This window comes from Nesoenas mayeri (assembly GCF_963082525.1).
Source record: "Nesoenas mayeri genome assembly, chromosome: 21".
In the NCBI taxonomy this organism is placed as follows: domain Eukaryota; kingdom Metazoa; phylum Chordata; class Aves; order Columbiformes; family Columbidae; genus Nesoenas; species Nesoenas mayeri.
The window spans coordinates 157,140-229,228 of record NC_137571.1 but is presented as its reverse complement, the minus strand read 5'-3'; positions in this window follow the sequence as shown (position 1 = coordinate 229,228).

Here is a 72,089-nt window from a genome sequence, read left to right as displayed (position 1 = left end):
TCCTTGGCACAGTGATTCAGCCTGGAGGCCCAAAAAGCTGCTCGCCCTCCTGCAGCTGCCTCCTGTGCCCAGGACAGTTCAGAGCTCCTGCAACACCAGCAGCACAAGTGGGGCCAAAGCAGAGCTGTCCTGGCAGAGCTCCTGGGAGAGCAAGCAGCCACCTACCTCAGCCAAGCTGCTGCTGGAGCCCATCCCCAGCCAGGAGCCCAGGGGCAGTGGGGAGAATGCTGAGACCCTGGAGAGGGACTCCTGCAGCAGCGGTGCTGCCAGCCCAGTGCACGGCACAGCGGGGATCTGCTCAAAGCGTCCGAGAAGGCCCAGGGTGGAACCAGCAGCTTCTGCACCTCTCAGGAAATGGTCTGTAGCATAGACCGCCCTACTGGCTCCAGCACCAAGCTACCTGCCCCCAGAGACTCCAAACCGGCAACATTGAAATCCTCCCTCTTGGCCAGTGCTGCTCTGGAGCTGAACATCACCATGTCTCCACCACCAGCCATGAAGCTGGTGCTTTCTGCCAAAAAGTGAGTCTGAGCTTCTGCCTGGAGTCTTCAATAGGTGCCTTGTGTCTTCAGAGCTGGAGATTGTGTTGGGGAGAGTGTAGACTGGATGCTGGGTGTCTTGCTAAGCTGGAGGCAGACAGAGAGAGCCCCTCAGCCCCAGGGCTGCAGCAGTTGCTCTGGTTTGGGGTACAGGGCCAGGTCCCCGCTGTTGTTCCCATCCCTGATTAAGGCTGGAGAAACGCCTCCTGTCTTCTTGCTCAGGACAGAGGGGCGGCTGTGCCAGTCCCTGGAGCGGGGTGGCCTCACCAATCTTCTCTGAGTGTCTTGTCCCCTGGGGCGATGGGAGCAGGTGAGTCCCCAGCTGGAGGCTGCAGAGTCTCCTCCTCCCCACACAGGGGCTGGGACCGGCCCTCTGGGCGCCGCTGTGCAACCCGGGCTCAGGACAGTGCGCTGGGGTTTCTGGTGTTTAAATTTCCTTCCTTCCTTTTTTCGTTTCTGCTCCTAACAGAAAACACTTCTGAGTTGTTGACCACCCCCACTTTCCTCTCCCCTCCTGTGTCTTTACCCTTCCTTTTTCCCTGGGCTCACCTTCTTATTTTCTTCTCTTGGCTCATGGAAACCTCTTTTCTTTAGATCACCAAGTTTGTTGTGTTGTTTTTCATGTCAATAACTGCAGCGCAGCATCCTGTGGAAGGCGAGCAGAAGTGACCATTGCACACCACCTCATTCACAATTTGCCAACCACACCTACCCCATGGACACCACCCACCCCAACTCCTTGGCCTTTTGGCAAGTTGAGGTAAGTGGTGCCAGTCGCTCCCAGGCTCCTGCAGGGCAGCAAGGCCGGTAGTCCAGGAGGCAACTGTCTAACATGGCAGGTGGCCCGCGGGAGTGATTTCAGCAGCCACCTGTCCTGTTCTCTTGGATTGGCTAAGATGGGAGCAGTTGGGTGCTGTGCTTGTGCACTGTGGAGTGTGGAGGAAGAGGGGGGCTCCTGCTCCTGACCTGGCCTTCAGATCATGTCGCCCTCTTTTCCTGTCCTGCAGGCTGTCCTCGTCTGCTCTCCATTGGCCAAATCCTGAAAAGCCGACCTTCAGCTTCATCCTCAGCTCAGCCCTTTGGCTCCCAGCCTCCCCGTGACCACCTGTTCCAGTGCCCACCCTTCGCACCACCTTCCTCCCTGCAGCAGCGAGAAGGAGCCCAGCCAGGTCTCCGCTGGTTCCTCCAAAAAGAGGCAGTGTAAGCAGCCCCGTGGAGCAGACAGCAGCCCCTGTGCTCTGGTTCTGAAGGACAAGGATCAAGTCTCCAGCCCTCAGGGAAGAAGAAGAAGAAGAATCTCGCAGGAGGGTTCAGTGTCCCCTGGGGGGAAGGAGGTGGCAGGCAAGGGTCCCAGCGGTGGCAGGGAGGCACCCAGCTGTCAGCACCGAAAGATCAGGCCCGTGGTGCAAGTGTGAGGCCCCAGGACCTGTCTGGGCACAGAGCCCATCTGCCCCCTCAAGAGGAAGAAAAGGAGGAGATGGAGGAGACAGAAGAGTGCTGCTCAGGGTTAGAATGAGGTTTAGCATTAGGGTTACAGACTGTGGGCAAGGGTTAGAATGAGGGCTTGGGTTTAGGTTTAGTGTTTAGGGTTTGAGGTAGTGATAGGGTTAAAGTTAGGTTGATGGGTTAGGGTTAGGATTAGAGTTACAGTTTGCTGTTAGGTGCTAGGGTTCGAGTTCGGGTAAGACGAGTGTTAGGGCTTAGTGAAGAGTATTATGGTAAGTAGTTAGGGTTAAGGGTAGGGACAGAGTTAAGGTTGAGTTTTGGTTAGAGGTAGATTTATGGTTTAGGTTTAGAGTTAGTGTTAGTGGTTAGGATTAGGGTAGGGTTAGGGATGAGGAATTGGCATTGTAGTTAGTGATAGGGCTTGGGGATAAGGGTCAGGATTAGAGTTACCAGTTAGGTATTAGGATTAGTGTTAGGTTGAGATAAAGTGTATGGTGAGGCTTAGATACGGGTTAGGGGTTTGGGTGTAGAGTTAGAGTTAGCATTAGGTAAGGTTTCAGGTTTGGTTTAGATTACAGGTAGGTTTAGAGGTTAGGGTTATAGTTAGGATTAGGGCTTGCGATTAGGGTTAGTGGTTAGTTTTTGAGTTTTAATTAGAGGTAGGGTTAGACTTAGCCTTAGGGAAAAGAATTAATTTTAGTTGTAGGGATAGGATTTGGGTTAGTGTTAAGGTGTAGGGGTTATTGTTAAATTAGGTATGAGGTTTAGAATGAGGCTTGCAAGCTAGGGTTGGGGTTAAGGTTTAGGAGTTAGGTTTAGAATAAGTGTTAGGGGTTTGTTTTTGTGGTTAGAGTTAGAAGTAGAGTTAAGGACAGGGTTATAGTAAGCAGTTAGGACTTAGGGTTCTGGTTATAGTTAGGCTTAGGGTTAGATTAGGGTTATTGTTAGGGTCTGGTGTTAGGGCTTTGGTCAGGGCTAGAGTTAGCATTAGGTTTCAGGTTTAGTCTTAGGGTTAGGATTTACAGTAAAGGTTAGAGTTAGGGTAAAAATTAGGGCTTAATTTAAGGGTTAAGTTAGGGTTAGATTGAGAGTTAGGGTTAGGATTAGGTTTAGGTTTAGCATTTAGATAAGGGTTAGATTTTAGATAAGGTTGAGAGTTAGTGTTAGATAAGGTTTTGGGTTAGGGGACAGAGTTAGGGTTAGAGTTTGGGATAGGCTTAGGGAGCATGGTTAGGGTTAGTGTTTGGGGTTAAGGTTTTGAGTGAGGGTTATGGGTCAGGTTTTGGGTTAGAGTTAGTCTTAGAGTTGGGATTAAACTTTGGGCAAGAGGTTAGAGTATAGCGTTAAGGGTTAGGAGTTTGTGTTTGGGTTATATGAGGTTTAGGTTAGGGTTACGTGGTAGGGTTAAGGTCTAGGGTTACATTTAGGGTAAAGGTAAGTGTTAGGAGTTACAGTTAGGGTTAGGCTTAGGAATTAGGGAGTGGGGTTAGATTTTGGGGTTAGGGATTTGAGCTAGGGTTAGGGGGAAGGGTTACATTTAGGGTTAGAAATAGGGTTAAACATAGGGCAAGGGGTCAGAGTTAGGGTTAGAATTACTGTGTTTGAGTTAGATGAGGTTTAGGATTAGGTGTATGTGTTAGAGTTAGGCTTTAGGGTTAAGTGTTATGGTTGGTGCTAGAGTTAGGAGCTAGGGATTGGTCAGAGAGGTAGGGTTTGAGGTTCGGGTATGTGTTTGCATTGGGGTTTGGGTTAGTTGTTCAAGTATTAGGGGTAGGATTTGATGAGTGTTGGAGTTGGAGAGTAGTGTCAGTGGAAGTGGTTAGGGTTAGGGGTTAGTTTTAGGAGGTAGGGCTAGGGTTAGGGTTCTGTTTAGAGTCAGGTTTAGGGTTAGAGTTAGGGGTAGGGTCAGGGTTTGATTAGGATTAGGGTTAGAATTAAGGTTAGGGCTTTTGGGTTTGGGTTAGGGGTGGAGTTTGGTTTTAGGCTGAGGCTTAGATTTGTGATTACAGTAAGAAGGCTAAGCATTAGGGTTAGAGTTGGAGTTAGAGGTAGGGGTTTGCATTAGCGTTTCCTTAGGGTGAAGAGAATTGGGTAGAATTTAGGCTTAGGGTTGAGGGAGTAGCATTAGTGACATAGTTAGGAGTAGCTTAGGTGTAGGAGTTGGGGCTTGGGGTAAGATTTAGGGGTTGGGGTTAGAGTAAGGGATAGGAAATATAATTAGGATTAGGGTAAGGGTTAGATTAAAGTTTAGGAGTTAGGCAGTAGTGTTAGAAAAGGTGGTTAGGGTTAGGTTTTAGAATTCTGTTGGAGATATGGGTTCGGGTTTCTGGTTAGGGAGTAATGTTATTGTAAATGGTTAAGACTAGCATAGGAGATTAGGTTTAGGGGTGAGGCTAGATTTAGGGTTAGAGTTAGGCTTAGGATTCTGTTTAGAGGTCAGGTTAGGGTTAGATTTCATGTTAGGGTTAGTGTTGGGTTAGGTTGGTTTAAGGGTTGTGTTTAAAGTTAGGTTAGTGATAGGGTTATGGTTAGGTTATGGTTAGGGTTTAGTTTTAGTGTTAGGACTAGGTTTCAAGTTAGGGTTAGAGTTAGTATTAGGGTTTAGGTTTACCATGAAGGTTATAGTTAGTGTTAGGCGTCAGCATTAGAGTTATCATAAGTGTTGGGTTTGTTAGGGAGCAGTGTTACGGTTAGTGGAACTGGTTAGGGTTAGGTAGGGTTAGTTTCAGGGTTTAGGGGTTATTGCTCGAGTAAGGGTGAGGTTTAGAATGATGGTTACTGGCTAGGGTTAGGGTTAAGGTTTAGAGCTGAGCTTTAGAGTCAGCTTTAGGGGGTTGGTGTTAGGCTTAGGTATTAGGGAGAAGAGTTAGGATAAGGAAGGATAAGATTATGGCTAGGATAAGTGGTTAGGACTTAGGTTTAGGGTTATAGTTCCTTTTAGGGTTAGATTAGAGTCAGTTATTGGGTAGCATTACCAGTCAGGGAGAAAGGTGAGAGTTAGGGTTTGATGTTAGCGTTAGATTTTGGGTTGGGGATATTGTTAGGTTAGGGTTTGGATTTCTGTTTATGTGATGTTAGTCTTAGGGTTAGAGTCAGGGGTTTGTCTTAAATTTTAGGATTAGATTTAGGATTAGTATTTAGGTTTACATTTAGGCTTAAGTTTTAGGATTTGGTTTTAGGTAATGGTTGGATTAGGGTTAGCGTTAGGATTCCGGAGTTGTTTTAGGGGTAGAGTTAAGTTTTGGGGTTAGATTTAGGGGTAGGGTTAGATTAAGGTTTAGATTTAGAATCAGGGTTAGGGCATTGAATTAGTTTTAGAGTTAGGGTTAGAGGTTGGTCTTAGATTTAGCCTTTGCTTTAGGATTACAGTAAGTGATTGGACTAACATTAGAGGTTTAGATTTAGGGATAGGTGTTAGAGGTAGTGTTAGGGTTATTATTAGGGTTTTATTAGGATTAGGTTTAGGGTTTAAGGGTAGGGCTGTGGTTAGTGGTAAAGGTTAGTATTAGGGTTAGTGTTAGAGGTAAGGATTAAGGTTAGGGGTTAGGGAATAATGTTGGGTTAGTGTTGCGGGTTGGGGATACGGAGTAGTGAAAGTGGTTGGGAGTAGGTTTAGGTACTAGGGTTAGATGTAGGGTTAGGGTTTGGATTGACATTTTGGGTTTGGTTAGTGTTCAGGTTAGAGTTAGGGTTGGTGGTTAGTGGTTAGTTTTAGATTTACAGTTAGGGTTAGGTTTAGGGTTAGGAGTTAGGGTTAGGGTTAGAATTGGGGTAAGGGCTTGGGGTTACAGTTAGATTAATTTTAGGTTAGTGTTAGGGTTGGTGGTAGGGGCTTATTTAGGGTAAGGGGTTAGGGAGTAGCGTTATTATAAGTGGTTAGGATTACTGTAAGGGGGTAGGGTTAGGGGTGGGGATAGGGTTAAGGTTAGAATGATGGGTTAGGGTTGCAGTTAGGGTTTGGGATTGGGGGTACAGTTAGGTTTCGGGACAGGGGTTTGGGGCTCAGATTAGATTCAGGGTTAGGGTTTAGGATAAGGATTAGGCTTTTGGTAAGTGTTGCGTTAGTGTTAGAGGTTGGGGATACGGAGTAGTGGGAGTGGTTAGGAGTAGGTTTAGGTACTAAGGTTAGATTTATGTTTAGGGTTTGGATTGACATTTTGGGTTTGGTTAGTGTTCAGATTAGAGTTAGGGTTAGTGGTTAGTTTTAGATTTACGGTTAGGGTTAGGTTTAGGGGCCAGGGAGTTGTGTCAGTGGAAGTGGTATAGGGCAGGGGTTAGTTTTAGGATTTAGGGTTTGAATTAGGGTTAAGTTTCAGATTAGATTTATGGTTAGGGTTAGATTAGAGTTAGGGGATGGTGTTTCCAGTTAGTATTATGGTTAGGGGTTTGGATGAGGTTTACAGTTAGGGTTAGATTAGTGTTAGGATATAGTTAGTGTTAGAGCTAATTATTAGGTTTCAGAGTTAGGGAATAGTGTTAGTGTAAGCAGTTAGGGTTAGGTTTTAATATTAGGGTTGAAGGGTAGGACTAGGGTTAGGGTTGGAGTTAAGCTTATGGGTAAGTATTAGAGTTAGATTAGGTTTAGAAGAGGGTTAGAATGTAGGGTTGAAGTTAGCGTTAGAGGTTAGCTTTATGTTTTGGGTTAGAGTTAGGATCACGTTTTAGCTTCAGATTTAGGTTAGAGTTAGGGATGGGGATAGCATTAGGGTTAGGGTTAGTGTTAGGCAGTAGTGATAGTGGAATGGTTAGAGTGAGATTTTAGATTTATACTGGAGATGGAGGTTGGGGTTGGCATTAAGGGTTGCAATTCTGGTTAGTGGTTAGGGGGTAGTGTTAGTGTAAGTCGTTAGGATTAGTGTAAGGGGTTAGGTTTAGTGGTTAGGGGTTGGGATAGCTTTAGGGTTAGGATAATGGGTTAGGGTTTGAATTTGGGTGAGTTTAGGGTTCGAGTCAGTCATGAGTTGCAGGATAGGATTTAGGGTTAGGGCTTGGTTTAGTTTAGTGTTTGGTTTAAGGCTGGTGTTAGTATGATGGGTTAGGGTTAGTTTTAGGGTTAGGCTAGGGTTATGGGTTAGGGTTAAAGGTTGCATTGGGGTAAGATTTCAGTGGTTCGAGTTAGGGTAAGGTAGAGTTAGGGTTAGTTTTAGTGTAAGTGGTTAAGGTTAGGGGTAGGGATAGGCTTAGGTTTAGGGTTAGGTTTAGGTTTAGGGTTATACTAGGGTTATTGTTTGGGTTGAGGGGGTTTGGTTTAGGTTAGATTTTGTGCAAGAGGTAGGGTTAGGGTGGTGTTTGGGTGAATGTTATGGTTAGGTGAATGATAGGTGTAGGGTAAGTTTTAGGTTTAGGGGTTAGGGTTATGGTTAGGGTAAGGGATGGATAAGTGTTAGGGTTATGGCTTAGGGAGTTTTGTTATTTGAATGGTCAGTTTTAGGTTTTAGATTTATATTGATGGGTTAGGGATAGGACACTGGGTTAGGGTTAGAGGTAGTGTTAGTGTTATTTTTGGGATAGGGGCTTAGGGTTATAGTTGGTCTTAGAATGATGGGTTAGGCTTTAGCATCAGATTAGAGCTAGGTTTAGGTTAGGCTTTAGGGTTAGACTTAGAGGTTGAGTTAATGGTTAGGGTTAGATATTGTGGTTGGGTTAGTGTTAATTTTAGTCTAAGTGCTTACGGTTGGTGGCTGGGTTCATGGGCTAGGGATATGAATGGGGCTAGGATTAGATTAGGGTTATGTTTAGGTTTAAGGTTTGGGTTAGAGGTGAATTTAGGAGTTAGGTGAGGGGTTCAGGTTAGAATTAGGGTTAGTGTTGGGTCTGTGTTAGTGTTAGGTTAGGTTAGTTACAGCTTACCATTAAGGTTAGGTTAGTGATAGAGTTAGTGTTAGGTTAGGGTTAGAGTTTAGTATTGGGGTTAGAATTTAGGGTTACTGTTAGAGTCAGCATTAGGGCTCAGTTTTAGATTTATGGTTAGAATTAGTGGTAGTGGTTAGGATTAAGGTTAGGGTAAGGGTTGGAATAGTGTTAGGTTTGGGGGTTAGGGTGTAGTGTTAGGGTCAGTTGAAGTGGTTAGGTTTAGAGGTTAGGTGTATGGGTTAGGGACAGGGATAGGGTTAGGGTTAAGTTTAGATTTAGATTTAGGTTTTTGATTAAAGTTAGAGGTAGGGTTAGGGTTTGAGTTTAGGCTTAGACTCAGGCTTTGATTTAGGATTAGAGTGAGGGTATGGGTTAAGCATTATGGTTAGATTTTTTTTAGGGATAGGTGTTAGGGGGTAGGCTTACAGTTAGGATTAGGTTTTGAATAGGCTAGAGTCTGGGGATGGGGATAGAGATTAGGTTAGGGTTAGAGTTATGGTTTAGAGGTTAGGATCAGGGTTGAGGTTTAGCAATGAATGTTCATATATGTGGTTATGGTTAGGGGTTAGTTTTATGGGTTAGGGGAAGGGTTAGTCATTAGGGAATGAGTTAGTATTATAGTTAAGGATAGGGTTAGGGTTAGCAGTTATGACTTAGGGTTAGGGTTTCCACTAGGGTTAGATGATGGTTAGGGTTAGAGTTGGCATTACTAGTTGGCGGAAGGGTTAGGGTCTGGTGTTACGGTTTTGGTTAGGGGTAGAGTTAGCGTTAGATGTTTAGGGTTAGACTTGGAGTTAGGTTTAGGAATTAGTTAAGGTTAGTGTTAGGGTACAAGTTAGGGCTTAGTTTAAGGGCTAAGTTAGATTTAAGAGTTAGGATTGCATTTAGAGTTAGGGTTAGCACTAGGGTTATCATTTAGATAAGGGTTAGTGTTGGATAAGATTTAGGGTTAGGTTTAGATTAGGGTTAGGGAATAGAGTTTGAGTCAGGGTCAGGATTAGAGTAGAGGTTAGGTTTAGGGGTAAAGGCCTATGGTTAGTGCTTGGGGTTAGGCATTTGAGATAGGGTTAGGGGTTAATTTTCAGGTTAGGGTTAGGCATACTGTTAGGATTAGGCTTTAGAGTTAGTGAATAGTGTTAGCGTAAGCAGTCAGGGTTAGGTTTTAATACTAGGTGTAAAGGGTAGGATTATGGTTAGGATTATGGGTAAGTATTAGAGTTAGATTAGGTTTAGAAGAGGGTTAGAATGTAGGGTTGGAGTTAGCGTTAGGGGTTAGTTTTATGTTTTGGGTTAGAGCTAGGATTACATTTTAGCTTTAGATTTAGTTAGAGTTAGGGGTGGGGTTAGCATTAGGGTTAGGGTTAGTGTTAGGCAGTAGCGATAGTGGAATTGTCAGAGTTAGGTTTTAGATTTCTATTAGAGATTGAGGGTGGTTTTGGCATTTAGGGTCAGAATTCTGGTTAGTGGTTAGGGGGTAGTGTTAGTGTAAGTCGTTAGGATTAGTGTAAGGGTTTAGCTTTAGGGGTTAGGGGTAGGGATAGCATTAGCGCTACGTTAATGGGTTAAGGTTTGAATTAGGGATATTTCAGGGTTAGAGTCAGTCATAAGAGTTACAGGTTAGGATTTCAGGTTAGGGCTTGGTTTAGTTTAGTGTTTGGTTTAGGGCTGGTGTTAGTATGATGGGTTAGGGTTAGTTTTAGGGTTAGGCTAGGGTTATGGTTTAGGTTTAGAGGTCACATTAGGGTGATATTTCAGGTAAGAGTTTGGGTAAGGCTAGGGTTAGGGTTGGTTTTAGGATTATGGGAGGTTTGGTTTAGGTTAGATTTTGGGCAAAAGGTAGGGTTAGGGTGGTGGTTGGGTTAATGTTAAGGTTAGTTTTAGGTGAATGATAGGTGTAGGGTAAGTTTGAAGTGCAGGGGTTAGGATTAGGGTTATGGTAAGGGATGGATAAGTGTTAGGTTAGGGCTTAGGCAGTGGTGTCAGTGGAAGTGGTTGGGGTTTAGCTCAGGGTCCCAGGGGGATTTGTGAGGTACCAAGGCCTGGATGAAGAGCTCCCTTCTGGGTCGCACACATCCCAAAAGATAGGGACACGTCTGTGACTGATCTGCCTGGCGCTGTCCCACCAGCAGTGGCAGATGCATCCTGGAGAGGAGTGGAGCTGCCAGGCGCTGTCAGAGGATCTCCCTGAGGTGCCACTGGCTGCCCACCCAGACTCACGCACTGTCCCTGGCTGGGACAGATGCACCAGCTACGATCTCTGGACACAGGACACAACAGTCCAACAGCAAAGACCATCTCTCCTGTCCTGACAGACTCTTATGACCCCTGGAGCCCAAAGCCATGGACCACATGAACTCCTTGGACATTTTAGAGGCGTGGCCTATAGACTGAGGAATGAGATCTGTGTGTATATCCAGAGATAGGAAAGTGCTGTTGATTAACTGGAATGTATTGGAGAGTGTGGGACCCGGGCACAACACAGATGGTACAGAAGAAGGGGGGGGGCACTGTCCTGGTTTCAGCTGGGAGAGAGTTAATTTTCTTCCTAGTAGCTGGTAGAGTGCAGTGTGTTGGATTTAATCTGAGAAGAATGTTGCTAGCACAGGGATGTTTTGGTTGTTGCTAAGCCATGTTTATCCCAAACCAAGGACTTTTCAGCAAGGAGGCTGGAGATGCACAAGAAGCTGGGAGGGGCACAGGCAGGACAGCTGGCCCAAGTGGCCAAAGGGATATTCCACACCATATGATGTCATGCTTGGTATGTCAACTAGAGAAAAGTTCTCTGGGGGAGCGCTGTTTGGGATCTGGCTGGGTGTCACTCAATGGGTTGTGAGCAATTGCATTGTGCGTGACTTGATTTATATCTCCTGTTATTATTATTACCATTTTTGCAATTACTGCTATTACTACTGCCATCATTATTATTAATACTATTGCTATAATTATTTTATTTATTATCATTATTATATTTATTGTAGCTATTGTTGCTATTGTAGCTATTGTTTCTATTGTTGCTGTTGTTGCTATTGTAGCTATTGTTGCTGTTGTTATTGTTTTGTCTTTCTGTCTCATTAAACTGTCTTCATTTTAACCCAAGATGTTTCTTTCTTTCCTGATTCCCTCTCCCATCCCACTGGGCTGGAGGGAGGAAGAGTGTGTGATGTTCAGCTGCCCGCTGGGTTACACAAAACAGTCCTGGTCAAAGGAGTGATCATGCAAGTGTCCCAGAGGAAGAGGTGAACCTGAGGAGGGCACAGGGTAACAAGGGCCCTTCAGCGCCAGGACAGGCTGTGAGGAGCCAGGATGCCAAAAGATGTCAGACTGGAGAATGTTTCAGGACACCATCTTGGTTCAGCCCTCCCCTGTCCTTTGTGCCGTGAGAGACACCCCATGGTCCTGCCCAGCCTTGTCCTGGGCTCCTGAGCCAGCTGGGAAGATGGAAAGGGCTCAGCAGCAGTGATCCTCCTCCAGCTGGGTCTGTTTCCCAGCCCAACCAGCGTGGCCAGAGCAGAGTCACCCATGGCCCCAGGGCACCACAGCCCCTCGCTCTGCAGAGCAGCATGGCCAGCTCAGGGCCCTGTGGGGAGCACAGGGAGGGAACCAGGACCAGCCGGCCAGGCCAGGCTGGACATCCTCACCTGGGGAAAGGGATGTCCCTGGAGAAGAGGAAGGCAGCATTTCTGTGCCTGCAGGGAGGAATCCAGGAGTAAGAGAAACCCCTTTCTGCAGACACTCATTGGGGTCAGGCTGCTCTGTTGCTGGAGCAGGACTCTTGTTCTGGTCTGAGGAGAGGGGCTGGCACTGATGGACACAGGTCATCTGTGGTGGGGATCTGCTGGAGCTGAATCTGCTTTTCCTGTCTGTCCACACCTCCTCAGGAGACACTCTGCGTCGGTATCCATGGGGGAATTCTTCTATCACATGTTCAAAGTGCTCACTGCCCAAACAGTGTCATCCTGACCAGCTTCTCAGATGCTGTATGTGGGATGCTGTATATAGGGTGCTGTATCTGGGTTGCTGTATCTGGGATGCTGTATCTAGGATGCTGTACCTGGGATGCTGTATCTGGCGTGAGGTATCTAGGATGCTGTATCTAGGATGCTGTACCTGCGATGCTGTATCTGGGATGTTGTATCTTGGATACTGTATCTGGGATGCTGTATCTGGGATGCTGTATCTGGGACAGTGCTCTAGGATGGTGAATCTAGGATGCTGTATCTAGGATACTGTTTCTGGCATGCTGTATCTAGGATACTGAATCTAGGATGCGGTGTCTGGGATACTGTATCTGGGATGCTGTATCTAGGATGCTGTTTCTGGGATGCTGTACCTGTGATGCTGTATCTAGGGTGCAGTATCTGGGATGCTGTATCTGGGATGCTGTATTAGGGATGCTGTACCTGGGATGCTGTATCTAGGATGCTGTATCTAGGATGCTGTATCTGGGATGCTGTATCTGGGATGCTGCATTTGAGATGCTGTATCTAGGATGTTGTATCTGGGATGCTGCATCTGGGATGCTGTATCTAGGGTGCTGTATCTAGGATGCTGTATCTGAGATGCTGTATCTAGAATGCTGTATCTGGGATACTGTATCTGGGATGCTGTATTTGGGATGCTGTATCGAGGATGCTATACCTGGGATGCTGTATCTGGGATGTTGTATGTAGGATGCTGTATCTAGGAAGCTGTATCTGGGATGATATATCTAGGATGCTGCATTTGGGATGCTGTATCTGGTATGCTGTATCTGGAATGCTGTATCTGGGATGCTGTATCTGGGATGCTATATCTAGGATGCTGTATCTGGGATGCTGCATTTGGGATGGTGAATCTAGGATGCTGTATCTGGGATGCTGTATCTGGGATGCTGCATTTGGTATGCTCTATCTTGGATTCTGCATCTGGGATGCTGTATCTAGGATGCTGTATCTGGGGTGCTGTATCTAGGATATTGTATCTGGGATGCTATATCTAGGATGCTGTATCTAGGATGCTACTTCTGGGATGCTGTATCTGGCATGCTGTATCTAGGATGTTGTATCTGGGATGCTGTATCTAGGATGCTGTATCTGGGATACTGTATCAGGGATGCTGTATCTAGGATACTGTATCTAGGATGCTGTATCTAGGATGCTGTACCTGGGATACTGTATCTGGGATGCTGTATCTGGGTTGCTATATCTGGGATGCTGTATCTGGGATGCTGCATTTGGGATGCTGTATCAAGGATGCTGTATCTAAGATGCTGTATCTGGGATCCTGTACCTAGGATGCAGTATCTGGGATACTGTATCTGGGATGCTGCATTTGGGATGCTGTATCTGGGCTGCTGTATCTGGGATGCTGCATTTGGTATGCTATATCTAGGATGCTATATCTGGGATGCTGTATCTGGGATGCTGTATCTGGGATGCTGTATGTAGGATGTTGTATCTGGGACACTATATCTAGGACGCTATATCTAGGATGTTGTTTCTGGTATGCTGTATCTAGGATGCTGTATCTCGGATACCGTATCTGGGATTATCTATCTATGATGCTGTATATAGGATGGTGTGTCTGGGATGCTGTATCTAGGGTGTTGTATCTGGGACGCTGTACCTGGGATAATGTATCTAGGATGCTGTATCTAGGTTGTTGTATCTGGGATGGTCTATCTAGGATGCTGTATCTGTGATACTGTATCTGGGATGCTGTATCTAGGATGCTGTTTCTGGGATGCTGTATCTGGGATGCTGTATCTAGGATGCTGTATCTAGGATGCTGTATCTGGGATGATATATTTGGGATGCTGCATTTGGGATGATATATCTGGGATGCTGCATTTGGGATGATGTATCTGGAATGCTGTATCTGGGATGTTGTATCTGGGATGTTGTATCTAGGATATTGTATCTAGGATCCTTTATCTGGGATGATATATCTGGGATGCTGCATTTGGGATCCTGTATCTGGGATGCTGTATCTGGGATGCTGCATTTGGGATGGTGTATCTAGGATGCAGTTTCTGGGATGCTGTATCTGGGATGCTGTATCTGGGATGCTGTATCTAGGATGCTGTTTCTGGGATGCTGTATCTGGAATGGCGTATCTGGGATGTCGTATCTGGGATGCTGTATCTAGGACGCTGTACCTGGGATACTGTATCTGGGATGCTGTATCTGGGATGCTATATCTGGGAATGCACTATCTCGGATGCTGTGTCTGGGACAATGTATCTAGGATGCTGTATCTGGGATGCTATATCTGGAATGGTGTTTCTGGGATGTTGTATCTGGGATGCTGTATTTGGGATACTGTATCTAGGATGCTGTATCTAGGATGCTGTATCTAGGATGCTGTACCTGGGATACTGTATCCGGGATGCTGTATCTGGGATGCTACATCTGGGATGCTGTATCTGGGATGCTGTGTCTGGGATAGTGCTCTGGGATGGTGAATCTAGGATGTTGTATCTAGGATGCTGTTTCTGGGATGTTGTATCTACGATGCTGTAACTAGGATGCTGTATGTGGGATGCTGCATTTGGGATGCTGTATCTAGGATGCTGTATCTAGGATACTGCATCTAGGATGCTGTATCTAGGATGCTCTACCTGGGATGCTGTATCTGGAATACTGTATCTGGGATGCTGTATTTGAGATGCTGTATCGAGGATGCTGTACCTGGGATGCTGTATCTGGGATGTTGTATGTAGGATGCTGTATCTAAGATGCTTTATCTGGGATCCTGTACCTAGGATGCTCTATCTGGGATGCTGCAGTTGGGATGCTGTACCTGGGCTGCTGTATCTGGGATACTGCATTTGGTATGCTATATCTAGGATGCTATATAGGGGATGTTGTATCTGGGATGCTGTATGTAGGATGTTGTATCTGGGATGCTATATCTAGGACGCTATATCTAGGATGTTGTTTCTGGGATGCTGTATCTAGGATGCTGTATCTGGGATACTGTATCTGGGATTCTCTATCTACGATGCTGTATATAGGATGGTGTGTCTGGGATGCTGTATCTAGGGTGCTGTATCTGGGACGCTGTACCTGGGATAATGTATCTAGGATGCTGTATCTAGGTTGTTGTATCTGGCATGCTCTATCTAGGATGCTGTATCTGGGATACTCTATCTGGGATGCTGTATCTAGGATACTGTATCTAGGGTGCTGTATCTAGGGTGCTGTATCTGGGATGCTGTATCTGGGATACTGTATCTAGGATGCTATATCTGGGATGCTGTATCTGGGATGCTGTGTCTGGGATAGTGCTCTGGGATGGTGAATCTAGGATGTTGTATCTAAGATGCTGTTTCTGGGATGCTGTATCTAGGATGCTATATCTGGGATGCTGTATCTGGGATGCTGTGTCTGGGATAGTGCTCTGGGATGGTGAATCTAGGATGTTGTATCTAAGATGCTGTTTCTGGGATGCTGTATCTAGGATGCTCTATCTAGGATGCTGTATCTGGGATGCTGCATTTAGGATGCTGTATCTAGGATGCTGTATCTAAGATGCTGTATCTGGGATCTTGTATCTAGGATGCTGTATCTGGGATGCTGTATCTGGGATGCTGCATTTGGGATGCTGTATCTGGGCTGCTGTATCTGGGATGCTGCATTTGGTATGCTGTATCTAGGATGCTATATCTGGGATGCTGTATCTGGGATGCTGTATGTAGGATGTTGTATCTGGGATGTTATATCTAGGATGCTATATCTAGGATGTTGTATCTTGGATGCTGTATCTAGGATGCTGTATGTGGGATACTGTATCTGGGATGCTATATCTGGGATGCTGTATCTGGGATGCTTTATCTAGGATGCTGTATCTGGGATGCTATATCTGGGATGCTGTATCTGGGATGCTTTATCTAGGATGCTGTATCTAGGATGCTGTATCTAGGATGCTATACCTGGGATGCTATATCTGGAATGGCGTATCTGGGATGTTGTATCAGGGATGCTGTATCTAGGATACTGTATCTAGGATGCTGTATCTAGGATGCTGTACCTGGGATACTGTATCCGGGATGCTGTATCTGGGATGCTACATCTGGGATGCTGTATCTGGGATGCTGTGTCTGGGATAGTGCTCTGGGATGGTGAATCTAGGATGTTGTATCTAGGATGCTGTTTCTGGGATGTTGTATCTACGATGCTGTAACTAGGACGCTGTATGTGGGATGCTGCATTTGGGATGCTGTATCTAGGATGCTGTATCTAGGATACTGCATCTAGGATGCTGTATCTAGGATGCTGTACCTGGGATGCTGTATCTGGAATACTGTATCTGGGATGCTGTATTTGAGATGCTGTATCGAGGATGCTGTACCTGGGATGCTGTATCTGGGATGTTGTATGTAGGATGCTGTATCTAAGATGCTTTATCTGGGATCCTGTACCTAGGATGCTCTATCTGGGATGCTGCAGTTGGGATGCTGTACCTGGGCTGCTGTATCTGGGATACTGCATTTGGTATGCTATATCTAGGATGCTATATAGGGGATGTTGTATCTGGGATGCTGTATGTAGGATGTTGTATCTGGGATGCTATATCTAGGACGCTATATCTAGGATGTTGTTTCTGGGATGCTGTATCTAGGATGCTGTATCTGGGATACTGTATCTGGGATTCTCTATCTACGATGCTGTATATAGGATGGTGTGTCTGGGATGCTGTATCTAGGGTGCTGTATCTGGGACGCTGTACCTCGGATAATGTATCTAGGATGCTGTATCTAGGTTGTTGTATCTGGCATGCTCTATCTAGGATGCTGTATCTGGGATACTCTATCTGGGATGCTGTATCTAGGATACTGTATCTAGGGTGCTGTATCTAGGGTGCTGTATCTGGGATGCTGTATCTGGGATACTGTATCTAGGATGCTATATCTGGGATGCTGTATCTGGGATGCTGTGTCTGGGATAGTGCTCTGGGATGGTGAATCTAGGATGTTGTATCTAAGATGCTGTTTCTGGGATGCTGTATCTAGGATGCTATATCTGGGATGCTGTATCTGGGATGCTGTGTCTGGGATAGTGCTCTGGGATGGTGAATCTAGGATGTTGTATCTAAGATGCTGTTTCTGGGATGCTGTATCTAGGATGCTCTATCTAGGATGCTGTATCTGGGATGCTGCATTTAGGATGCTGTATCTAGGATGCTGTATCTAAGATGCTGTATCTGGGATCTTGTATCTAGGATGCTGTATCTGGGATTCTGTATCTGGGATGCTGCATTTGGGATGCTCTATCTGGGCTGCTGTATCTGGGATGCTGCATTTGGTATGCTGTATCTAGGATGCTATATCTGGGATGCTGTATCTGGGATGCTGTATGTAGGATGTTGTATCTGGGATGTTATATCTAGGATGCTATATCTAGGATGTTGTATCTTGGATGCTGTATCTAGGATGCTGTATGTGGGATACTGTATCTGGGATGCTATATCTGGGATGCTGTATCTGGGATGCTTTATCTAGGATGCTGTATCTGGGATGCTATATCTGGGATGCTGTATCTGGGATGCTTTATCTAGGATGCTGTATCTAGGATGCTGTATCTAGGATGCTATACCTGGGATGCTATATCTGGAATGGCGTATCTGGGATGTTGTATCAGGGATGCTGTATCTAGGATACTGTATCTAGGATGCTGTATCTAGGATGCTGTACCTGGGATACTGTATCCGGGATGCTGTATCTGGGATGCTACATCTGGGATGCTGTATCTGGGATGCTGTGTCTGGGATAGTGCTCTGGGATGGTGAATCTAGGATGTTGTATCTAGGATGCTGTTTCTGGGATGTTGTATCTACGATGCTGTAACTAGGACGCTGTATGTGGGATGCTGCATTTGGGATGCTGTATCTAGGATGCTGTATCTAGGATACTGCATCTAGGATGCTGTATCTAGGATGCTGTACCTGGGATGCTGTATCTGGAATACTGTATCTGGGATGCTGTATTTGGGATGCTGTATCGAGGATGCTGTACCTCGGATGCTGTATCTGGGATGTTGTATGTAGGATGCTGTATCTAAGATGCTTTATCTGGGATCCTGTACCTAGGATGCTCTGGGATGCTGCAGTTGGGATGCTGTACCTGGGCTGCTGTATCTGGGATACTGCATTTGGTATGCTATATCTAGGATGCTATATAGGGGATGTTGTATCTGGGATGCTGTATGTAGGATGTTGTATCTGGGATGCTATATCTAGGACGCTATATCTAGGATGTTGTTTCTGGCATGCTGTATCTAGGATGCTGTATCTGGTATACTGTATCTGGGATGCTCTATCTACGATGCTGTATATAGGATGGTGTGTCTGGGATGCTGTATCTAGGGTGCTGTATCTGGGACGCTGTACCTGGGATAATGTATCTAGGATGCTGTATCTAGGTTGTTGTATCTGGCATGCTCTATCTAGGATGCTGCATCTGGGATACTCTATCTGGGATGCTGTATGTAGGATGCTGTTTCTGGGATGCTGTATCTGGGATGCTGCATTTGGGATGCTCTATCAGGGATGCTGTATCTGGGATACTGTATATAGGATGCTGTATCTAGGGTGCTGTATCTAGGATGCTGTATCTGGGATAATGTATCTAGGATGCTGTACCTGGGATACTGTATCTGGGATGCTGTATCTGGGATGCTATATCTGGGATGAAGTATCTGGGATGCTATATCTGGAATGGCGTATCTGGGATGCTGTATCTAGGATACTGCATCTAGGATGCTGTATCTAGGATGCTGTTACCTGGGATGCTGTATCTGGGATACTGTATCTGGGATGCTGTATTTGGTATGCTGTATCGAGGATGCTGTACCTGGGATGCTGTATCTGGGATGTTGTATGTAGGATGCTGTATCTAAGATGCTTTATCTGGGATGCTGTATCTAGGATGCTGTATCTGGGACCCTGTATGTGGGATACTGCACTTGGGATGCTGTATTTAGGATGCTGTATCTGCGATGCTGTATCTGGGATACGGTATCTAGGGTGCTTTATCTGGGATGCTGTATCTGGGATAATGTATCTAGGATGCTGTATCTGGGATACTGTATATAGGATGCTGTATCTGAGATGCTATATCTGGAATGGCGTATCTGGAATGTTGTATCTGGTATGCTGTATCTAGGGTACTGTATCTAGGATGCTGTAACTAGGATGCTGTATCTGGAATGCTATATCTGGAATGCGGTATCTGGAATGTTGTATCTGGGATGCTGTATCTAGGATACTGTATCTAGGATACTGTATCTAGGATGCTGTATCTAGGATACTGTACCTGGGATACTTTATCTAGGATGCTGTATCTAGGATGCTATATCTGGGATGCTGTATCTGGGATGCTGTATCTGGGATGCTGTATCTGGGATGCTGTATCTGGGATAGTGCTCTGGGATGGTAAATCTAGGATGCTGTATCTAGGATGCTGTATCTGGGTTGCTGTATCTGGGATGCTGTATCTAGGATGCTGTACCTGTGATGCTGGATATAGGGTGCTGTATCTGGGATGCTGTATCTGGGATGCTGCATTTGGGATGCTGTATCTAGTAGGCTGTATCTGGCATGATGTGTCTGGGATGCTATATCTGGGATGCTGTATCTGGTGTGATATATCTGGGATGCTGTATCTAAGATGCTATATCTTGGATGCTGTACCTGGGATGCTGTATCTGGGATGCTGAATCTAGGATGCCGTATCTACGATGCTGTATCTGGGATGCTGTGTCTGGGATGCTGTATTTGGGATCCTGTATCTGGGATGCTGTATCTGTGATGCTGTATCTAAGATGCTATATTTGGGATGCTGTATCGGGGATGCTCTATCTGGGATGCTGTATCTACGAATGCTGTAGCTGGGATGCTGTATATAGGATGCTATGCCTGAGATGCTGTATCTGGGATGCTGTATATGAGATGCTGTATCTGGGATGCTGTATATAGGATGCTATATCTGGGATGCTGTATCTAGGATGCTGTATCTGGGATGCTGTATCTTTGATGTTGAATCTAGGATTCCGTATCTACGATGCTGTATATGGGATGCTTTGTGTGGGATGCTATATTTGGGATTCTGTATCTGGGATGCTGTATCTAGGATGCTATATTCCAGATGCTGTATCTGGAATGCTGTATCTTGGATGCTGTATCTGGGATAGTGCTCTAGGATGGTGAATCTAGGATGCTGTATCTAGGATGCTGTATCTGGGATGCTGTATCTGGGATTCTACATTTGGGATGCTGTATCTAGGATGCTGTATCTAGGCTGCTGTAACTGGGATGCTGTATATACGGTGCTGTATCTGGGATGCTGTATCTGGGATGCTGCATTTGGGATGCTGTATCTAGGATGCTGTATCTCTGATGCTGTATCTAGGATGCTGTATCTAGAATGCTGTACCTGGGATGCTGTATCTGGAGTGATGTATCTGGGATGCTGTATCTAGTATGCTGTATCTGGGATGCTGTATTTGGGATGCTGTATCTGGGATGCTCTATTTGGAATGCTGTATCTAGGATGCTTTATCTGGGATTCTGTATCTGGGATACTGGATCTGGGATGCTATACCTGGCATGCTGTATTTGGGATGCTGCATCTGGAATGCTGTATCTGGGATGCTGTATTTTGGATGCTGTATCTAGGATGGTGAATCTAGGATGCTCTATCTGGGATGCTGTTTCTGGGATGCTGTATCTAGGGTGCTGTATCTGGGATGCTGTATCTGGGATACTGTATCTGGGATGCTGTATCTGGGATGCTGTATCTGGGATACTGTATCTAGGATGCTGTATCTAGGATGTTGTATCTGAGATGCTATATCTAGGATGCTGCATCTGGGATGCTGTATCAGGGATGCTGCATCTAAGATGATGTATCTGGGATGCTGTTTCTGGGATGCTGTATCTGGGATGCTGTACCTAGGATGTTGTATCTGGGATGCTGTCAGGGATTGGCTCAAGGAGCATGGGCATGAGTCCATGAGTCCACTGTACGAGCAGAGCCCATTTTAGTTGACGTAAGTAGGCCTTAGTTAGCTTGAATATTCGGCCGTGGGGAAGGGGGAAATGGAAAACTACTGACTAAGGCAGGGTCTGCATGTCTTTGAAGAGATAAGAACCAGAAGATTGGGGAATGTCTTTGAAGAACCAGAAGACTGAGGAATGTCTTTGAGAAGAGATAAGAGTCAGAAGAAGGAATGCAGAATGCGCATAGTTAGCTAAACCCAAGTAGGTGGAGTAAGTAAATGTAATCTTGTAGTGCTAATCCTATTAGATAGAGACAAGTATGCATAATTATGGTGTTTGGTATAAATACGCGCTATCCCGGGCAATAAAGTTGAATCATGCTTTATCACTCACATTGAGTCGGCCTGCATGTTTTCCTCAGCTGCGAGCTCGCATGTGGCGCCCGAACAGGTACCCTCGAAGGAGCGGCTGAAGCAGAGGGGCACCGGGAAACAGTGACCGGGGGGTCAAGAGCGACCGAACACTGCGTGCGTGCGTCGGTGTGTCGTCTCTGAGGACCTGAACTGAATTCAGGAGTTCGCCGTCTGCATGGGCTACAGGGCTAGGGCTGCAGGTGGTGCCAGGTTTACAAGGTACCAAGGATTATAGGGTAAGGCGCCTTTCTTTTGCCTAAGGGCAGGTATCAGGATATGGATAACGGAACTATGGATTTAGAAGTAGCCCTAAATTTATTGCAGTGCTTTTTAGAAAAGCGGGGAGTAGATTGTATCAAGCATTTAACGGGGTTAGTAACGTTAGGTAAAGTTAAGGGTTGTTTTCAGAATCCGGATTCTCTTTTTGATGTTAGTGAATGGCGAAAATTAGGGGATGTGTTATGGGATATGGTTATAGATGATGATAAATCAGCGAAGAACCTCAAAAGACTATTAACTTGGTGCAGAGGCAATGGGCATCCTGCTGACCTGTTAGGAGTTTTTCAAATAGAGACTTGGGAAAAAATGGGAACTGTGTTGTGGAAGGCAATTAGTCACCGTGAAAAATATATTCTCGGCCTTGTAACCACCTGGAAACTGATAATTACTACAGTGAAGCAATTAAAACCTGAAAAGACTGTTACGAGCATTAGTGACTCAAAACTTAAACTTGAACTTTGGGACAATATAGAGCAGAAATTATGGGATAAAGTCAGCAATGGAGATAAAGAAGCTAAATCATTAGTAACTACATGGAAGCTTATAATCACTGCCTTAAAAGATCTTAAGGCTGAACGGTCTGCTGCTGCCAGAATTTTTGCAGCGTTGCAGCCTGATAAGTATCCTGAAAGTTGCTGTGAAGTTCACCCGGTTTGTGTCTGCGATACCCTCCCTACTCCATCCCCTGCTGTGCTTTCGGCACCCCCGATAGCTCAGCAGTCCAGGGCGGGGGGAGGAACAATGCCGAACGGGTAGCCTCCTGTACCATCATCTAACCCTGGTGAGAACAGCAAGTCCAGAGGATTTGGAGTCAGACAACTTATTCAAAGAACCTGTGAAAGCTGAGAATGCTAAAGTCGTAAACAAGTGTACTATCAGTCCTTTTACCAATTTTACCAATCTGCTTTTACTGCCTTTTAACCCTCCAACTTCCACGAGAGAACAGAAGAAGTCACTGGATAAAAACTGGACAACAGAACTGTGTGACAGATTAGATCAGTTAACAGCAAGTGAATCCGACAGTCGGCAATACAGTCATGATAATCGTGACGGGAAAGGGGGTGCTCCTGGGGACTCAGGGTATAAAACTTAGAAGTTAAGCAAGCATTGATGTTGAAATTAGCAGCAGAGAATGCTAGTGTTTGCTATCAACGTGTTATTTGCGAGTTTTACAGTACATATTATGTGCTCCTGTTTATTGCCTCTCTGAAAATCAAGCAGCTTGTCAGGAATGTGAGTGAATTGTTTTACTGGTTGTTGTTAGAATTATTTCTTTGTGGTATAAGCGCGCTGTAAAACTTTCTCCCCATTTTTCCCAGTCATCTTCTCAAGGTTTTTACTTGCAAGATGGGGTCAGGAATAATGGTTTTCAGTCGTGTTCATAAAAAATCGGTATTAGGAGGTGTTTTAAAACATAGGAAAGCACTTGGAAATATGAAGAAGGAAGATCTTGTAAAATATTGTAATTAATGGTGACTGCGTTATAAGTTAAATGATTGGGAAAAGTGTCCGGAGAATAGAATTTTGTTGCAATTAATGTTGTTTTTAAGGTGAGAAGAGCAGGACAAAATAAATCTCTGCAAGAAATCATTAAATCATTTCAGACAGTTTTACAGGCGGGGTGCTTTGAACCTCAACAAGCTGAGAGAGAGTTAACTGATAACACACAGTTCACAATAAACTTGCTGAAGTCTGCACAATGTTTTCCTTATCAGCCTGTTTTCTTTGTGAGTATCTGTTTAGGTATGTTGCAATTTTGGTAGGTCTGTGCTATATGGTACAGTAAGTTCACAGACTGTTAAATCATGAGAATCGGTTGACTCAAAAGGTGCGTTTTGTGATAGTACAAAAGATCATGAGTAATTTAGTTCCTTACTGTGTGAACGTGATGTTAAGATTTTATGTGTAGTAGCTGTTATATTTTTTTTTCTAGCGTACTGGCTTTATTCCAATATCCAGACTTGCGCAACTCTGTGACAGGCTGTCTCTCATCTCGGTGCACTAAATTTGGCCTTTTTGTATGCACATCAAGTAAAGAATCCTGGTTTTAGAATAGCAGTTGTAGCGCACCAGATGAGATGCTACTAAAAGCTTTGCCCAGTTCAGCTTGCTGCGGCGGTGGGGGGGCAGATGCCGGTTTGAGGCTCCAGCGTGCACTGGCCTGTTTTGCCAGGGAGACCCAGCGGCAACTCCACCTGGCCGAGCAGTAAGTGGTTCAAAGGTGCAATCCAAAAATTCAGATATTGTCTTGAATAAGTGTAACTGTGATCTATCTGCATATTTGACCTTGGTATCTGGTTTTCATATCTGAGCTCAGTATTTTAGTTTGCATATTCATATTTGGTACCAAAAGAATCTTGTTTGGGGAGATAATTACAAAATGGGAACCAGTTCCATTGCTGGGGTTCCACCTTGCTTCCCCTTAGGATGCATCCTTACACATTAGAGTAATTGCTTATATTGTTATCTAGTAATTTTGAGACCAGAAAAGAATTTAAATTGTTAAACTCTGCTTTGAAAAAACAAAAAACAAAAAACAACAAAAAGACAGACAAACGAAAAAACACCTAAATGCTATAATGGATGTGAACTTGGTATTGTATGAAGTTATGAAGTTGCATTTAAAGGTTGCTGGAATGTGAACTGATTTGGATCTAGGACAATAGAATAATGGATTTATGTTTATCATACTGGTTTTTGACATCTGTAAATTGTAAAAGGTAAATGGAGCTAAGGAATGTAACTATGGCTGAGTTACTTGGAATTGCATACAAAGTGTATTATAGTTGGAATGAAATGGGAAAAACCTGTTTTCCCGCTGCTAAGCAGAGAAAGGGGGGCTTCACTCCCCCCGCTCTATCTCTTTTTTTTTCTGAAGTATTGTCATCCTTCCTTGTTGTGGCACTGTGTTGCTTTTCAGCTTTGAATCAGGGGTTGTTGGTGTTGGTTATTTTTGCTTCTGTCTTGTTTCCTAGGTTTTGGCACATCTGGGGAAAGAGCTCATAGTTTTACCTCCTTGCTGAAGTCAGTCTTTTCACACTGGTCAGCTTTGGGGGGTCACAGTGTTCAGTGCTTCTCTGGGTCAGACTGGTACTGATTTGAGTGTGGAGTGGAGCCAGATTGGTTTGATGTGGAGTTCGAACTGATGTGTTTTCATGCTGGGCTGGACGTCTTGCCATCTCAGATGGGGGCGAGAGGGAAGTTTTATTCCCCCTTGCGCCCCTCCCACAAGCAATGTTACTGCTAGAGAGCTGTAATACTGCATGAAGGAGTCTGAGGGTGAAATTTAAAGGCATTACCAGTGGATCCATAGTTCTAATGAAACTGGAAAATTAAACCAAATATCTGTTAATAGACTTATTCTATGGTAACTAGTTGTAAGAGACTTCTTAGTAAATTCACCATGCTAATTTTTGAGGTCATGGGAGAAAACGAAAGAAAGGCCTTTTTTTGAGACTAATAGAATGCCAAATCTGGAACAAAGTTTTAATACATGAATTCTCGTAGTTGCCAGAAAGTCCTATACCTCTCTTAGGTTAAGGTTTGTTAAGTAAGTTGTAAGCTCAAATAACGTTTTCTGAGAATTCTGTTTAGTTGCATGGCCTACAAGAAGCTGCTGGAATGACGCAGATCTGCTTGCTGCAAGTGAGAAATCTCCAAAGAAATTTTGAATGCTGTATTTCCACTAGTGTCAACAGCCAATGTTTCGATGAAGCAAATACTACACTGATAGATCTGAAACAGGACCTCGATCTGATCAAGGGCTGCAATGGTTGCCAGCACGAAATGTGAAACCTGAGCTATCTTCCTGACAATGATTGCTGCAGCTGTTGCGTTTTGGATGCCTGCACAAAGACTAACATGTGGATTACTTTAGCCAACATGACTGACCAGGACTCTATATGCCTAACTACGATGTCTCCGGAAAAACCGTTCCACACATGCTTGGTTGGTGTCTCCCTTGATGACTACAGCAGCATCACACAACTGTTTCAAAATAGTGGTCGGTGCAAAGGCATTGCAACAAACTGTAATAATACCAACATGGCACTTTGGATTAATTGCCTCCTGGAAGCAGATATCAAACCACAGGAACTGGAATTGCTGGCATCTATGCCCATGGATTGTATCCAGCCGGTTTGTGAAAAGTGTCAGAACAATATACAAGAACATGAATGGATAAAACTGCAAAATGTTAATGCTACCCTTGGTGACTACAAAAATGAAACTCGATGGTGTAATGCTTCACAGAAGAATCCAAGGGATGTCATTGATAATGTGGGACAGCGACCCCAAAACCTCCTCTATGGTGTATTCTTGATCTGTGAAGATAGAGCCTGACCAGGAATTCCTTCTAATGCTGTTGGAGGACTGTGTATTTTGGGACTATTAACTCTCTTAACGCCCAATGTATCTATGATAATAGATCACAGAAGAACAAGACGAGAAAAACACTTTTTGCGTGTATATGAGTCAAAATGTGATGATAATGTAGATTTTTGAGGATCAGGGTAAAGGGTTTTAGGATCTCTTGTATCTGGTGTTGGCAAAACTAAAGCTTTAAATACTTTAGAAAAATTAGGATGCTGGCTAGTTAAGCAAACAAACAGAACTTCTAAGGCTTTAAGTGGACTTTTGTTGGGTGTAGATTCTGTAAGACATGCTACACTGCAGAATACAGTTGCAGGAGACTTTTGTTATTAGCCCATGGCCATGGATGTGAGGAATTTGACGGAATGTGCTGTATGGACTTAGAGGATAAGTGGAGATCCATCCACAAGGAGATTAAACAACTTATGGACCATTCGCAGAAAATCAGAGAGGATGTGGGCCTCTTTGGCTTAGAGGGCCTCACGAACTGGTTTGGATTAGGAGGATGGGTAAAAGGGCTCTTGCAAAGTGCTCTGACTTTCTTAATAATAGTAATAAGTTGTATTAATGTGCTTGAGCTGTGCTATATCATGTATTAAGAAAGTCTTGGAGTGAACTCTTGGGCAAGCTCTGCTCGTACAAAAAGAAAAAGGGGGGAATTGTCAGGGATTGGCTCAAGGAACATGGACATGAGTCCATGAGTCCACTGTATGAGCAGAGATAAGAACCAGAAGACTGGGGAATGTCTTTGAGAAGAGATAAGAGTCAAGAAGGAATGCGGAATGCGCATAGTTAGCTAAACTCAAGTAGGTGGAGTAAGTAAATGTAACCTTTTAGTGCTAATCCTATTCCATAGAGACAAGTATGCATAATTATGGTATTTGGTATAAATACGCGCTATCCCGGGCGATAAAGTTGAATCATGCTTTATCACTCACATTGAGTAGGCCTGCATGTTTTCCTCAGCCGTGAACTCGCAAGCGACAACTCACCCCTGGGACAGCCCAAGGCTCATAACCAGGATCCAGCTGAGAAGCTCCATCAGCTCTGCCAATGCCATGGCCCGGAGTCATCACAGATCAGAGAGGTTTCCAGGCTCACAGAGCAATACTCCTGCATTTCGGGTAAAAGAGGACATAAAGAAGAGAGAAAAAACAAAACAAAACACAGTACAACATATTTAGGACAACAATGCCCGTATATTGCAGAGAAATAGCCCTATTTAGGGAGAAAACTGGAAAAATGACTAAATATTCCAAATATTTGGGGGCTAAATTGGCCAATACAGGCAAAAGATTCTGAGTATTTGGGCAGAAAGTGGCCAAAAGAGGCAAAAACATCCACATTTGGGAGCAAAACTGCTGGCAAAGGTGAAAATATCCCATATTTGGGAACACAGCGCCTCCAGTAGGGTAAAAAATGGGCAAAAGCACCTGAGTGTATCGGGTAAAAAGAGCCAGAAAAACCAAAGCACCACCAGATTTGGATCAAAACTGGCCAAAAAGGGGTATAACATCCCCAGATTTGGGGTGAAATTGGGCCAAAAAGTCAAAGTATGCCCAGATTTGGGTAAAAAATGGCCAAAAGTGGCCCAAACACCCCCAGATTTGGGCAGAAACTGGACTGCAAAGCCAAAGAACTCCCAGATCTAGGCAGAAACGACCCCAAAGGGCACAAATGTGCCCAGATTGAGCTCAAAACTGGCCCAAAGGGCCAAACCAACCCCAGCTTTGATTTGAAACGGGCCCAAAGGCTCAAAGCGTGCCCTGGGATGGGGCCGTGTGGCACGAGGCTGGGGGGCAGGGAGGGCCCCGCAGGGACTCAGTGCTGGTTTCTGCCCCTGTGCCACCACTCCCAGCCCCTGCTTGCCCACAACTTGCCCCTGAAGCAGCCGCAGCCCCTCTCCCCTCCCTGCGGGGCGTCTGCCCCCTGCCCACACCTTGGTGCTGCCTGGCTCGCCCTGCCCGGCCCAGCCCGGCTGCTCTCCCGGCCCCAGCCCCAGCCCTGGCCCCACTGCTGCCCTGCTGAGCTGCTCGGGGCTGGGTGCTGCCCCTGCCCGCCCACCTGCTCCCTGCGCTCGGCTGGAGCAGCCTGGGCCTCCCGGGCTGGCAGGGACACCAGCAGGAGGAGGAGGGTGAGGACCATGGCCCCCACGCTCGCACCGTGATGCTGCTGCTGCTGCTGCTGCTGCTGCTGCCGAGACACAGCACAGCATGTCACCGTGGGGCTGTGACCTCATAGTCACCTTGGAATCACCACATCTGCACATGACTGCATGGCCTTGTTCTACACGAGCATGGGAGGAACAGGAGTGGAGAAGGGGGCACCTATTTGGGAGGCAGCGCTGCCTATGGGAGTGCACAGGCTCTCACTTCTTGCTTCCCAGAAATCAATCAATCAATCAATCAATCAATCAATACCAAAAGCTCCATATTAAGACTAAATTAGAAAAAAAAAAAGCCAACTTCAAGGGTCTTTCCTTGTAACTGTTTCTGTCAGGCAGCTCTCTAGGAAGAAACGAGCTTTACCTGCTACTTTTACCACAGCTTCAATGCCTTTAAAGCCACCACTTCTTACCTCTGCTGCTCCCACACAGCCTCACAGCCCAGCAAAATCATAGTGCAGGCAGAAACCTTCACCATACAAAGAGGGAGAGTCAGGAATACGTTACTCTGAAAAACAGACACTGTCAACCACGCTTGCTCTTGCTTACCAAATTCAGACACTGTTAGAAAACAACAACAAGGAAGCGAGATTCTTATTTCATGGACCCCATTATATTGACCATTCAACATCAAGTCCAACCAGAGTCTGAACCTCCAAATAAGAAATATCATCTTAAAATTTCTAGGAAAATGAAGGGCTTTGAAGTGGCAACACCATAAAATGTTCATAAAAGCACCGCCATGCAAGTCCACACCCCTGATCACAGACCACCTGCCCTGGTACCTAGGGCAGTGATGTTCTCAGCTGATTCGCAGCCACTGACATCTGGAAAACAGCACAAAGTCTCATGTTTTTTAGTGCCAAACATGTAGTTTGGAACTGAAACAGGCAAGAAAACCATCTACAGTCGGTCTGGTTTCATTCGAGGCCATCAGGACAAGTGGAGTTCACATTCACCAGGAACCACAGCAGGTCCCACCCGTCCCTGCAGACCCCAACACCGCTCCTGCGCAGGGTCCCGAGGAACAGGAAGCACAGAACAAGAAACCTCCCTTCCAAAGAAGGCCCACAGCCGCTCTTCCAACAAGCTGCATAAGCAGCAGCTGAGAACAAGCTCTGCTGTAGGTGCACCCGGCTCTGCCTTCTGCTCAAGGAGACCAGCTCCTAAATGATCTCCAGCCCTACAGACACAGATTTGCCCCAGGGCAGGGATGAGGAAACACCAGAGTGCACGGACACCTGGTCATTTAGTTGAAGCTGCTGGGGAGAAGGACAGAGGACTAGAGAGAGACAAATGAGACGAGAGAGAAGACAGAGGAGCCCAGAGAGAAACACATAGGGGAAAGGATGGAGAGATGGAGAGATCAAGGCAAAAAGGGACAAGGAGCCATGAAGAAACAGGGAGGAAGAAACAGCAGCGCTGAGGAGCAGGGCAGAGGGATGGGGAGGGGGGAGGAGGAGAAGCAGGAAGGAGGTAGAGAAAGACAGGGAGGAGGATGTACAGATGGAGAGACAAAAAGAAAGGCAGGGAACAGAACAAAGGGACTGAGAAACAAAGCAAAGTTCAGATCAAAATGAAGAGACTGGAAAGGGAAAACATGCAGCAATGAGCTGGAGGAAGAGGAAAAGAGGGCTGAGGAGCAGGAAAGAGGAAGAGAAGAAAAAGAAAAGGCAGAGCCAGCTGGACAGGGGAGATACAGCGAGAGGGGATGGGGCCGGGAACAGGCAAGGAAGACAGAAAGACAAACAGGACAGAAAGACATCAAGAAGGAAGAGGGGCAGTAGTCTGGACAGAGATGGAGAAAGAAGCAGCAGGGAAAGGGCAGACAGGCAGAAAGACAGAGGGGGAGCAGCAGAGAGAAAGAACAATAAGGGTTGGGGCAGGATAGAGATTGGGAAAAAATCCTGGGGTGGGCAGCAAGAGGGAGAGGGAGTGAAAAAGAAGAGGGGCAGGAATAGGCACAGGGACCTAGGGCATAGGAAAGAGGAGGGAGCAGGGAGGGACAGGGACACAAAACAGGGTGAAATGTCCCCAAGGGCCCAGGACTCACTGCACTTCCTGCTCTCTGCACTGCCAGGCAAGCTGTCGAGTTCAGGCACTTCTGTCTGTGAGAAATGCAGTTGTGATTCGTGCTGAGATGTTTCCTGTTTACAGATACAACCAAATGAGGCTCGGGCTCTGAACCTGCAAAAAGGAAAAGGTAGGTAAGTTCTATGTAAAAAGTTTTGAAACTTGTTTATGAGGTTATATTGATAGAGGGAGCTCACATTTTCAGGGTTAACCAACCACATAATAAGGGTCTACTAACTAACTAACACTTGAAGCCACATCATGAGTATCTAGTTTAGAGCTGTATGTAACCAGTTGTGTTAAGAAAAACCAGAACCTCATCGAGTGCCGAGATCAGAAGTTTTACAGCACCAGCTGTAACCTTGAGGAGACAAGACAGCCAAGAGTTACAGCAAAAGGGGGGCCAGTCTGGTTTCGGTCGACTTGGCAGCTTGGGAGACCCATAAAGACCACAGAGACCATAAAGTCCAGAGTGACCCATAGAGGCCATAGAGACCACAGAGACCACAGAGACCATAGGGATCTGTAGAGACCCACAGACACTACAGAGACTCATAAAGACCCATAGAGACCCATAGAGAGCACAGAGACCATACAGTCCCATAGAGACCATAGAGACCACAGAGACCCGTAGAGACCCATAGAGACCCATAAAGACCACAGAGACCACAGAGTCCCATAGAGACCAATAGTGACCCATAGAGACCACAGAGACTATAGAAACCCATAAAGACTACAGAAACCATAGAGTCCCATAGAGACCCGTAAAGACCACAGAGACCATAGAGTCCCATAGAGACCATAGAGACCCCTCCTCAAAGCCACCAAGTGACACTGCGCAGGCGCAACAGGGGCAGGTCAAGGAGGAGACTATGGAAATGGTTCTCTGAGACTCATTTGAATGAGAAGCAGGAAAGGTTATGGATATGTACAGGTGTTCCTGGGGTCATTATGAATATGTAACACCTTACTGTATTTAAGCACACCTCTTGTTGTTTAAAGGTGTGCGTGTTGGGCGGAGCGAATCACCTGCACACCCAGCGCTGTTTTGCTTATGCTCTAATGAACACGTGTTTAAGGAATACAATTAAGGGACTGGATTAAATGTTGTTTATCCATAGAAAAAGCCTAAGTTATTTCTTTCATTGCTTTACAACAAGTGACCGAATCTGCTATAGAAAAATTCAACCCCCCCCTGTACAGTAAAGGATAAACTCAGCCAGACAGGGGCTGAGTCCGGGGCTGACACCTCCCCACACCCCACAGCGCGCCCACCTTGCCTTGGCACCAGCCCCTGGCACAGCCCTTCCCCTCAGCTCTGCCCTCCCTGCAGCACAGCTTCCGCACGTGCCCTGCTCAGGCTGGACCCCAATGTCACGGGTTAGAGATGTCACAGCTCAGTACAAATGCCCACAGTCCTCATCTGCTCTTTGGTACTTGCTGGACCCCAATGTCACGAGTTAGAGATGTCACAGCTCAGTACAAATGCCCACGGTTCTCACCCACGATGCAAACGGTTTGGATCTCCGGGTCTCTGAGGGCGAGAGTAATAAATGTGATCTGTGTGTGGCGCAGGAACTTCCCGTCCACTTGCTCCTCCATTCAGTCAGGTGCTGCAAGAGAGGGACAGAGAAAGAAACAGTTGGACCAGATTAACAACCTCATCATCCCTGTCCCCAAACCTGCAGGTGTCCTAGAAGGCCTGATCTAAGTTTGGCTGTTCTCCTGCTCTTTGCTGGAATACTTCACTGCACAAATTTCTGTCATGAACACTCTCTTAACCATCTGATGTGTTCATAGTTCCCAGCCCAGCGTCCATTCCTCAAGGTACCTCAGCATTTCCCTTTGAAACCAGACCTGAGTGCCATCCCGTCCTGAGCTCCCTCAGCATTGCCCCCTGCAGCCTCCCCGACGCCATCTCCTCCCTGAGCTCCCTCAGCCTTTCCCGCCAAAGCCCCCCCGATGTCACCCCCCCCCGAGCTCCCTCAGCCTTTCCTGCCAAAGCCCCCCCGATGTCACCCCCCCTTTCCTCCCTCTGCCCTGTGGCACCACGGGCTCCCCCCTCCGCCCCACGGCCCCGCCCGAGCCCCACGCAGCGCTCAGCCCGGGGCTCCCTTCCCTCACAGCCGCCCGCGTGTTTCCCCCTCGCCCCTTGCTCGGCCCGGCCCGGGGCCGCGCTGTTGCGGCTGCCTGCCCCTCGCCTTCCTCCTGCCCAAACCAGCCCGTCCCTCCCCCTCCAGCCTCCCCCCTCAGCCGGGACCGGGGCGGCCCCGTCCGGTCTCCCCGGTGTCCGCCCGCCCCTCGCTCACCGCCGGCCCCGCCGCCGCACCGCTCGCACGGGCTCCTCGGCCCGCGCGCTTCTGCAGCGTGGCCCCGCCCATCCGGCGCAGGAGCCAATCCCGTCCGCGCCCGCCACCGGGCCCCGCCCCCCCTCCCGGCCCGGAGCCGCCGGCGGCCGCAGAGCGGAGCTGTCCGCCCGCAGCGCGGCCCCGGCCCCGGCGGGTCAGCGGCAGCGGGGCCGGGAGCGCTCGGGCTGCGCCTGCCCGGGACGGCCCGGGACCGAGGGCTCCGCCGCTGCAGCCCGTTTCGTGCCGCTTGCACCCCCGGCTTACACGGCTGCAGCCTTCCTGCTGCTTTAGCTCACACAGCTTTCTTCCTTCTACCTGCACAGCAGTTCACACACACAAACGTTCCGTGCTCGTTACCATAAGAATATCTGCAGAAGAATCTCCAAACATTACAAAGACAGACCACGGACCACAGCTTCCTGAGCTTTCGGGTTAAAGTTCCTGTAGATCCCCATGTTTCAGTAAAACAGACACCACCAGTAGAGCTGCTGCCTCTGCCGTCTTTGGTCAGAAAGAAGTGACAACACCAGAAAACACATTGGCAGCCGGTGCTTTGACCAGTGAAGGTGGGGTCGACAAAAGTCTGATTAAACCAAACAGCCTGAGGGCTTTATCAAGCTGCAGATCTGCCAGGCATGCTGAAACAGTTACAAGGAAAGACCCTTGAAGTTGGCTTTTTTTTTTTTTTTTTTTAATTCAGTCTTAATATGGAGCTTTTGTTATTGATTGATTGATTGGTTGATTGATTTCTGGGAAGCAAGAAGTGAGAGCCTGTGCACTCCCATAGGCAGCGCTGCCTCCCAAATAGGTGCCCCCTTCTCCACTCCTGTTCCTCCCATGCTCGTGTAGAACAAGGCCATGCAGTCGTGTGCAGATGTGGTGATTCCAAGGTGACTATGAGGTCACAGCCCCACGGTGACGTGCTGTGCTGTGTCTCGGCAGCAGCAGCAGCAGCAGCAGCAGCAGCAGCAGCATCACGGTGCGAGCGTGGGGGCCATGGTCCTCACCCTCCTCCTCCTGCTGGTGTCCCTGCCAGCCCGGGAGGCCCAGGCTGCTCCAGCCGAGCGCAGGGAGCAGGTGGGCGGGCAGGGGCAGCACCCAGCCCCGAGCAGCTCAGCAGGGCAGCAGTGGGGCCAGGGCTGGGGCTGGGGCCGGGAGAGCAGCCGGGCTGGGCCGGGCAGGGCGAGCCAGGCAGCACCAGGGTGTGGGCAGGGGGCAGACGCCCCGCAGGGAGGAGAGAGGGGCTGCGGCTGCTTCAGGGGCAAGTTGTGGGCAAGCGGGGGCTGGGAGTGGTGGCACAGGGGCAGAAACCAGCACTGAGTCCCTGCGGGGCCCTCCCTGCCCCCCAGCCCCGTGCCACACGGCCCCATCCCAGGGCACGCTTTGAGCCTTTGGGCCTGTTTCAAATCAAAGCTGGGGTTGGTTTGGCCCTTTGGGCCAGTTTTGAGCTCAATTTGGGCACATTTCTGCCCTTTGCGGTCGTTTCTGCCTAGATCTGGGAGTTCTTTGGCTTTGCAGTCCAGTTTCTGCCCAAATCTGGGGGTGTTTGGGCCACTTTTGGCCATTTTTTACCCAAATCTGGGCATACTTTGACTTTTTGGCCCAATTTCACCCCAAATCTGGGGATGTTATACCCCTTTTTGGCCAGTTTTGATCCAAATCTAGTGGTGCTTTGTTTTTTCTGGCTCTTTTTACCTGATATACTCAGGTGCTTTTGCCCATTTTTTCCCCTAATGGAGGCGCTGTGTTCCCAAATATGGGATGTTTTCACCTTTGCTAGCAGTTTTGCTCCCAAATGTGGATGTTTTTGCCTCTTTTGGCCACTTTTTGCCCAAATACTCAGAATCTTTTGCCTGTATTGGCCAATTTAGCCCCCAAATATTTGGAATATTTACTCATTTTTCCAGTTTTCTCCCTAAATAGGGCTATTTCTCTGCAATATATGGGCATTGTTGTCCTAAATATGTTGTGCTGTGTTTTGTTTTGTTTTTTCTCTCTTCTTTATGTCCTCTTTTACCCGAAATGCAGGAGCATTGCTCTGTGAGCCTGGAAACCTCTCTGGTCTGTGATGACTCCGGGCCATGGCATTGGCAGAGCTGATGGAGCTTCTCAGCTGGATCCTGGTTATGAGCCTTGGGCTGTCCCAGGGGTAAGTTGTCCCTGTCTGTCTGCTTGAGGGAATAAACACTCACATTTTAATAGGTTATTAATGTGTGATTGTACCCAGGATCATCTCAGAGGCTTTCCAAAAGCTTTTTGTGCCTTGGTGGTGTTACACAGACAAGTAATGAATATTCATTTGCCTGCAAACCTGCTAGGTCTCAGCAAAAAGGTCACCCGTGTTCCATTTCTAGCTGTGGGAACGTCCACCTTTGTATGTGTCCTGTGTCATTACCTCACCCCCTCCCATCACTGCAGGTGACTGAGGAAGAAGGAGATCACAACATGCCATGGAAGCTCCTCACCCGTGGTTGACTCCCTGTTTGGTTCCTGCAGTCCATGGTGATCAAGCCTCTTGGTGTAATCCTGTTCCTGAGCCTGGGGCAATCCCAGGGGTAAGTGTTCAGTCTTCATTGGTCACTGGCCTTCTGCATTTGCTAATATTTGGTTTATTATTTGTTAACATTTTCCTGCAATAGTTGCGCCTTGCAGTAGCCAGCAGGCTCTTTGCTAGAAGAAACATGGATGATCATTTTTTGCCGTGGTGCTGCATGCTCCCACCTTAGTGTGGGTTTTCGTTTGTGTGTGTGAGAGGTGTCCTGGTCAGAAGGCCCTGAGAGGCCCCATGTTTGTCCATCTGGTCCTTGAGGGGTGTTGCATGTGGCCTGGACACAGTGGTTTGGAAGCTGCCAGGTCCCAGTCAATGGGTCTGCATAGAATGAGCGGGTTCTAGGACCCTGGGCGTTTCCCGGGAGGTTTTCAGGACCCTGGGTGTTCCCCAGGAGGGTTTTAGGACCCTGGGGGTTCCTGGAGAAGGTTTTAGGACCCTGGGGGTTCCACAGAGATTCATAGAGCCCTATAGGGAGCCATAGGGACCTGTAGGGGCCCATGGAGCCCCAAGGAGCCCCATGGAGCCCCATAGAGCCCCATAGAGACAATAGAAAGGGAGGATTAAAGCTCTTTGCCACTCACTCTATCTCTGCGCTGCTCGCAGTGCCGGCTGCCGAGCCAGCGGCAGGTTGGGCTGAGTTTAGAGCTGGGTGAGCTCCAGGGAGTCCTTTCTCCTGACAGTTCCAGGACTGGTTAGTGGCCACTGCAAGTGCTGGATAACATCTGGAGTGATGTATCTGGGATGCTGTATCTAGGATGCTATATCGACGATGCTATATCTGGGATGGCCTATCTGGGATGCTGTATCTGGGATGCTGTATCGATTATGCTGTATCTGGGATGCTGTATCTGGGATGCTGTATCTGGGATGCTGTATTTGGGATGCTGTATCTGGGATGCTATATCTGGGATGCTGTATCTAGGATGCTGTATCTGAGATGCCGTATCTGAGATGTTGTATCTAGGGTGCTGTATCTGGGATGCTTTATATAGGATGCTGTAGCTGGAATGCTGTAGCTGGGATGCTGTATCTGGGATGTTGTATCTGGGATGCTGTATCTTAGATGCCGTATCTGAGATGTTGTATCTAGGGTGCTGTATCTGGGATGCTTTATATAGGATGCTGTAGCTGGAATGCTGTAGCTGGGATGCTGTATCTGGGATGTTGTATCTGGGATGCTGTATCTGGGATGCTGTATCTAGGATGCTGTACCTGGGATGATGTATCTGGGATGTTGTATCTGGGATGCTTTATCTAGGATACTGTATCTGAGATGATGTATGTGGGATGCTGTATTTGGGATGCTGTACCTGGGATGCTGTATTTTGGATAGTGAATCTAGGATGCTGTATCTAGGATGATGTATCTAAGATGCTGTCGAGAGTTAAGATTGCGAGGTGACAATAAAACCCTGGCAGATGTATTGTTAACCCCCTCCCGCCCCACTTCCCCCTTTCGCCCCTCCCTCTCTTCCCTTCCACTCAGCACAGGCGATCGGGAGAGAAAAAGAAGGACAGAGAGAAGATAGTTGAAAAAATTAAAGATGTTTTACTAATGCTACTAATAAGAATAGAGAAAATAATACAAAATATACAAAACCAATCTTGGAAGTCTCAGCAACTGCAGAGCCAGCACCCAAAGTCCTGGATTAGACTCCACAGCCAACCAGAGCTGGATTCAGTCTCTCACTAGGCCTCAGTTCGCAGGGATAACTAGCAAGGTCCTCTCCTAATGTCAGCTATAAGAAAAAAGGGAAAAGAAGGGACGAGATCCTCGTGATCTCCCATTTTATATGAAGTATTCACGTGAATGGAATGTTATACACAGTTGGTCAGTTTTTTCTCGTCGCCCCTCTCGCGAGATGTCAATCCATGCTTATGAATAAGTTTGCATGCCATTGCTAGGTTTTACCAAAACATGTGTCTGGTTCTCCAGGAAAATGCAGTTAATATGAAGGCTTTAGCTGACAGGCAAAATTCACTGAAAGAGAAACTTGTTTTTTAACAAAACCAGGACAGATGCTATATCTGGGATGCTGTATCTCGGATGCTTTATCTATTATGCTGTACCTAGGATGCTATAAGTAGGATGCTGTATCTGGGATGCTGTATCTGGGATGCTGTACCTGGGATGCTATATCTAGGATACTGTATCTAGGGTGCTTTATCTGGGATGCTGTAACTAGGATGCTGTATCTAGGATGCAGTATCTTGGATGCTGTATGTGGGATGCGGTATCTAGGATGCTGTATGTAGGATGCTCTATCTGGGATGGTGAATCTAGGATGCTGTATCTAGGATGGTGAATATAGGATGCTGTACCTGGGATGCTGTATTTGGGAAGCTGTATTTGGGATGCTGTATCTAGGATGTTGTATCTAGGGTGCTGTATCTGGGATGCTGTATCTTGGATGCTGTATCTGGAATCCTGTTTTTGGGATGTCCTATCTGGGATGCTGTATCTAGGATGCTGTATCTGGGACGCTGTATCTGGGATGCTGTATCTAGTATGCTGTATCTGGCATGCTGTATGTGGGATGCTGTAGCTGGGATGCTATATCTATTATGCTGTATCTGGGATGCTGTATCTGGGATGCTGTATCTCGGATGCTGTATCTAGGATGCTGTATCTGGGATGCGGTATCTGGGATGTTGTATCTAGTATGTTGTATCTAGGATGTTGTATCTTGGATGCTGTATCTAGGATGCTGTATCTACGATGCTGTACCTGGGATTCTATATCTGGGATACTGTATCTAGTATGCTGTATCTGCGATGCTGTATCTAGGATGGTCAATCTAGGATGCTGTATCTAGGATGCTGTATCTGGGATGTTGTATCTGGGATGTTGTATCTGGGATGCTGTATCTAGGATGTTGTATCTTGGATGCTGTATCTAGGATGCTGTATCTGGCATGCTGTATTTGGGATACTGTATCAAGGATGCTGTATCTAGGATGCTGTATCTGGGATGCTGTATCTAGGATGCTTTATAGGGGATAGTGTATCTAGGGTGTTATATCTGGGATATTATATCTGGGATGCTGTATCTTGGATATTATATCTGGGATGCTGTATCTAGGATGCTGTATCTGGGATACTGTATCTGGGATGCTGTATCTAGGATGCTGTATCTGGGATGCTGTATTTGGGATGCTGTATTTGGGAGGCTGTATCTAGGATGCTGTATTTGGGATGGTGAATCTAGGATGATGTATCTAGCATGCTGTATCTCGGATGTTGTATCTGGGATGCTGTATCTATTATGCTCTAACTAGGATGCTGTGTCTGGGATGCTGTATCTGGGATGCTGTATCTGGGATGCTGTATCTGGGATGGTGTATTTGGGATGCTGTATTTGGGATGCTGTATCTAGGATGCTGTATCTAGGATGATGTATCTAGGATGATGTATCTGGGATGGTAAATCTAGGATGCTGTATATAGGATGCTGTGTCTGGGATGCTGTGTCTGGAATACGGTATCTAGTATGCTGTATCTAGGATGTTGTATCTTGGATGCTGTATCTAGGATGCTGTATCTGGGATGCTGTATTTGGGATACTGTATCTGGGATGCTGTATCTAGGATGCTGTATCTGGGATGCTGTATCTAGGATGCTTTATAGGGGATAGTGTATCTAGGGTGTTATATCTGGGATATTATATCTGGGATGCTGTATCTGGGATATTATATCTGGGATGCTGTATCTAGGATGCTGTATCTGGGATACTGTATCTGGGATGCTGTATCTGTGATGCTGTATACATGGTGCTCTATCTAGGGTGCTGTATCTGGGATGCTGTACCTAGGATGCTGTACCTAGGATGCTGTATCTGGGATGCTGTATCTGGGATGCTGTACCTGGGATGCTATATCTGGGATGCTGTATCTGGGATGCTGTATCTGGGATGCTGTGTCTAGGGTGCTGTATGTGGGATGCTGTATGTGGGATGCGGTATCTAGGATGCTGTATGTAGGAGGCTCTATCTGGGATGGTGAATCTAGGATGCTGTATCTAGCATGCTGTATCTCGGATGTTGTATCTGGGATGCTGTATCTATTATGCTCTAACTAGGATGCTGTATCTGGGATGCTGTATCTGGGATGCTGTATTTGGGATGCTGTATTTGGGATGCTGTATCAAGTATGCTGTATCTGGGATGGTGATTCTAGAATGCTGTATCTAGTATGCTGTATCTGGCATGCTGTATGTGGGATGCTGTAGCTGGAATGCTATATCTATTATGCTGTATCTGGGATGCTGTATCTGTGATGCTGTATCTAGGATGCTGTATCTGGGATGTTGTATCTGGGATGTTGTATCTGGGATGCTGTATCTAGGATGCTGTATCTGGGATGTTGTATCTGGGATGTTGTATCTGGGATGCTGTATCTCGGATGTTGTATCTTGGATGCTGTACCTGGGATGCTGTATTTGGGATACTGTATTAGGGATGCTGTATCTAGGATGCTGTACCTGGGATGCTGTATCTAGGATGCTTTATCGGGGATGGTGTATCTAGGGTGCTATGTCTTGGATATTAAATCTGGGATGCTGTATCTGGGATATTTTATCTGGGATGCTGTATCTGGGATGCTGTATCTGGGATGCTGTATCTAGGATGCTGTATCTAGGATACTGTATCTGGGATGCTGTATCTGGGATGCTGTATCTGGGATGCTGTATCTGCGATGCTGTACCTGGGATGCTGTATCTGCGATGCTGTATCTGGGATGCTCTATCTAGTATGCTGTATCTGGGATGGTGAATCTAGGATGCTGTATTTAACATGCTGTATCTCGAATGTTGTATCTGGGATGCTGTATCTATTATGCTCTAACTAGGATGCTGTATCTGGGATAATGTATCTGGGATGCTGTATTTGGGATGCTTTATTTGGGAGGCTATATCTAGTATGCTGTATTTGGGATGCTGTATCTGGGATGCTGTATCTAGGATGCTGTATCTAGGATGATGTGTCTAGGATGATGTATCTGGGATGGTGAATCTAGGATGCTGTATCTCGGATGCTGTATCTGGGATGCTATATCTGGAATGCTTTATCTAGGATGCTGTATCTGGGATGCTGTACCTGGGATGCTGTACCTGGGATGCTGTATCTGGGATGCTGTATCTGGGATGGTGAATCTAGGATGCTCTATATATGATGCTGTACCTGGGATGTTGTACCTGGGATGCTGTACCTGAGATGCTGTATTAGGGATGCTGTATTTGGGATGCTGTATCTGGGATGCTGTATCTAGGATGCTGTATCTGGGATGCTGTATCGAGGATGCTGTGTCTGGGATGGTGTATCTAGGGTGCTGTATGTGGGATGCTGTATGTGGGATGCTGTATCTGGGATGCTGTATCTCGGGTGCTGTATCTAGGGTGCTGTATCTGGAATGCTGTATCTAACATGCCGTATCTGGGATGCTGTATCTTGGATACTGTATCTAGGAGGCTTTATCTAGGATGCTGTATCTGGGATGCTGTATCTATTATGCTCTGCCTAAGATGCTGTATCTATGATGCTGTATCTGCGATGCTGTATCTGGGATGTTGTATCTATTATGCTGTACCTAGGATGCTATATCTAGTGTGCTGTATCGGGGATACTGTATCTGGGATGCTGTATGTAGGATCGTGTATCTAGGATGCTGTATCTAGGATACTGTTATCTAAGATGGTGAATATAGGATGCTGTATATAGGATGCTGTATCTGGGATGCTGTATCTAGAATGCTGTATCTAGGGTGCTGTATCTGGGATACGGTATCTGGGATGCTGTATCTGGGATGCTGTATGTGGGATGCTGTATCTAGTATGCTGTATCTGGGATGCTTTATCTGGGATACTGTATCTGGGATGCTGTATTTGGGATGCTGTATTTGGGATGCTGTATCTAGAATGCTGTATCTAGGTTGCTGTATCTGGGATACGGTATCTGGGATGTTAAATCTAGGATGCTGTATCTAGGATGCTGTATCTGGAATGGTAAATCTAGGATACTGTATCTGGGATGCTGTGTCTGGAATGCTGTGTCTGGGATGCTCTACCTGGGATGCTGTATCTGGGATGCTGTATTTGGGATGCTGTATTGGGATGTTGTATTTGGGATGCTGTATCTGGGATGCTGTATCTAGGATCGTGTATCTAGTATGCTGTATCTAGGATGCTGTTATCTAAGATGTTGAATATAGGATGCTGTGTATAGGATGCTGTATCTGGGATGCTGTATCTGGGATACGGTATCTAGGATGCTGTATCTAGGATGTTGTATCTGGGATGGTGAATCTAGGATGCTGTATCTCGGATGCTGTATCTGGGATGCTCTATCTGGAATGCTGTATCTAGGATGCTGTATCTGGGATGCTGTATCTGGGATGCTGTACGTGGGATACTGTACCTGGGATGCTGTACCTGGGATACTGTATTTGAGATGCTGTATTTGGGATGCTGTATCTAGGATGCTGTATCTGGGATGCTGTAACTGGGATGCTGTATTTGGTATGCTGTATCTAGGATGCTGTATCTGGGATGCTGTAACTGGGATGCTGTATTTGGGATGCTGTATTTGGGATATTGTATCTGGAATGCTGTATCTAGGGTGCTGTATCTGGGATACTGTATCTGGGATGCTGTATCTGGGAAGCTGTATGTGGGATGCTGAATCTAGTATTCTGTATCTGGTATGCTTTATCTGGGATGCTGTATCTGGAATGCTGTATTTGGGATGCTGTATTTGGGATTCTGTATCTAGAATGCTGTATCTAGGGTGCTGTATCTGGGATACGGTATCTGGGATGCTGTATCTGGGATGCTGTATGTGGGATGCTGTATCTAGTATGCTGTATCTGGGATGCTTTATCTGGGATGCTGTATCTGGGATGCTGTATTTGGGATGCTGTATTTGGGATGCTGTATCTAGAATGCTGTATCTAGGGTGCTGTATCTGGGATGCTGTATTTGGTATGCTGTATCTAGGATGCTGTATCTGGGATGCTGTAACTGGGATGCTGTATTTGGGATGCTGTATTTGGGATATTGTATCTGGAATGCTGTATCTAGGGTGCTGTATCTGGGATACTGTATCTGGGATGCTGTATCTGGGAAGCTGTATGTGGGATGCTGTATCTAGTATTCTGTATCTGGTATGCTTTATCTGGGATGCTGTATCTGGAATGCTGTATTTGGGATGCTGTATTTGGGATTCTGTATCTAGAATGCTGTATCTAGGGTGCTGTATCTGGGATACGGTATCTGGGATGCTGTATCTGGGATGCTGTATGTGGGATGCTGTATCTAGTATGCTGTATCTGGGATGCTTTATCTGGGATGCTGTATTTGGGATGCTGTATTTGGGATGCTGTATCTAGAATGCTGTATCTAGGGTGCTGTATCTGGGATACGGTATCTGGGATGTTAAATCTAGGATGCTGTATCTAGAATGCTGTATCTGGAATGGTAAATCTAGGATGCTGTATCTGGGATGCTGTGTCTGGAATGCTGTGTCTGGGATGCTCTACCTGGAATGCTGTATTTGGGATGCTGTATTTGGGATGCTGTATCTAGAATGCTGTATCTAGGGTGCTGTATCTGAGATACGGTATCTGGGATGCTGTATCTGGGATGCTATATGTGGGATGCTGTATCTAGTATGCTGTATCTGGGATGCTTTATCTGGGATGCTGTATCTGGGATGCTGTATTTGGGATGCTGTATTGGGATGTTGTATTTGGGATGCTGTATCTGGGATGCTGTATGTAGGATCGTGTATCTAGGATGCTGTATCTAGGATGCTGTTATCTAAGATGGTGAATATAGGATGCTGTATATAGGATGCTGTATGTGGGATACTGTATCTGGGATACGGTATCTAGGATGCTGTATCTGGGATGTTGTATCTGGGATGGTGAATCTAGGATGCTGTATCTCGGATGCTGTATCTGGGATGCTCTATCTGGAATGCTGTATCTAGGATGCTGTATCTGGGATGCTGTATCTGGGATGCTGTACCTGGGATGCTGTACCTGGGATGCTGTATTTGAGATACTGTATTTGAGATGCTGTATCTGGGATGCTGTATCTGAGATGCTGTATCTGGGATACTGTTCCTGGGACTCTGTATTTTGAATGCTATATTTGGGATGCTGTATCTAGGATGTTGTATCTTGGGTACTGTATCTGGGATGCTGTAACTAGGATGCTGTATCTGGGATGTTGTATCTAGGGTGCTGTATCTGGGATACTGTACCTGGGATGGTGAATCTAGGATGCTGTATCTAGGATGCTGTATCTGGGATGGTGAATCTAGAATGCTCTCTCTATGATGCTGTACCTGGGATGCTGTACCTGGGATGCTGTATTTGGGATGCTGTATTTGGCATGCTGTATCAGGGATGCTGTATCTGAGATGCTGTACCTGGGATGCTGTATTTGGGATGCCGTATCTAGGATGCTGTGTCTATGATGCTGTATCTGGGATGCTGTATCTAGGGTGCTGTATCTGGTATGGTGTATCTAGGGTGGTGTATATGGGATATTGTATGTGGGATGCTGTATCTGGGATGCTGTATCTGGTATGGTGTATCTAGGGTGCTGTATATGGGATATTGTATGTGGGATGCTGTATCTGAGATGCTGTATGTAGGATGCTGTATCTGGGATGCTGTATCTATTATGCTCTACCTAGGTTGCTGTATCTATGATGCTGTATCTGGGATGCTGTATCTATTATGCTGTATCTAGGATGCTGTATCTAGGATGCTGTATCTAGGATGCAGTATCTAGGATGCTGTATCTGGGATGCTGTACCTGGGATGCTGTATTTGGGATGCCGTATCTTGGATGCTCTATCTGGGATTCTTTATCTGGGCTGCTGTATCTGAGATGCTCTATCTAGGATGCTGTATCTGGGATGCTGTATCAAAGTGTCACAGTATGTTTGGGATTGGAAGGGCCCTGGAAAGCTCATCCAGTTCAATCCCCCCATGGAGCAGGAACGCCCAGGTGAGGTCACACAGGAACATGTCCAGGCGGGTTGGAATGTCTGCAGAGAAGGAGACTCCACAACCCCCCTGGGTAGCCTGTTCCAGGCTCTGTCACCCTCACTGAGAAGAAGTTTCTTCTCAAATTTAAGTGGAACCTCTTGTATTGCAGCTTGATCCCATTACCCCTTGTCCTATCATTGTTTGCACCGAGAAGAGCCTGGCTCCATCCTCGTGGCACTCACTCTTTATATATTTATAAACATTAATAAGGTCACCCCTCAGTCTCCTCTTCTCCAAACTAAAGAGCCCCAGCTCCCTCAGCCTTTCCTCATAAGGGAGGTGCTCCACTCCCTTAATCATCTTTGTTGCCCTACGCTGGACCCTCTCCAGCAGTTCCCTGTCCTGCTGGAACTGAGGGGCCCAGAACTGGACACAATATTCTAGATGGGGTCCACCAGGCTGGAGTAGAGGGGAAGGAGGACCTCTCTCGATCTACTAACCACCCCTCTTCTAACCCACCCCAGGTCCCATTGGCTTCCTGGCCACAAGGGCCCAGTGCTGGCTCATGGTCATCCTGTGTTCTACCAGGACCCCCAGGTCCCTTTCCCCTACACTGCTCTCTAATATGTAATTTCCCAACCTATACTGGAACTTGGGGCTGTTCCTGCCCAGATGCAGGACTCTGCACTTGCCCTTGTTAAATTCCATCAGGTTATTCCCCGCCTAGCTCTCCAGCCTGTCCAGGTCTCTGATGGCAGCACAGCCTCTGGCGTGTCAGCCGCTCCTCCCAGCTTAGTGTCATCAGCAAACTTGCTGATAGTCACTCTATTCCCTCATCTAAATCGTTAATGAATATATTGAATAATACTGGCCCCAGTGCTGCCCCCTGAGGCTCCGCACTAGATACTGGCCTCCAACTGGACTCCGCACCATTGACCACCACTCTCTGGCTTCTCTCCTTAAGCCAGTTTGCAACCCACCTCACTACTCTATTGTCCAGACCACCCCTCCTCAACTCAGCTGTGAGGATGCTGTGGAGACTGTGTCAAAGGCTTTGCTGAAGTCAAGGTGACCACATTCACCGCTCTGCCATCATCCATCCACCCTGTTACATTCTCATAAAAGGCTATGAGGTTGGTCAAGCATGACTTACCCTTGGTGAAGCCATGCTGACTGCCCCTAATAACCCTCCTATCCTTGATGTGCCTTGAGATGTTACCAAGGATAAGCTGTTCCATTGCTTTCCCAGGGACATCAGTCATCACATGTCATCAGAAAAGCAAGGTTGGTCTCTTCTCTACCCAACAGCTGCAGGCATTGCATGGACAAGCAGCACATCACACAGGGATCTTCACTAAGTCTCTTGATGATACAATCAACCAAAAGACCAAATACTTTCACAATATGCCTGGATCCATCTAGTTTTCAAGGACAGTGTCCTCCAGGCACAGCAATGGTTCAGATCAGAACACAATTAAAACTCCAAAAGGAATTGAAGGTCATCAAGATAAGCTGTTGCTAATTCAGAAACAGCTAAAGGAGAATCCTAAATACTGGGAGACTACTACTGAATTTAGTAAGACAAGGTGTAGGTAGACCTGAGATGTCTCCGTGTCTTTGCATCAGTTGTCACCAGCAAAGTCTTCCAGGCCTTTGTGCTTCCAGGCAGAACTCTGGAGGGCAACAACTGTGGTGGATGGGGATCAGGGCAGGGGTTTCATGAGCAAACTGCAGCCTTACCAGCTCTTGGGACCAGAGGGTTTGCATCCAAGAGTGCTGGGAGAGTGTTTTTCCCCAGTTGATGCTGGTCTGGTATGATCCCAGAAGGAAATGCACTCGGAGTCTGAGGTATTGCTTAAAATGCTGTTCATTAGGTCTGGCTCTACAAGAGGGGTATCACAGAGGCAATCTGTGTCCCTCTGGATGGTGGAAACCCAGGTGGTGTAGCACTGAACAAGCTTCCGAACATCCGCTGCCAGGAGGAGCCCCATGTCTTGTCAAAGCACTGTGACAGTTTTGGATTGTATGAGGTGAGGTGGGGCAGCTTGCTGAGCTGTGGTGTTTCAGTTGGAGGATACAGGGTCTGCTGGAGAGAGTCCCAGGGAGAGTGAGGACAGAGGGATCCCCCTGTGTGAAGGATCAGCTCAGATCTATGGAGCTGCTCAATGACATGGGCAACAGGTTGATTTATCTTGTGTGAGTGAGGATGACAGAGAAGTTGGTCAGGATGACACTGTTTGGGCAGTGAGCACTTTGAACATGTGATAGAAGAATTCCCCCATGGATACCGACGCAGAGTGTCTCCTGAGGAGGTGTGGACAGACAGGAAAAGCAGATTCAGCTCCAGCAGATCCCCACCACAGATGACCTGTGTCCATCAGTGCCAGCCCCTCTCCTCACACCAGAACAAGAGTCCTGCTCCAGCAACAGAGCAGCCTGACCCCAATGAGTGTCTGCAGAAAGGGGTTTCTCTTACTCCTGGATTCCTCCCTGCAGGCACAGAAATGCTGCCTTGCTCTTCTCCAGGGACATCCCTTTCCCCAGGTGAGGGTGTCCAGCCTGGCCTGGCCGGCTGGTCCTGGTTCCCTCCCTGTGCTCCCCACAGGGCCCTGAGCTGGCCATGCTGCTCTGCAGAGCGAGGGGCTGTGGTGCCCTGGGGCCATGGGTGACTCTGCTCTGGCCACGCTGGTTGGGCTGGGAAACAGACCCAGCTGGAGGAGGATCACTGCTGCTGAGCCCTTTCCATCTTCCTAGCTGGCTCAGGAGCCCAGGACAAGGCTGGGCAGGACCATGGGGTGTCTCTCATGGCACAAAGGGCAGGGGAGGGCTGAACCAAGACGGTGTCCTGAAACATTCTCCATTCTGACATCTTTTGGCATCCTGGCTCCTCACAGCCTGTCCTGGCATTGAAGGGCCCTTGTTACCCTGTGCCCTCCTCAGGTTCACCTCTTCCTCTGGGACACCTGCATGATCACTCCTTTGACCAGGAATGTTTTGTGTAACCCAGCGGGCAGCTGAACATCACACACAGCCCTTCTCTTCCTCCCTCCAGCCCAGTGGGATGGGAGAGGGAATCAGGAAAGAAAGAATCATCTTGGGTTAAAATGAAGACAGTTTAATGAGACAGAAAGGCAAAACAATAACAACAGCAACAACAGCAACAATAGCAACAATAGCAACAATAGCTACAATAAATATAATATAATAGTGATAATAAATAAAATAATTATAGCAATAGTAACTATAATAATAATGATGGCAGTAGTAATAGTAGTAATTGCAAAAATGGTAATAACAGGAGATATAAACCAAGTCACGCACAATGCAATTGCTCACAACCCATTGAGTGACACCCAGCCAGATCCCAAACAGCGCTCCCCCAGAGAACTTTTCTCTAGTTGACATACCAAGCATGACATCATATGGTGTGGAATATCCCTTTAGCCACTTGGGCCAGCTGTCCTGCCTGTGCCCCTCCCAGCTTCTTGTGCATCTCCAGCCTCCTTGCTGAAAAGTCCTTGGTTTGGGATAAACATGGCTTAGCAACAACCAAAACATCCCTGTGCTATCAACATTCTTCTCAGATTAAATCCAACACACCGCACTCTACCAGCTACTAGGAAGAAAATTAACTCTCTCCCAGCTGAAACCAGGACAGTGCCCCCCCCCTTCTTCTGTACCATCTGTGTTGTGCCCGGGTCCCACACTCTCCAATACATTCCAGTTAATCAACAGCACTTTCCTATCTCTGGATATACACACAGATCTCATTCCTCAGTCTATAGGCCACGCCTCTAAAATGTCCAATGAGTTCTTGTGGTCCATGGCTTTGGGCTCCCGGGGTCATAAGAGTCTGTCAGGACAGGAGAGATGGTCTTTGCTGTTGGACTGTTGTGTCCTGTGTCCAGAGCTCGTAGCTGGTGTATCTGTCCCAGCCAGGGACAGTGTGTGAGTCTGGGTGGGCAGCCAGTGGCACCTCAGGGAGATCCTCTGACAGCGCCTGGCAGCTCCGCTCCTCTCCAGGATGCATCTGCCACTGCTGGTGGGACAGCGCCAGGCAGATCAGTCACAGACGTGTCCCCGTCTTTTCGGATGTGTGCGACCAAGAGAGAGCTCTTCATCCAGGCCTTGGTACCTCACAAATCCCCCTGGGACCCTGAGCTAAACCCCAACCACTTCCACTGACACCACTCCCTAAGCCCTAACCTAACACTTATCCATCCCTTACCCTAACCCTAATCCTAACCCCTGCATTTCAAACTTACCCTACACCTATCATTCACCTAAAACTAACCTTAACATTAACCCAAACATCACCCTAACCCTACCTCTTGCCCAAAATCTAACCTAAACCAAACCCCCATAATCCTAAAATCAATCCTAGCCCTAGCCTTACCCTAACTCTTACCTGAAATATCACCCTAATGTGACCTCTAACCCTAAACCATAACCCTAGCCTAACCCTAAAACTAACCCTAACCCATCATACTAACACCAGCCCTAAACCAAACACTAAACTAAACCAAGCCCTAACCTGAAATCCTAACCTGTAACTCTTATGACTGACTCTAACCCTGAAATATCCCTAATTCAAACCTTAACCCATTAACGTAGCGCTAATGCTATCCCTACCCCTAACTCATAAAACTAACCCCTTACACTAATCCTAACGACTTACACTAACACTACCCCCTAACCACTAACCAGAATTCTGACCCTTAATGCCAACCCCATCCTCCATCTCCAGTATAAATCTAAAACCTAACTCTGACAATTCCACTATCACTACTGCCTAACACTAACCCTAACCCTAATGCTAACCCCACCCCTAACTCTAACCTAAATCTAAAGCTAAAACGTGATCCTAACTCTAACCCAAAACATAAAGCTAACCTCTAACGCTAACTCCAACCCTACATTCTAACCCTCTTCTAAACCTAATCTAACTCTAATACTTACCCATAAGCTTAACTCCAAACCTAACCCTAGTCCTACCCTTCAACTCTAATATTAAAACCTAACCCTAACTGCTTACACTAACACTATTCCCTAACTCTGAAACCTAATCATTAGCTCTAACACTAACTATATCCTAACACTAATCTAATCCTAACTGTAAACCTCATCCAAATCCCTAACCATAAGTCTAACTGGAAACACCATCCCCTAACTCTAATCTAACCCTAACCCTAAATCTAATCTGAAACTGTACCCTAATTCAAACCCTAAATCCTAAAACTAACCCCTACTCTAAACCACTTCCACTGACACAACTCCCTGGCCCCTAAACCTAACCCTAACTGTAAATCTAAAACTAACCACTAACCCTAACTCTAACCTGAACACTAACCAAACCCAAAATGTCAATCCAAACCCTAACCCTAAATCTAACCCTAGTACCTAAACCTACTCCTAACCACTCCCACTACTCTGTATCCCCAACCCCTAACACTAACGCAACACTTACCAAAAGCTTAATCCTTATCCTAAACCCTAACCCTGAATCTAATCTGAACCCCAAACCCCTGTCCCGAAACCTAACTCCACCCCCAGTCCCAAACCCTAACTGCAACCCTAACCCATCATTCTAACCTTAACCCTATCCCCACCCCTAACCCTACCCCCTTACAGTAATCCTAACCACTTATAATAATGCTAATCCCTAACCCCTTACCCTAAATAAGCCCCTACCACCAACCCTAACACTAACCTAAAACTAATCTAACTGTAACCCCAAGCCCTTACCCCAATTCTAACCCTAACCCTAAACCTAACCCTAACTGTAAATCTAAAACTAACCACTAACCACCAACCCTAACTCTAACCTGAACACTAACTAAAACCAAAATGTCAATCCAAACCCTAACCCTAAATCTAACCCTAGTACCTAAACCTACTCCCAACCACTTTCACTACTCCGTATCCCCAACCCGCAACACTAACCCAACATTATTCCCTAACCCCTAACCTTAATCCTTACCTCTAACACTAACCCTAATACTAACCTTTACCACTAACCACAGCCCTACCCTTAAACCCTAAACCTAATCCTAATCAAACCCTAATAATAACACTAACACTACCTCTAACACCTATCCCTAAATCTAAACCTCTAATGTTAGTCCAATCACTTACTGTAATCCTAAAGCAAAGGCTAAATCTAAGACCAACCTCTAACCCTAACTCTAAAACTAATTCAATGCCCTAACCCTGATTCTAAATCTAAACCTTAATCTAACCCTACCCCTAAATCTAACCCCAAAACTTAACTCTACCCCTAAGACAACTCCGGAACCCCTAACGTTAACCCTAATCCAACCATTACCCTAAACCAAATCCTAAAACTTAAGCCTAAATGTAAACCTAAATACTAATCCTAAATCTAATCCTAAAATTTAAGAAAAACCCCTAACTCTAACCCTAAGACTAACATCACATAAACAGAAATCCAAACCCTAACCTAACAATATCCCCAACCCAAAATCTAACGCTAACATCAAACCCTAACTCTCACCTTTCTCCCTGACTGGTAATGCTACCCAATAACTGACTCTAATCTAACCTTAAAAGGAACTATAACCCTAAACCTAAGTCCTAACCACTTATCCTAGCCATAATCTTATCCTTCCTTATCCTAACTCTTCTCCTTAATACCTAAGCCTAACACCAACCCTCTAAAGCTGACTCTAAAGCTCAGCCCTAAACCTTAACCCTAACCCTAGCCAGTAACCATCATTCTAAACCTCACCCTTACTCGAGCAATAACCCCTAAACCCTGAAACTAACCCTACCTAACCCTAACCAGTTCCACTAACCGTAACACTGCTCCCTAACACAAACCCAACACTTATGATAACTCTAATGCTGACGCCTAACACTAACTATAACCTTCATGGTAAACCTAAACCCTAATACTAACTCTAACCCTAACTTGAAACCTAGTCCTAACACTAAAACTAAACCCTAACCATAACCTAACCATAACCCTATCACTAACCTAACTTTAACCACAACCCTTAAACCAACCTAACCCAACACTAACCCTAACATGAAATCTAACCCTAACATGACCCTAACCACCTTTTCTAACACTACTGCCTAACCCCTAAACTTTAATCTAACCCTTACCCTAATCCTAATTATATTTCCTATCCCTAACTCTAACCCCAACCCCTAAATCTTACCCCAAGCCCCAACTCCTACACCTAAGCTACTCCTAAGTACGTCACTAATGCTACTCCCTCAACCCTAAGCCTAACCCTAAAGTCTACCCAATTCTCTTCACCCTAAGGGAACGCTAATGCAAACCCCTACCTCTAACTCCAACTCTAAACCTAATGCTTAGCCTTCTTACTGTAATCACAAATCTAAGCCTCAATCTAAAACCAAACTCCACCACTAACCCAAACCCAAAAGCCCTAACCTTAATTCTAACCCTAATCCTAATCAAACCCTGACCCTACCCCTAACTCTAACCCTAAACCTGACTCTAAACAGAACCCTAACCCTAGCCCTACCTCCTAAAACTAACCCCTAACCCTAACCACTTCCACTGACACTACTCTCCAACTCCAACACTCATCAAATCCTACCCCTAATACTTGAACAACTAACCCAAACCCCAATGCAAACACATACCCGAACCTCAAACCCTACCTCTCAGACCAATCCCTAGCTCCTAACTCTAGCACCAACCATAACACTTAACCCTAAAGCCTAACTCTAACACATGTCCCTAATCCTAAACCTCACCTAACTCAAACACAGTAATTCTAACCCTAAATCTGACCCCTTGCCCTACGTTTAACCCTATTTCTAACCCTAAATGTAACCCTTCCCCCTAACCCTAGCTCAAACCCCTAACCCCAAAATCTAACCCCACTCCCTAATTCCTAAGCCTAACCCTAACTGTAACTCCTAACACTTACCTTTACCCTAAATCTAACCCTAGACCTTAACCCTACCACGTAACCCTAACCTAAACCTCATATAACCCAAACACAAACTCCTAACCCTTAACACTGTACTCTAACCTCTTGCCCAAAGTTTAATCCCAACTCTAAGACTAACTCTAACCCAAAACCTGACCCATAACCTTCACTCAAAACCTTAACCCCAAACACTAACCCTAACCATGCTCCCTAAGCCCTAACTGGTAACTCTAATCCTGACCCTGTGCTTTACACAAAGCCCTATCTATTCCTAAATCTGATGAAACACTAGCCCCCTCTGACGCTAATACAAACCTACTCCTAACCTGTAGCACTAATTCTCAACCTAACATATTCTCTAACCCTAGCCCCTAACCCTAACACTGAAACCTAACTCTAAACACTAATCCTAACTCTAAACCTAACTAATACACGCTAGCCAAGAAACAATCACCAACAAATGATAACCCTAAGCAAAACTCTGACCCTGGTCCTAACCGCTAACCCCAGCTCTGCCCCAAATTCCAACCCTTACTCTAACACTCTTAACCCTAACCACTATTCCAAGCACTACCAGACCCCTGTTCCTAACCTCAAACCCAAAATCTAACCACTTCCCTTATCCCCAAACCCTATCACTAACTACCACGCCAGTTCCTCATCCCTAACCCTACCCTAATCCTAACCACTAACACTAACTCTAAACCTAAACCATAAACCTACCTCTAACCAAAAGCCAACCTTAACTCTGTCCCTACCCCTAACCCTAACTACTTACCATAATACTCTTCACTAACCCCTAACACTCGTCTAACCCTAACTGTAACCCTAGCACCTAACAGCAAACTGTAACTCTAATCCTAATCCTAACCCATCAACCTAACTTTAACCCTATCACTACCTCAAACCCTAAACACTGAAGCTAAACCCAAGCCCTCATTCTAACCCTTACCCACAGTCTGTAACCCTAATGCTAAACCTCATTCTAACCCTGAGCAGCACTCTTCTGTCTCCTCCATCTCCTCCTTCTCTTCCTCTTGAGGGGGCAGATGGGCTCTGTGTCCAGACAGGTCCTGGGGCTTGACACTTGCACCACGGGCCTGATCTTTCGGTGCTGACAGCTGGGTGCCTCCCTGCCACCGCTGGGACCCTTGCCTGCCACCTCCTTCCCCCAGGGGACACTGAACCCTCCTGCGAGATTCTTCTTCTTCTTCTTCTTCTTCCCTGAGGGCTGGAGACTTGATCCTTGTCCTTCAGAGCCAGAGCACAGGGGCTGCTGTCTGCTCCACGGGGCTGCTTACACTGCCTCTTTTTGGAGGAACCAGCGGTGACCTGGCTGGGCTCCTTCTCGCTGCTGCAGGGAGGAAGGTGGTGCGAAGGGTGGGCACAGGAACAGGTGGTCACGGGGAGGCTGGAAGCCAAAGGGCTGAGCTGAGGATGAAGCTGAAGGTCGGCTTTTCAGGATTTGGCCAATGGAGAGCATACGAGGACAGCCTGCAGAACAGGAAAAGAGGCTGACATGATCTGAAGGCCAGGTCAGGAGCAGGAGCCCCCCTCTTCCTCCACACTCCACAGTGCACAAGCACAGCACCCAACTGCTCCCATCTTAGCCAATCCAAGAGAACAGGACAGGTGGCTGCTGAAATCACTGCCGCGGGCCACCTGCCATGTCAGACAGTTGCCTCCTGGACTACTGGCCTTGCTGCTGTGCAGGAGCCTGGGAGCGACTGGCACCACTTACCTCGACTTGCCAAAAGGCCAAGGAGTTGGGGTGGGTGGTGTCCATGGGGTAGGTGTGGTTGGCAAATTGTGAGTGAGGTGGTGTGCAATGGTCACTCCTGCTCGCCTTCCACAGGATGATGCGCTGCAGTTATTGACATGAAAAAAAACCCAACAAACTTGGTGATCTAAAGAAAAGAGGTTTCCATGAGCCAAGAGAAGAAAATAAGAAGGTGAGCCCAGGGAAAAAGGAAGGGTAAAGACACAGGAGGGGACAGGAAAGTGGGGTTGGTCAACAAATTAGAACTGTTTTCTGTTAGAAGCAGAAACGAAAAAAGGAAGGAGGGAAATTTAAACACCAGAAACCCCAGCGCACTGTCCTGAGCCCGGGTTGCACAGCGGCGCCCAGAGGGCTGGTCCCAGCCCCTGTGCGGGGAGGAGGAGACTCTGCAGCCTCCAGCTGGGGACTCACTTGCTCCCATCGCCCCAGGGGACAAGACACTCAGAGAAGATTGGTGAGGCCACCCCGCTCCAGGGACTGGCACAGCCACCCCTCTGTCCTGAGCAAGAAGACAGGAGGCGTTTCTCCAGCCTTAATCAGGGATGGGAACAACAGCGGGGACCTGGCCCTGTACCCCAAACCAGAGCAACTGCTGCAGCCCTGGGGCTGAGGGGCTCTCCCTGTCTGCCTCCAGCTTAGCAAGACACCCAGCATCCAGTCTACACTCTCCCCAACACAATCTCCAGCTCTGAAAACACAAGGCTGGAGGCAGAAGACTCCAGGCAGAAGCTCAGACTCACTTTTTGGCAGAAAGTAACAGCTTCATGGCTGGTGGTGGAGACATGGTGATGTTCAGCTCCAGAGCAGCACTGGCCAACAGGGAGGATTTCAATGTTGCCGGTTTGGAGTCTCTGGAGGCAGGTAGCTCGGTGCTGGAGCCAGTAGGGCGGTCTATGCTACAGTCCATTTCCTGAGAGGTGCACAGTGTTCTGGGCACAGGAGGCAGCTGCAGGAGGGCGAGCAGCTTTTTGGGCCTCCAGGCTGAATCACTGTGCCAAGGACACAGGGTGATACTGCAATCCCATCCCCTCCAAGCTCACACAGCAACCTTTAACTGAGCAGGATCCTTCCTGCAAGTCACCCTCCCTCACCCCTGTCCATTGGGTGCAGGGCCTGCCTCCCTGCCAAGCTGCAGCCCACCTGCCCTCGCAGAGCAGGCAGAGGGGCAGCAGCTCCTGCAGCTCTGGCCCAGAACAGCCTTCAGGACTCACCTGGCCTGTCGCTGGTGAAGACCTGGCTCTGTTGGTCTCAGCTTTTTTCACCTGATCAGAGACACTGGCCCCAAGAGATAAAACAGAGCATGAGCACAGGGCCACAGACTGCACCAAACCCCTGAGCCTGCCCCCAGCCAGGCACTGGCCAGCATGCCATGAGGGACGGCTGTACTGTCCCCAGTCCCATGGAGCCTCAATGGAGGAGTCGTGGCTCATGCTCAGGCAACAGGCTCTGCTCTGCCAGACAGAGGCAGCACAACAACAGAAGCTGCTTCCCTCTTGCCTGCACCCTGCCTGACACTGGCAGTTAAGCAGCCTCCAGAGCAGTAACGGTGCAGCTGCAGGAACATCCCCTGTGAGAGCAGAGCTCCCCCACCCACACCCTGCCCCACTACCTGATCTCCAGCACCAGCTCCAGCAAAGGGTCAGAGCTCTCCCAGATCCTCTTGCACGCTGAGAACTTCACTGCAAAAGCAAGAGCAGTAAGCACACCCTGGCACAACACCTGCACCCAACACCAGCCCAGCACAGCACAGGCAGCTGCCGTGTTCCCCCTCTCCAGCTTTGGGCTCTGGGATGTCGGCACCAGGATTCACAGCGTGCAATTCCACTGTGTGCTGGGACAGCAAGTGCTGCTACATAACTGCCAACATGGGTTCCTCAGCTGGTGGCAAAGAGCTGGGGGCCCCCAGCCAACAGCTTTTTTCATCACTACAACACACGCCACAACCCACAGGAACCACAAGACTGACCAGCTGCACCTCTGGATAAGTTACACACACTCAGCAGTTTTCCCAAAAGATTTGTACTGCAAGGCTCTCAGGGAAACCGCTGCCCTGAGAGTCACAGGCCCAGGACCTGGCAGCCAGCGCTCACCATGGAACCACAGGGATCCGCCAAAGATCTGGTGAACCAGCATGGTGGCCTGGGTCTGGTGAGCCAACCTGGAGACAGCAGCACCAGAGCTCACACTGCCCCTCCGCAATGGCCACCCCTGTCACCCACCGCTGCGTCCTCAGCATCCAAACCCACCCCAGTGGCAGCTCCTCTCTCCCTTCCCGGCAGGAGCATCTTGCCAACATTTATCCAGCACTTGCAGTGGCCACTGACCAGGCCTGGAGCTGTCAGGAGAAAGGACTCCCTGGAGCTCACCCAGCTCTAAACTCAGCCCAACCTGCCGCTGGCTCGGCAGCCGGCACTGCGAGCAGCGCAGAGATGGAGCGTGTGGCAAAGAGCTTTAATCCTCCCTTTCTATTGTCTCTATGGGGCTCTATGGGGCTCCATGGGGCTCCTTGGGGCTCCATGGGCCCCTACAGGTCCCTATGGCTCCCTATAGGGCTCTATGAATCTCTATGGAACCCCCAGGGTCCTAAAACCTTCTCCAGGAACCCCCAGGGTCCTAAAACCCTCCTGGGGAAGCCCAGGGTCCTAGAACCCGCTAATTCTATGCAGACCCATTAACGGGGACCTGGCAGCTTCCAAACCACTGTGTCCAGGCCACATGCAACACCCCTCAAGGACCAGATGGACAAACATGGGGCCTCTCAGGGCCTTCTGACCAGGACACCTCTCACACACACAAACGAAAACCCACACTAAGGTGGGAGCATGGAGCACCACGGCAAAAAATGATCATTCATGCTTCTTCTAGCAAAGAGCCTGCTGGCTACTGCAAGGCACAACTATTGCAGGAAAATGTTAACAAATAATAAACCAAATATTAGCAAATGCAGAAGGCCAGTGACCAATGAAGACTGAACACTTACCCCTGGGATTGCCCCAGGCTCAGGAACAGGATTACACCAAGAGGCTTGATCACCATGGACTGCAGGAACCAAACAGGGAGTCAACCACGGGTGAGGAGCTTCCATGGCATGTTGTGATCTCCTTCTTCCTCAGTCACCTGCAGTGATGGGAGGGGGTGAGGTAATGACACAGGACACATACAAAGGTGGACGTTCCCACAGCTAGAAATGGAACACGGGTGACCTTTTTGCTGAGACCTAGCAGGTTTGCAGGCAAATGAATATTCATTACTTGTCTGTGTAACACCACCAAGGCACAAAAAGCTTTTGGAAAGCCTCTGAGATGATCCTGGGTACAATCACACATTAATAACCTATTAAAATGCGAGTGTTTATTCCCTCAAGCAGACAGACAGTGACAACTTACCCCTGGGACAGCCCAAGGCTCATAACCAGGATCCAGCTGGGAAGCTCCATCAGCTCTGCCAATGCCATGGCCCGGAGTCATCACAGATCAGAGAGGTTTCCAGGCTCACAGAGCAATACTCCTGCATTTCGGGTAAAAGAGGACATAAAGAAGAGAGAAAAAACAAAACAAAACACAGCACAACGTATTTAGGACAACAATGCCCATATATTGCAGAGAAATAGCCCTATTTAGGGAGAAAACTGGAAAAATGACTAAATATTCCAAATATTTGGGGGCTAAATTGGCCAATAAAGGCAAAAGATTCTAAGTATTTGGGCAAAAAGTGGCCAAAAGAGGCAAAAACATCCACATTTGAGAGCAAAACTGCTGGCAAAGGTGAAAACATCCCATATTTGGGAACACATCGTCTCCACTGGGGAAAAAATGGGCAAAAGCACCTGAGTATATTGGGTAAAAAGAGCCAGAAAAACCAAAGCACCACTAGATTTGGATCAAAACTGGCCAAAAAGGGGTATAACATCCCCAGATTTGGGGTGAAATTGGACCAAAAAGTCAAAGTATGCCCAGATTTGGGTAAAAAATGGCCAAAAGTGTCCCAAACACCCCCAGATTTGGGGAGAAACTGGACTGCAAAGCCAAAGAACTCCCAAATCTAGGCAGAAACGACCCCAAAGGGCACAAATGTGCCCAGATTGAGCTCAAAACTGGCCCAAAGGGCCAAACCAACCCCAGCTTTGATTTGAAACAGGCCCAAAGGCTCAAAGCGTGCCCTGGGATGGGGCGGTGTGGCACGGGGCTGGGAGGCAGGGAGGGCACCGCAGGGACTCAGTGCTGGTTTCTGCCCCTGTGCCACCACTCCCAGCCCCTGCTTGCCCACAACTTGCCCCTGAAGCAGCCGCAGCCCCTCTCCCCTCCCTGCGGGGCGTCTGTCCCCTGCCCACACCCTGGTGCTGCCTGGCTCGCCCTGCCCGGCCCAGCCCGGCTGCTCTCCCGGCCCCAGCCCCAGCCCTGGCCCCACTGCTGCCCTGCTGAGCTGCTCGGGGCTGGGTGCTGCCCCTGCCCGCCCACCTGCTCCCTGCGCTCGGCTGGAGCAGCCTGGGCCTCCCGGGCTGGCAGGGACACCAGCAGGAGGAGGAGGGTGAGGACCATGGCCCCCACGCTCGCACCGTGATGCTGCTGCTGCTGCTGCTGCTGCTGCCGAGACACAGCACAGCACGTCACCGTGGGGCTGTGACCTCATAGTCACCTTGGAATCACCACATCTGCACACGACTGCATGGCCTTGTTCTACACGAGCATGGGAGGAACAGGAGTGGAGAAGGGGGCACCTATTTGGGAGGCAGCGCTGCCTATGGGAGTGCACAGGCTCTCACTTCTTGCTTCCCAGAAATCAATCAATCAATCAATCAGTACCAAAAGCTCCATATTAAGACTAAATTAGAAAAAAAAAGCCAACTTCAAGAGTCTTTCCTTGTAACTGTTTCTGTCAGGCAGCTCTCTAGGAAGAAACGAGCTTTACCTGCTACTTTTACCACAGCTTCAATGCCTTTAAAGCCACCACTTCTTACCTCTGCTGCTCCCACACAGCCTCACAGCCCAGCAAAATCATAGTGCAGGCAGAAACCTTCACCATACAAAGAGGGACAGTCAGGAATACGTTACTCTCAAAAAACAGACACTGTCAACCACACTTGCTCTTGCTTACCAAATTCAGACAGTGTTAGAAAACAACAACAAGGAAGCAAGATTCTTATTTCATGGATCCCATTATATGGACCATTCAACATCAAGTCCAACCAGCGTCTGAACCTCCGAATAAGAAATATCATCTTAAAATTTCTAGGAAAATGAAGGGCTTTGAAGTGACAACACAATAAAATGTTCATAAAAGCACCACCATGCAAGTCCGCATCCCTGACTTGTATCCCAAATACAGCATCCTAGATACAGCATCCCAAATACAGCATCCCAGATACAGCATCCCAGATACAGCATCCTAGATACAGCATCCTAGATACAGCATCCCAGATACAGCATCCTAGATACACCACACCAGATACAGCATCCTAGATACATCATGCCAGATACAGCATCCCAGGTACAGCATCCCAGATACGCCGTCCCAGATATAGCATCCCAGATACAGCATCCTAGGTACAGCATAATAGATACAGCATCCCAGATACAACATGTCGAGCTGTGCTCCTCTCCCGCACCAAGTGGGGCTCAGGGTGATGGGATGCACGGAGGGCGGGGGGGTCCGTGAACTGGAATAAGTTTTGTTTGGGGTTTTTCAAACGCCTCTGCTGACACGTTGTATAAAAACCGATTGCTGCAGTGCTAAGGAATGAACAGGAGGATGAGCAACAGACTGCAGAAACTACTTGGGTTTTGGTTTATTGAAAAATTGTTATTGAACTCAAAAAGCAATACGATCTTGCAGTGGTCTTCTAATACCTAGTGACAGCTTTTTAATGTTCTGGTTTGGAACTTTGAGATGAGATTGGATATGAAGGGCTGTTCCATTGTGGAATATTGCAGGAGTAAACTGTTGCATTTCAGCATGCCTGGCAGATCTGCAGCTTGATAAATCCCTCAGGCTGTTTGGTTTAATCAGACTTTTGTAGACCCCACCTTCACTGGTCAAAGCACCGGCTGCCAATGTGTTTTCTGGTGTTGTCACTTCTTTCTGACCAAAGACGGCAGAGGCAGCAGCTCTACTGGTGGTGTCTGTTTTACTGAAACATGGGGATCTACAGGAACTTTAATCCGAAAGCTCAGGAAGCTGTGGTCCGTGGTCTGTCTTTGTAATGTTTGGAGATTCTTCTGCAGATATTCTTATGGTAACGAGCACTGAAGGTTTGTGAGTGTGAACTGCTGTGCAGGCAGAAGGAAGAAAGCTGTGTGAGCTAAAGCAGCAGGAAGGCTGCAGCCGTGTAAGCCGGGGGTGCAACCGGCACGAAACGGGCTGCAGCGGCGGAGCCCTCGGTCCCGGGCTGTCCCGGGCAGGCGCAGCCCGAGCGCTCCCGGCCCCGCTGCCGCTGACCCGCCGGGGCCGGGGCCGCGCTGCGGGCGGACAGCGCCGCTCTGCGGCCGCCGGCGGCTCCGGGCCGGGAGGGGGGGCGGGGCCCGGTGGCGGGCGCGGACGGGATTGGCTCCTGCGCCGGATGGGCGGGGCCACGCTGCAGAAGCGCGCGGGCCGAGGAGCGTGTGCAAGCGGTGCGGCGGCGGGGCCGGCGGTGAGCGAGGGGCGGGCGGACACCGGGGAGACCGGACGGGGCCGCCTCGGTCCCGGCTGAGGGGGGAGGCTGGAGGGGGAGGGACGGGCTGGTTTGGGCAGGAGGAAGGCGAGGGGCAGGCAGCCGCAACAGCGCGGCCCCGGGCCGGGCCGAGCAAGGGGCGAGGGGGAAACACGCGGGCGGCTGTGAGGGAAGGGAGGCCTGGGCTGAGCGCTGCGCGGGGCTCGGGCGGGGCCGTGGGGCGGAGGGGGGAGCCCGTGGTGCCACAGGGCAGAGGGAGGAAAGGAAGCGGGAGGGGGCAGCGCCGGGTCGGGAGGGGCCGGGAACGGGGGGAGCGGCGGAGGAGCCTGAGGGCGGGACGGTGCGGAAGGAGCTTGGACGGGAAAGGCTGAGGGACCTCGGGGGGAGTGACATCGGGGGGGCTTTGGTGGGAAAGGCTGAGGGACCTCGGAGGGGGTGACATCGGGGGGGCTTTGGCGGGAAAGGCTGAGGGACCTCGGGAGGAGTGACATCGGGGGGGCTTTGGCGGGAAAGACTGAGGGAGCTCAGGGAGGAGATGGCGTCGGGGAGGCTGCAGGGGGCAATGCTGAGGGAGCTCAGGACGGGATGGCACTCAGGTCTGGTTTCAAAGGGAAATGCTGAGGTACCTTGAGGAATGGACGCTGGGCTGGGAACTATGAACACATCAGATGGTTAAGAGAGTGTTCATGACAGAAATTTGTGCAGTGAAGTATTCCAGCAAAGAGCGGGAGAAGAGCCAAACTTAGATCAGGCCTCCTAGGACGCCTGCAGGTTTGGGGTCAGGGATGACGAGGTTGTTAATCCGGTCCAACTGTTTCTTTCTCTGTCCCTCTCTTGCAGCACCTGAATGAATGGAGGAGCAAGTGGACGGGAAGTTCCTGCGCCACACACAGGTCACATTTATTACTCTCGCCCTCAGAGACCCGGAGATCCAAACCGTTTGCATCGTGCCTTGAAGCAGCCTGTGCTCATGCGCTTCTCCCAGGGAGAAGGCGGAATGGCAGTGACTGGCCACGTTAAGCCGCAGGGGGCACACTGTGCAGCTGTCAAGCCCAGCTCTGCGTTATCTCACACCTGCGATTCTGCGCCGCACATGCACATTTGAGTTGTCGCTGGTTGTTGCAGCGTTTGGCTTTGGTGAGGACAGCGTGTGTTTGTCAGCAGTTGGTGTAGGTCGTGCAGGCCAGTGCCCTAGGGCACAGCGACGTGACCCTCCGCAAGTACCAAAGAGCAGGTGAGGACCGTGGGCATTTGTACTGAGCTGTGACATCTCTAACCCGTGACACTGGGGTCCCGCAAGTACCAAGGAGCAGGTGAGGACTGTGGGCATTTGTACTGAGCTGTGACATCTCTAACCCGTGACACTGGGGTCCAGCCTGAGCAGGGCACGTGCGGAAGCTGTGCTGCAGGGAGGGCAGAGCTGAGGGGAAGGGCTGTGCCAGGGGCTGGTGCCAAGGCAAGGTGGGCGCGCTGTGGGGTGTGGGGAGGTGTCAGCCCCAGACTCAGCCCCTATCCGACTGTAGTGCCCTTGGGCTGGTGTAGCTCAGTCCTCCGTGTGTTTCTCTTCAGGGGGAGCAGCGTGCAAAGGAAAAGCAAGGAAGGAGGTGAACCCGCGAGGAACAGTGATGGATAAAGAGGATTGGAGCGCACCTGCCAGTCAAGAGGGATCAAGAAAGAAGACACCAGTGGTGGAACCGCAGGTCAGGAGAGCTCAAGGAGGGAGAAAGGTGACTGTGGCCGTATGGGTTTTTCTAGCTCACACACCAATGAAAACAGTTTGGATAATAAAAGAAATGTATGCAAAACCAATAATTAAAGATAGAGAATGTTTGTATGCTATGTATGGGGTAGACCTGAAGGTATATTTCTTCCTGCAAGGAAGGAGAATTCGCAGTGGTAATTAACTGAAGATGTGAATTTCCAGATTGCATTGGCAACATACGCAGGGAACATATCAGTTTATTACTGTCAACATAAGCTGTGGGCTGAAATTGGTAATTTACACTTGTACAGCAAATGCTGCTGTCAGCAACGACCAGTAAGTGACAAGACTGTATTTACTGATGCCTCTGGTCGCTCACGTAAAGTTGTGATTATGTGGCTAAACTCAGATACCCAGTGCTGCAAACACAAGGTAGAAAAAGAGACCAAGGGTCAAACAAGTTCTTGAGCTGCCAGCTGTTAGGATCACTTTGAGGTGTTCTGTAACGAGCCTTTGAATGTTGTAACTGGCTCATATTATGCAGCTGGCATACTGAACCGCCTGGAAGCTTCTTTTTTTAAGGAAGAGGATAATCCTCTTTCAATGGCTGAATTGAGAATGCTATGGTTTCTAATAAATCATAGACATCATGGTTATTATGCAATGCACACCTGCTCTCGCACGGCCCTTCCAGGACCTCTTGTGGAAGGCAGTAGGAGGGCCGATGCACAAGCTGTGCCGCTCACTGTGCCTAAAGCCTTGGAGCAAGCTAAATGATAACATAAATTCTTTCACCAGAGTGCAAAGGCCTTAAAACGACAATTTCAAATGACAGTGGATCAGGCCAGGAGCGTTCTTGTGTCCTGCCCTGATTGCCAACAGTTGGCGCCCGTGCCATCCACAGAGGGTGTTAATCCAGGAGGGGTCACTGCCAATGAAGTACGGCCAGCGGATGTAACGCATTGTTCTGAATTGGGTAAATACGTACGTGTTTCTGTAGACGCTCATTCCAGATTTCTCGTTGCTGCTGCACGCGCTGGTGAAAGAGCACGAGACGTCTGTAACATTGGTTGGCAAGTTTTGCTGTTTGAGGAGTTCCACAATATGTAAAACCAGAGGAAAGCGGAACGCACGCTCGATTAGAGGAGCGATCCCCCAGCGCGCTCTAATACAAGTGCCTGCTGTTTAACACTTTCAAAACAGTGTTAAAGAGTCTGTTTGATGACTTTTCGGTATCATTTCTGGCGACGAGGATGGATAATCTGCCTGACCTCCCGTGGATCCCAGGATCTCTGGGACCTTGTGCCGGCACCGGGGAATTCCTGGAAGGGACCACAGCTCCTCGGACCAGCTCGGGACGCGGGTAAAACCCCATCAATGAGATAAGGCACTTCCATTGTCTGGTTGGGTTATCACGCTGCCGACGCGAGACGTGGGCGACACCAGTGCGTTGGGTCTGCGCATTCGCGTCTGCGCATTTTGGTAAACTGGGAAACTTTAAAAAAGAAAGAAAGAAAAAATTAAAGAGAAAAAGGAGAAAAAAATAAAGAGCAAAATGAGGGAACAGTAATTTGATAAGGGTACCTTTAGTGATTTTGCTGTTTGTGCCTTAGCAATTGTATAATTGTTTGTGTCGTTAGTGGTTTGTTCTTGTTGTTACTTGTGTCTTGGGGGATTTTATAGTCCAGTACTTAGGGTTCACCAATTGTCTGTCATTGTGATTGTGAAGTAGGTAGTGGACAATCGGCAGGAGGATTCGGGAGAAATCCCCCCCGGGCTGTGTTTTCTGACACTGGAAAAGGATCATTTGCTGTTCAACAGGGCGCCAACCAGGGAGAATCTGATTGAATATTGTAATTAATGGCGGCCACTGTAAATAATATTAATATGCTGCACAGGTCTAGGTGGGTATACTTTGAGATCTGTAGTATAGTAATGTGCTACATGTAATATATAGTAAGATAGATATTTTAAATCATATGTTGCCTATTACATAAGGCATATTACACAATATGTAATGTTACATATGCATTGTCTTTATCCCCTTCAGATCCATTTGTTTTGAAAAAGGATAATCAGGGAAAGAAATGGAAACCAGTAAAAGGTTTGTTGAAGAACAGCTATTGGTGTAGAATACACAGAGAACATGAGATCAAAATTGTCCCTCGGTCAGTCCAGGGTGGGATCCTGATATCCTTATATCGGGGGACAGGCTGCATTGGTATGGACTGTGCATTTTATACGGGATTAGACACGCTGCGCCTAAAGCTGTAAATATGCCAAAACCTTCTGAGATTAAACAGGATCGTGAGGAGTCTCCCACGGAGTTTTTACACCGTCTTAAACCAACAGCTCAGAAATATATTAATATAGATCCTGACTTGGAGAACAGCGAAATAGAATTCTTAGTTGACTGGGAGCTCATTATTCTGTGTTAAACACTATGCAGGGAATATTAAGTAGCGATTCTGCAACAGTTATGGGTGCCACAAAAATTGCGAAACACGGCCCTTTAGCCTGCTGCTTAGAATGTTTGTATGTGGAGTCTGTAATTATTGATTGTGTACCATGTGTCTTCTCTTGTGCACAACGAATGGTTGAAAAAAGCTTTAATGGTGCAATGGCTGTGCAGTTACACGCTGCCATGGCTGCAATTGTTAAACAAAGAAGGGGACATGTGGCAGGGTTGTAACATCAGGCCCGTGAGAAACTGCAAGAGTCACAGTGTGAGAACAAGCACTGGTGGAACAACAAGCAGCAAAGACTGTGTGGGACATGAACCATCAGGGACAGAGGGATTGATATGGGATCGGTACATCAAAGACAGACGTACGTGATGTTTCAAATGCAAACCTGAGTTTGTATTAACTGTCTCTCTGCATCTTAAAGAGAGTCTGTGCCTCATCTGCTACACCCTTTTATCTGTTTCCCAAATTACGATTTAGACTGTATTTACCGTTGTAAAAACAAAGCTTTCCCCTCATAATTTTTGTCACGTATTGTAGTTAGAATTAATAGAGATATTGGAGCCCGTCCTAGCTAAACTGGAAAAAGACAGCAGCCCTGTGTATTTTTAAATAAAGACTAAATCAAGTCTGCTAGCTCATTATCTTTAAGCGTTTTACTGTGATCACCTCCCTCCCAAGGTTTTGTGTCTGTTGTATCAAGGCCTGACACCCACGGCCACGGTAGATGAATCACCATGGGCACAGCACCAGGAACCCGCCTGTTTGTGTCCAGGATATCCACTCCAGCAGACACTTTTTAGTAAAAGAGCACATCATGGAACTGAAAAACCATCTAATTGTGTCATTATGCGCATTGACTGCTCTTTTTTCTACTTTATACCCATTGTAGCTTTTTAAAATTAAGCAGTTTGAAAAGGGTTTCTGTTTTGGCTCTGCACACGGAGCCTGATTTTCCTTCTCTAGGGCCTTTCACCCGGTTCACCGCACTCGTGTGATTATTGCGCTGCACATGGGCAAAATCAGCCATGTCCTGTGTTTCTCCTGTAAAATACTAAGAACGCTGATATAATCGTGCCAGGAACTGCCTTCACAGTGAATATTTGAAGGAACCCACTGCTAATGCATTTTTAGTTGGTACTTGCGTAATGGATTAGATGCCACAAAAATCCATACTTTCTTTTATCCTTTACTGTACAGGAGGGGGTTGAACTTTTCTATAGCAGATTCGATCACTTGTTGTAAAGGAATGAGATAAATAACTTAGGCTTTTTCTATGGATAAACAACGTTTAATCCAATTCCTTAATTGTATTCCTTAAAAACGTGTTCATTAGAGCATAAGCAAAACAGCGCTGGGTGCACAGGGGATTCGCTCCGCCCAACACGCACACCTTTAAACAACAAGAGGTGTGCTTAAATACAGTAAGGTGTTACATATTCATAATGACCCCAGGAACACCTGTACATCTCCATAACCTTTCCTGCTTCTCATTCAAATGAGTCTCAGAGAACCATTTCCATAGTCTCCTCCTTGACCTGCCCCTGTTGCGCCTGCGCAGTGTCACTTGTTGGCGTTGAGGAGGGGTCTCTATGGTCTCTATGGGACTCTATGGTCTCTGTGGTCTTTATGGGTCTCTATGGGTCTCTGTGGTCTCTATGGGTCTCTATGGGTCTCTATTGCTCTCTAAGGGACTCTATGGTCTCTGTGGTCTTTATGAGTCTCTGTGGGTCTCTACGGGTCTCTGTGGTCTCTATGGCACTGTATGGTCACTGTGGTCTCTATGGGTCTTTTTGAGTCTCTGTAGTGTCTATGGGTCCCTACAGATCCCTATGGTCTCTGTGGTCTCTATGGTCTCTATGGGCCACTATGGGCTCTATGGTCTCTGTGGTCTCTATGGTCTCTATAGGTCACTATGGGTCTATGGTCTCTATGGGTCTCCCAAGCTGCCAAGTCAACCGAAACCAAACTGGCCCCCCTTTTGCTGTAACTCTTGGCTGTCTTGTCTCCTCAAGGTTACAGCTGGTGCTGTAAAACTTCTGATCTCGGCACTCGATGAGGTTCTGGTTTTTCTTAACACAACTGGTTACATACAGCTCTAAACTAGATACTCATGATGTGGCTTCAAGTGTTAGTTAGTTAGTTAGTAGACCCTTATTATGTGGTTGGTTAACCCTGAAAATGTGAGCTTCCTCTATCAATACAACCTCATAAACAAGTTTCAGAACTTTTTACATAGAACTTACCCACCTTTTCCTTTTTGCAGGTTCAGAGCCCGAGCCTGATTTGGTTGTATCTGTAAACAGGAAACATCTCAGCACGAATCACAACTGCATTTCTCACAGACAGAAGTGCCTGAACTCGACAGCTTGCCTGGCAGTGCAGAGAGCAGGAAGTGCAGTGAGTCCTGGGCCCTTGGGGACATTTCACCCTGTTTTGTGTCCCAGTCCCTCCCTGCTCCCTCCTCTTTCCTGCTGTGCCCTTCTTCCTCTTCATCTCTTCTCCCTCTGGCCCTCTGCTGCTTCCTCACCTATTCCCCCACCCTTCTGAATCTCTGTGCAGGGTTTCTCGTATCTCCCTCTCCATCTCCACCCCTCTGTGTTCTCACCATCCCTGGTTTCTCTTTGGCGTCATTCTTGTCTGTTGCTCTGTCCCGCTCCGTGCCCCATCATTTCTCACTGTATCTCTCTGTCCTGCTCCCTGTGCCTATTCCTGCCCCTCTTCTTTTTCACTCCCTCTCCATCTTGCTACCCACCCCAGGATTTTTTCCCAATCTCTATCCTGCCACAGCCCTTATTGTTCTTTCTTTCTCCTGCTCCCTCTCTGTCTTTCTGCCTGTCTGCCCTTTCCCTGTTCTTCTTTCTCCATCTCTGTCTAGACTACTGCCCCTTTTCCTTCTTGATGTCTGTCTGTCCTGTTTGTCTTTCTGTCTTCCTTGCCTGTTCCCGGCCCCATCCCGTCTCGCTGTATCTCCCTTGTCCAGCTGGCTCTGCCTTTTCTTTGTCTTCTCTTCCTCTTTCCTGCTCCTCAGCCCTCTTTTCGTCTTCCTCCAGCTCATTGCTGCATGTTTTCCCTCTCCAGTCTCTTCATTTTGATCTGAACGTTGCTTTGTTTCTCAGTCCCTTTGTTCTGTTCCCTGCCTTTCTTTTTGTCTCTCCCTCTGTACATCCCCCTCCCTGTCTTTCTCTACCTCCTTCCTGCTTCTCCTCCTCCCCCCTCCCCATCCCCCTGTCCTGCTCATCAGCCCTGCTGTTTCTTCCTCCCTGTTTCTTCATGGCTCCTTGTCCCTTTTTGCCTTGATCTCTCCATCTCTCCATCCTTTCCCCTGTGTGTTTCTTTCTCTCTGGGCTCCTCTGTCTTCTCTCTCGTCTCATTTGTCTCTCTCTTGTCCTCTGTCCTGCTCCCCAGCAGCTTCAACTGAATGACCAGGTGTCCGTGCACTCTGGTGTTTCCTCATCCCTGCCCTGGGGCAGATCTGTGTCTGTAGGGCTGGGGATCATTTAGGAGCTGGTCTCCTTGTGCAGACGGCAGAGCCGGGTGCACCTACAGCAGAGCTTGTTCTCAGCTGCTGCTTATGCAGCTTGTTGGAAGAGCGGCTGTGGGCCTTCTTTGGAAGGGAGGTTTCTTGTTCTGTGCTTCCTGCTCCTCGGGACCCTGCGCAGGAGCGGTGTTGGGGTCTGCAGGGACGGGTGGGACCTGCTGTGGTTCCTGGTGAATGTGAACTCAACTTGTCCTGATGGCCTCGAATGAAACCAGACTGACTGTAGATGGTTTTCTTGCCTGTTTCAGTTCCAAACTACATGTTTGGCACTGAAGAACGTGAGACTTTGTGCTGTTTTCCAGATGTCAGTGGCTGCGAATCAGCTGAGAACATCACTGCCCTAGGTACCAGGGCAGGTGGTCTGTGATCAGGGGTGTGGACTTGCATGGCGGTGCTTTTATGAACATTTTATTGTGTTGCCACTTCAAAGCCCTTCATTTTCCTAGAAATTTTAAGATGATATTTCTTATTCGGAGATTCAGACTCTGGTTGGACTTGATGTTGAATGGTCCATATAATGGGGTCCATGAAATAAGAATCTCGCTTCCTTGTTGTTGTTTCCTAACACTGTCTGAATTTGGCAAGCAAGAGCAAGCGTGGTTGACAGTGTCTGTTTTTTGAGAGTAACGTATTCCTGACTGTCCCTCTTTGTATGGTGAAGGTTTCTGCCTGCACTATGATTTTGCTGGGCTGTGAGGCTGTGTGGGAGCAGCAGAGGTAAGAAGTGGTGGCTTTAAAGGCATTGAAGCTGTGGTAAAACTAGCAGGTAAAGCTCATTTCTTCCTAGAGAGCTGCCTGACAGAAACAGTTACAAGGAAAGACCCTTGAAGTTGGCTTTTTTTTTCTAATTTAGTCTTAATATGGAGCTTTTGGTATTGATTGATGGATTGATTGATTGATTTCTGGGAAGCAAGAAGTGAGAGCCTGTGCACTCCCATAGGCAGCGCTGCCTCCCAAATAGGTGCCCCCTTCTCCACTTCTGTTCCTCCCATGCTCGTGTAGAACAAGGCCATGCAGTCGTGTGCAGATGTGGTGATTCCAAGGTGACTATGAGGTCACAGCCCCACGGCGACGTGCTGTGCTGTGTCTCGGCAGCAGCAGCAGCAGCAGCATCACGGTGGGAGCGTGGGGGCCATGGTCCTCACCCTCCTCCTCCTGCTGGTGTCCCTGCCAGCCCGGGAGGCCCAGGCTGCTCCAGCCGAGCGCAGGGAGCAGGTGGGCGGGCAGGGGCAGCACCCAGCCCCGAGCAGCTCAGCAGGGCAGCAGTGGGGCCAGGGCTGGGGCTGGGGCCGGGAGAGCAGCCGGGCTGGGCCGGGCAGGGCGAGCCAGGCAGCACCAGGGTGTGGGCAGGGGGCAGACGCCCCGCAGGGAGGGGAGAGGGGCTGCGGCTGCTTCAGGGGCAAGTTGTGGGCAAGCGGGGGCTGGGAGTGGTGGCACAGGGGCAGAAACCAGCACTGAGTCCCTGCGGGGCCCTCCCTGCCCCCCAGCCCCGTGCCACACGGCCCCATTCCAGGGCACGCTTTGAGCCTTTGGGCCCGTTTCAAATCAAAGCTGCGGTTGCTTTGGCCCTTTGGGCCAGTTTTGAGCTCAATCTGGGCACAGTTGTGCCCTTTGGGGTCGTTTCTGTCTAGATCTGGGAGTTCTTTGGCTTTGCAGTCTAGTTTCTGCCCAAATCTGGGGGTATTTGGGCCACTTTTGGCCATTTTTTACCCAAATCTGGGCATACTTTGACTTTTTGGTCCAATTTCACCCCAAATCTGGGGATGTTATACCCCTTTTTGGCCAGTTTTGATCCAAATCTAGTGGTGCTTTGGTTTTTCTGGCTCTTTTTACCCAATATACTCAGGTGCTTTTGCCCAATTTTTCCCCTAATGGAGGCGCTGTGTTCCCAAATATGGGATATTTTCACCTTTGCCAGCAGTTTTGCTCCCAAATGTGGATGTTTTTGCCTCTTTTGGCCACTTTTTGCCCAAATACTCAGAATCTTTTGCCTGTATTGGCCAATTTAGCCCCCAAATATCTGGAATATTTACTCATTTTTCCAGTTTTCTCCCTAAATAGGGCTATTTCTCTGCAATATATGGGCATTGTTGTCCTAAATATGTTGTGCTGTGTTTTGTTTTGTTCTCAGTCTTCTTTATGTCCTCTTTTACCTGAAATGCAGGAGCATTGCTCTGTGAGCCTGGAAACCTCTCTGATCTGTGATGACTCCGGGCCATGGCATTGGCAGAGCTGATGGAGCTTCTCAGCTGGATCCTGGTTATGAGCCTTGGGCTGTCCCAGGGGTAAGTTGTCACTGTCTGTCTGCTTGAGGGAATAAACACTCACGTTTTAATAGGTTATTCATGTGTGATTGTACCCAGGATCATCTCAGAGGCTTTCCAAAAGCTTTTTGTGCCTTGGTGGTGTTACACAGACAAGTAATGAATATTCATTTGCCTGCAAACCTGCTAGGTGTCAGCAAAAAGGTCACCCGTGTTCCATTTCTAGCTGTGGGAACGTCCACCTTTGTATGTGTCCTGTGTCATTACCTCACCCCCTCCCAGCACTGCAGGTGACTGAGGAAGAAGGAGATCACAACATGCCATGGAAGCTCCTCACCCGTGGTTGACTCCCTGTTTGGTTCCTGCAGTCCATGGTGATCAAGCCTCTTGGTGTAATCCTGTTCCTGAGCCTGGGGCAATCCCAGGGGTAAGTGTTCAGTCTTCATTGGTCACTGGCCTTCTGCATTTGCTAATATTTGGTTTATTATTTGTTAACATTTTCCTGCAATAGTTGTGCCTTGCAGTAGCCAGCAGGCTCTTTGCTAGAAGAAGCATGAATGATCATTTTTTGCCGTGGTGCTCCATGCTCCCACCTTAGTGTGGGTTTTCGTTTGTGTGTGTGAGAGGTGTCCTGGTCAGAAGGCCCTGAGAGGCCCCATGTTTGTCCATCTGGTCCTTGAGGGGTGTTGCATGTGGCCTGGACAAAGTCGTTTGGAAGCTGCCAGGTCCCAGCCAAGGGGTCTGCAGCCCCTCTGCAGCTTTGGAACTTTCACCATGCGTCTGGGTCCCATGTTGTTGCCTGACCCCCGTCCAGGCACTGCAGGTCGCTGAGGGCAAGGTAGATCACAACGTGAAATGGAAACGCTTTTCCTTTCTGCTTGTTTCCAGCCGTCCCTGTAGGCAGCGGCTACTTGACTTCTTGACTTGAGTCTGTCCGTGAGCCTCGGGGCGATCCCACAGGTACGACCTTGGAACAAATGAGCGTTTCCTTGTTAATTTTCTGCTCCTGTGAAATTTAGCTTGCTGCTTTCTTGGCTGACGCTCGGTCACGCAGAGGGGAAGTGGGTCCGCCTCAGCGCTGTACCCCAGAGGGCTCTGCCTTGCAAAGCTCTTTGCCACCTGTTCCATCTCTGCGCTGCTCGCAGTGCCGGCTGCCGAGCCAGCGGCAGGTTGGGCTGAGTTTAGAGCTGGGTGAGCTCCAGGGAGTCCTTTCTCCTGACAGCTCCAGGCCTGGTCAGTGGCCACTGCAAGTGCTGGATAAATGTTGGCAAGATGCTCCTGCCGGGAAGGGAGAGAGGAGCTGCCACTGGGGTGGGTTTGGATGCTGAGGACGCAGCGGTGGGTGACAGGGGTGGCCATTGCGGAGGGGCAGTGTGAGCTCTGGTGCTGCTGTCTCCAGGTTGGCTCACCAGACCCAGGCCACCATGCTGGTTCACCAGATCTTTGGCGGATCCCTGTGGTTCCGTGGTGAGCGCTGGCTGCCAGGTCCTGGGCCTGTGACTCTCAGGGCAGCGGTTTCCCTGAGAGCCTTGCAGTACAAATCTTTTGGGAAAACTGCTGAGTGTGTGTAACTTATCCAGAGGTGCAGCTGGTCAGTCTTGTGGTTCCTGTGGGTTGTGACGTGTGTTGTCGTGATGAGAAAAGCTGTTGGCTGGGGGCCCCCAGCTCTTGGCCACCAGCTGAGGAACCCATGTTGGCAGTTATGTAGCAGCACTTGCTGTCCCAGCGCACAATGGAATTGCACGCTG